Source organism: Lygodium microphyllum, chromosome 26 (genome assembly GCF_053477565.2).
Source record: "Lygodium microphyllum isolate KBCC chromosome 26, Lygodium_microphyllum_v1.1.10, whole genome shotgun sequence".
Lineage (NCBI taxonomy): Eukaryota > Viridiplantae > Streptophyta > Polypodiopsida > Schizaeales > Lygodiaceae > Lygodium > Lygodium microphyllum.
The window spans coordinates 118,630,292-118,702,380 of record NC_141160.1 but is presented as its reverse complement, the minus strand read 5'-3'; the positions used below and the strand labels follow the sequence as shown (position 1 = coordinate 118,702,380).

General features: G+C 42.3%; 1 protein-coding gene across 2 annotated transcripts; it reads right to left on the bottom strand.

Moving 5' to 3' along the window:
- Positions 1 to 12,984: 12,984 nt before the first annotated feature.
- Positions 12,985 to 51,440, bottom strand: LOC148013745 (uncharacterized). 2 transcript variants are annotated; one of them, XM_087668119.1, is made up of 12 exons: positions 51,223 to 51,438; positions 50,869 to 50,983; positions 43,644 to 43,703; positions 24,623 to 24,783; positions 24,373 to 24,466; positions 18,646 to 18,716; positions 18,419 to 18,525; positions 18,049 to 18,170; positions 15,781 to 15,869; positions 14,096 to 14,155; positions 13,925 to 14,008; positions 12,986 to 13,829 (listed from the first exon to the last, which is right to left on the bottom strand). In XM_087668119.1, the coding sequence occupies exons 2-12, from the start codon at positions 50,930 to 50,932 to the stop codon at positions 13,713 to 13,715; spliced, it is 1,029 nt and encodes a 342-aa protein (XP_087524245.1). In that variant the 5' UTR covers positions 50,933 to 50,983; positions 51,223 to 51,438; the 3' UTR covers positions 12,986 to 13,712. The 2 variants fall into 2 exon arrangements, with proteins under 2 accessions (XP_087524246.1, XP_087524245.1); XM_087668120.1 differs by lacking the exon at positions 43,644 to 43,703 and having other exon boundaries at positions 12,985 to 13,829; positions 51,223 to 51,440.
- Positions 51,441 to 72,089: the final 20,649 nt, after the last annotated feature.

The window sequence follows — 72,089 nt, the reverse complement described above, 5'->3', positions numbered from 1 at the left end:
AGTTATTCTGGAGTGTGTAGTCTCTTTGTCCGCACAAAATTGCTACCTTGGTTCAAACCTTTGCCTGTAGGCCTGTTTCCATGCACACACAAGGACTCTACCCAAATGCAAAGCTCTATGTGGGTTGAAGCCATGCCTGCATAGCACCCATCTATTCTCACAATCTACCTCAGAGGCACAAGGCTGCACAAGAAAGAGTCCGCCCAAGTGGCATGAGGTCCACCCGCATATTGCACACTATTGGAGATTATGATGTTGCAAGAGCATGGACCATATCACAAGAAGCCATGGCAATTTACATCTAGGACGATGCTAAGAATTTGATGATGTTGCAGGGCATCACAACGTGGAGAATGCTCTCTCTCTCTCTCTCTCTCTCTCTCTCTCTCTCTCTCTCTCGTAAAAGGTAATTGTAAGCCATCATGTGTAAAGGCTCCAGTACTAAACTACAAAAGAGTTACAAAAGTCATGGCAAAGCCGTGGAGGAAATTGCCATATGCCAGGAAAGTAAGTCCTCCCGAGGGAGTAAGCTCAAGTGCCAAATGAGATCTATCTGCCAATGCAAGAGACCTTTAAGCCTCACAATATGTGCCGGGATATTAGAGGCTGAATCAAAAAGAAAGGCATTCTGAGTGGTCCAATTGTGCCAGCATCCCCAGTATCTAAGAAAATGAAACAAAATCTTCATATGCGACTGTGCCGGTGCGGGGTATTTTGGTCGTACAAAAACCCAATCCAAAGGGCTTAGCGAGAAGCCAACCACTGCGCGCCAAACCGCTGACAAGAGCGACCAGATATTCTTAACGAGAGAGCACGAAATAAATCGATGACGGGCCGATTCAACAGTAGTGGTGCAAAAGAAACAATGGCCATTAGAGATTCGACGCTTGGAAAGGGCAGAAGCAAGCGGAAGGCCACCAATCATCACCCTCCAAAGAAAGACCTTGCATTTGAAATGTGTCTTGTTCAACCAGCCCTCCATCACAGTTGTCTTCCACCATGACTGAGATTTCCGCAATCCCCATACAGTATTAGCTTTAATAACCAGCCATTGATGATCTTTAATCAGAAGATGATACACCTGGTTAGCTAAGGCCTTTCCCAAATTCAACCGACCCACAAGGTGCCAATCCTGCTAAGGACAATCCAAAGCAAGGGCAAAGGGTTGCCTACTCTGGAGCACTGACAAAAGCTATTCCCATAAATCACGGTATCCATGGGGGATTCTGAAAAGCCTCCTGGCTGTTCGAAAGGATATGAAGACGTTGCGACTGCCTAAACGTGCCATCCGGTTAAATTTTGGTCTGAGCTCATATTTGCCTTCCCAAGAAAGTAGTCGCGAAACTGCCAACAATTCCAGTCGAAAAGAGTTAGCATGTAAGTGGTCCTCCACTGGATGCCAACGCGCCTTTTGGAGAACCAATTTCCAGGAGCAGACCAAATGAACAAGCAGGGATGAGGAAGGAGTAGAAAACCGCAAGCTTGCATTAAGAACATGCCACCAAGAGCTCCGAATTTGTGTATTACCATGCAGAAGCTCGTGATCCTCAAGAAAATAACGGGCTATAAGGACCCACGAGTGCTGATCCACGCACATGGCACGAAAAAGAGACCAACGAAGTGCCAGCATATGAGTTTCAGCATCCAAAATAGCCCCACCACCCATGCGTTTGGGGGTACATGTATGCGACCAAGAAATCCATGAAATGCCTGGTTGCAAGGAATACTTCTTCCATAACATGAAACGAATGTGCCGAGTGAGCGCATTCAAAGTAGTAGTAGTCCAAGGCAGCAATGGCAAGAAATATATGAGCATCAGCAACATAATGGTCTGAGCCACCTTGAGACGAACATGGAAGGACCAAGCCTGCGACCTCCAATACGGAAACTTAGCTGCCAGTTTCTGTGAAATCCAATCGAGAAGTTGTTTTGGCCGAACATCAACACCCAAAGGGTACCCAAGATGCCTGACAATGGAACCACGGGGAACAACTTGACCCTGCCAGCCCAACGACTGTAAATAGGACTCCGTGCAACTGCGAATGGCCGATTTGAAAGCACTGATATGAAGACCAGAAGCATGACCAAAGAGCGTCCAAACATCTAATGATTTGCGAAGATTGTCCTTGTCGGCACACAGAATCATAAAGCTGTCATCAGCCAAAGATTAAGTAATGAAGTGTTGTCCAAAAGGAAGGGACAATCCAACCAATTGAGTAGAAGCTACCATGGAAGATAACATGGAAAGAACTGGATGAGTCGCAAGGGCAAAGAAGAGAGGACTCAAAGGGCAACCTTGTCTCACAGAGCGTTAAAGGACAAATGGCTCGGTGACACCACAATTTAGCATAACTCGCGAAGAAGCCGCAACACTAATGGTGTAGATCAAGCAGGACATCCGAGTACCAAAGCCCATAGTAGACATAAGTTGTGCAATAAAAGACTAGTCTAAATAATCAAAAGCCTTCTCCAAATCCAATCGAATCAAAACCACTTGTTGATTCGAGTGCCTTGCATAGTCGATAGCCATTTGCACATTTAAGATATTGTGCAAAATGTTTCGGCCCTTAATGAAACCATATTGAAGCGGATGCACAATGGCCGGAAGATGCTTGTGGAGCCGATTCACCATCACTTTGGAAAAGATTTTATACATTGAACCCATCAAAGAAATTGGCCTCCAATGTTTCAACATTAACGGCGAAGGGACTTTAGGAAGCAGTTTAATAAGACCTTTCCATGAGGAAGGCATGAACCCCGTTTCCCAAACCTGCTGAAACATAGCCATCAATGGTTTGACCAGTTGGATAGCAGAAGTCTCAAAGAATTCATTGATGAGATCATCCCAACCGGGACTTTTATCCTTGGGCAGGTGTAACAGAACACCCATAACCTCTGCCTCACAAATCTCTCTCCAAAGTAGTTTGCATATCAAGTGGAACCTGATTGCGGACCAAATCATAAAAAACTGAACGTGCATGAGTAACGTGGTCAGAAGGCGAAGGAGAAGAACCAAGAAGGTCAACAAAATAATTCCTACACATATTCACAATTGTCTGGGGATCAATGATCCCTTCTGAATCCTGTAGTCCGGTCATATTTTCTCGCGCAGGAGATGCATGAAGAGCTCGAAAGAACTTACGAGTCTGACAAGCACCGTCTTGCAAGTTGTCGTTCAAATTTTGCAATTTAGCCTGCTGATAAGATTTCAACTAAAACTCTTTAATAAGATCAGCCAAATGCATCGCCAATGACAGCAGGAATACATCATCTGGAGTGTCGCCCAGCAGAGAACGAACCAAAGCCAGTAAGGCCTCCGCTGCATGCCGACGCCGCCGACAAAGAGAGGCATGATGGATCCCATACTGTCGAGCAACCCGCTGCACATTAGAGAGCAAGCGTTCAAAAGAAGCATTGCCCTCGGTGGTGAAGTCCAATAAAACTCTATCAATCAATTGCTGCATATAGCCCTGAAAGATTGCATGCTTCAAATAAGAGGAGTTGAAGCGCAAAGGGATTCTATCCAGGAACTTCTTAAAATGTGCAATGGGTTGTGCAAGTATCTCAAGCTATAGAGGGAAATGGTCCGACAAGGCATATTGCTGCAATACTTGCATTTCCAGCATCTCAGGAAGAAAATCATCATCCTGCATGATGTACATGCGATCCAACCGCGACCATGTAGTTGCATACTGCGCAGAATGGAAAGTAAACCCTGTAGAAGAGGGGTGTAGCCAAGACCAGAGATCTTGCTTAAGTACAGCAAGAGCAAAAGCATTCCACACACAACTTTCCAAAGCGTCCATCACCGAATGTTCTGATGTGGACTGAGAAGAATCAACACACATATTAAAATCCCCCATAAAAAAACCATGTCTGCCAAGTGACAAGGAGGTCTGCAAAGTATTCCAAAGATCTCGACGGGATAACGTGTCATTCGGAGCATAGAGGCCCAGCAACCATAAGATCTCTCCTTCAAATAAAACTTCAATCACCACAAAACGGCCATATACATCATTTTTAATGAGAATAAGCTGATATTTCTCATGGACAATCATAAGCACACCAAAATAATGCATGGCATGTGTCCCTACGTAAAACCAGCGAAATCCATGGCAATCTACAACTTTTCCTGCTTCACTGTGACTCTTGTGCTCAACAGCACACAAGGCATCCCACTGATTCTCATGCGATACAATCCGCATGGCATGTTGCTTATGGCGAGAACAAATGCCTCGCACATTCCACGTGGCTATCTTCATGTGTATTCAAAAGGAAATCAGGAACGAGACACAACTTGCCTCAATTTAACCTTTTTTGCTAGAATATCAAGGACTCCTCATCCAGAAAGTCAGCTAAGACGGCAAAAGAGTTCTGATGGCCGGCTTTAGAGGTAGAGGAAATATCCACTGTCTTGGGGGTGGAGCGGGGATAACGACGATCCCATGGAATAATCACATTACCTTTATTATCAAAAGCCAACTTAGCAGGTGGGCCCTTTGGACCGTCCGAATAGACTTTTCTAGTAGAATGATGACGAGGTGCAAAAGAAACCATAGGATGAGCAGGATGCTCTGAAGACAACATCTCTTCCACCCAATCATTGCCGCGGGAATCCAAACCCGAAACATGCTGTTTACCTTTATCCAAAACTTTAGGTGGCTGGGTGGCATCGTGCGACGGAACATTGCACACCATATCTTCCATGGGCAGCGCAACATGCTCAGCATCTTAAGTCAGTTGCTTCTCTGGGCATTCGGCCATAAAATGCTCCAATTTCCCACATGAAAAGCAATGTCCTGCAAAGTTGCCCCATTTCAAACGAAAGTGCAAAGGAGCAATTAATACGTAACCAAGCAGGCCTTTTCCTAGCTGTGTCCCATAACATACACAAACGGTTACGGTTCATGGCCCTGAGGCTCAGGGGGACCAGCACAGTGCCCACAACGGCCATGGCATCCTTTAACAATGGCCAATAGACAGCCAAACAATTTTCCACTTCAACCCAGATAGGGCATTCACCTTGAACCAGGCGCTGAAAATCTGCCATCGGGCGCTATGGCACAACATGGACCAGACGGCGATCAAAGAACAATGGCAGTTTAGACAGGAGATCAACACGATGCTGCTGATATTTCAACAGCGCCTCATAGAAGCCTCGGGGCCCAACAAAAATCTCCTCAAAAACACTCCCCTTGTAGTAGATTGTGCAGCCACTAGCGAATATGGGAAAGCACTGGGATCCTGCCAGTGAAAAAGAGTATAACAGCACGGTCATAAAACACCGAAAATGAGCGCAAGACATTTTTCGGGTCCACCGTGGCTTCCAGCACATGTTCAGTTCCAGAGTCAGAAAAAGCTTCATAATTATGTTGGACATAATCTCCAAGCAGAGTGTTGGCAAATTCCAGCAAATGCTCCCAGTCAACATCCTGAGAATCCACAGAATCAGAGGCAACCTGAGCATAAGAACATTCCTGATGATCCATTGTCGCTTCCAAAGCATGCTTGGTGCGTTTGCCCGTAGGCTGGAAATCCGGACTAGAGGGCATCTCCTCTGTGCAAGGAACCATATCCTCTGGGTCCTCTATATCATAATCCGGACCAAGGGCTGCCACCGTTTGGTCGATAAAGGCCGTGTCCAGACCAGCCATGTTGAGTCACCACTTGTGCAGGTCAAATGCAGAGCCAAGAGCTCACGGGTGGTAGAAACGAACACTGGCCGCTCTCCCTCTGTCTCTCTGACACGTGCTCGCTTTTTCTCGCTCTCTCCCTCTCTCTCTTTTCTGTACAGAGGCGCTGTCCAGGGCTTATTTGGCGCGCACAGCCGATGGAACCTGTTTGATACCTCAGCCTCAGCCGTGGCAATGCATAGTAGCCTGCGCGAGCAGTCAGCACTGCCGCTCGTGTCTGCAGAAGGATTGACGCCTCTGATTCTGCACTGCCGCTCGTGTCCGCCCTAATTTGCCTGACAGTTGCTGACGAATTGGCCGGTCTGCAAAAGGATTGACACCTCTAATTCTGTGTCGTGTTGTTCCTGCAACAGGCGCGGGCCTCAGGGTAGTGCAATCACGAGACGAGTCAGGTGGGGGGCACCAAACTGTCACCCGCTTTTTCCTTTGCTGAGCGGCTGGCGGGTGCTGCTGCAGCCCAATCAAGCGACGAAGGGCAGAAGGTCCGCGTTGCCAGTCCCTGCATGATCAGATATATTCTGCGAGGATCTTGCCAGAGTCAGCGATGTCGAGGTCGAGCAGGTCTGTGACAAGCGCCATGGCGGGATCGCTTTCTCTCTGTCTTTTTTTTCGTAAAAGGTAATTGTATTAATTACGAAAAAAAGTACAAGATTACTTGATTACAAGATACATGACGACAATCTAAGCCATCATGTGAAGAGGTTCTAAGTACTACAAGTTACAACGTCATGGCAAAGATGCAGAGGAAATTGCCATATGCCAGGGACGTAAGTCCTCCCTAGAGAGCAAATCAGAATGCTGGAGAAGATCCAACTCCCAATACAAGAGGCCCTTAAGCCTCGCAATATGCCGCTAAACATTATAGGCGAAGTCAAAAAGAAAAGCATTCCGAATGGTCCAGTTATGCCAACAACCCCAATATCGAAGAAAATGATACATGAGCTTCATATGTGGCTGTGCAGGAGTGGGGTATTTGGGCTACCCGAAAACCCAATCAAAGGGGCGCAGGGTGAAACCAACCACTCCTTGCCAAACAGCCGACAAAAATAACCAGACTTTCTTTGCGATGGGCAAGAAATAAATCGGTGGCGGGCGGATTCCACAGCAGTGGTGCAAAAGAAACAGTTGCCATTGGAGATTCGTCGCTTGGAAAGAGCCGAAGCAAGCGGAAGACCACCAATCATCACTCTCCAAAGAAAGACTTTACATTTGAAGGGTGTCTTGTTAAACCAGCCCTCCATCACAGTTGCCCTCCACCATGACCGGGATTTACGTAATCCCCATTAAGCATTCGCTTCGGTAACTAGCCATTGATGATCTTTAATCTGAATATGATACACTTGGTTAGCAGAAGCTTTGCTTAAAGTCAGCCGGCCTTGTAGGTCCCAATCCTGCCAGGGATGATCCGAAGCAAGGGCAGGAAAGGGTCGTCTGCTCTGGAGCACCCTCAAAAGCTGTTCCCATAAAGGCCTATATCCACGAGGGATCCTGAAAAGCCTCCTAGCTGTACGAAAAGATATAAGCACATTGCGACTGGCAAGGGTGGCATCCGCAACTGAAGATAAGCCCAAACGGGCCATCCAGTTGAATTGTGGTCTAAGCTCATGTTTACCTTCCCATGCAAGTAAACGCAAGACTGCCAGCAATTCCAATTGAAAAGAGTTAGTAGCTAAGCGATCCTCCGCTGGATGCCACTGAGCCTTCTAGAGGACCTGTTTCCAGGAACATACCAAATGAGTAAGCAGCGACGAAGAAGAACTGGAGAACCGCGAATCAGCATTAAGAACATGCCACCAAGAACTCCGAATTTGGGTATTGCCATGCAAAAGCCCATGGCCCTCAAGGAAATAACGGGCTATATCGACCCATGGATGATGATCCGAGCACATGGCGCGAAAAAGAGACCAACGGAGTGCCTGCATGTGAGTTTGGGCATCTAAAATAGCTCCGCCACCCATGCGTTTGGGGGTGCACGCATGCGACCAAGAGATCCAGGAAATACCTGCATGCAATGAGTCCTTATTCCATAGCATGAAACGAATAGACTGAGTAAGAGCATTCAGAGTCGTAGTAGTCCAGGGAAACAATGGCAAGAAATATGTGAGCATTGGCAACATAATTGTCTGGGCCACTTTGAGGCGAACATGGAAGGGCCAGGCTTGAGATTTCCAATACATAAACTTAGCCACCATTTTCTGAGAAATCCACTGCAGAAGCTGCTTTGGGGGAACATCAACACCCAAAGGGTACCCAAGGTGCCAGACAATGGAGCCACGAGGAACAACCAGACCCTGCCAGTCCAAGGACTGCAAATCCGACTCCGTGCAGTTGAGAATGGCTGATTTGAGCGCATTGATACGAAGGCCGGACGCCTGACCAAAGAGGCCCCAAACATCCAATGCTCTTCGAAGGTTATCCTTGTCCGCACGCAAAATCATAAAAGTATCATCCGCCAGGGATTGGCTAATGAAGTGTTGTCCTGTAGGAAGCGACAGTCCGGCCAACTGAGAAGAGGCTGCCATATGAGATAACATCGAAAGAACTGGATGTGTCGCAAGGGCAAAGAATAGAGGCCTCAAAGGGCACCCTTGTCTGACAGAGCGGGCAAGGACAAATGGCTCAGTAACACCTCCGTTCAGCATGACTCGCGAAGACGCTGCAGCGCTAATGGTGTATATTAGACGAGACATCCGAGGACCAAAGCCCATAGCAGACATAAGTTCAACAATGAAAGACCAGTCCAGATAGTCAAAAGCCTTTTCCAAGTCCAGTTGAATCAGTACTACCTCCTAATTAGAATGCCTTGCATAATCAATTGCCAGTTGAGCATTCAATACATTGTGCAGAATATTTCGGCCCTTAATGAAACCATACTGTAGAGGGTGCACAATGGCCGGGAGATGCTTATGGAGCCGATTCGCCATTACTTTGGAAAAGATTTTGTACATTGAACCCATCAAAGAAATTGGGCGCCACTATGTCAACTTAGATGGCGAAGGAACTTTTGGAAGCAGTTTAATAAGGCCTTCTTTCCATGAGGAAGGCATGATCCCCGTTTCCCACACCTGCTGAAACAAAGCCTGCAATGGTTTCGCCAGTTGGGTAGCAAAACCTTCAAAGAACTCATTGATGAGACCATCCCAACCCGGACTTTTATCCTTGGGCAAGTGTAACAAGACGTCCATAACCTCTACCTCACAAATATCTGACTCCATAGTAGCTTGCATGTCCTGTGGAAGCTGATTGCGGACCAGGTCATAAAAAACCGAACGGGCCTGAGTAATTTGGGCTGAAGGTGGAGAAGTGGAACCGAGAAGGTCACGGAAATAATTCCTGCACATATGCACAATAGTCTGCGGATCCAAGATAAGGTGGCCTTCTGCATCCTCGAGTCTGGTCATATTCTCTCGAGCAGGAGAGGCATGGAGAGCTCGAAAGAACTTATGGGTCTGACATGCACTATCTTGCAAAGTCTCCGTCAGATGTTGCAGTTTGGCCTGCTGATATGATTTCAACTAGAATTCTTTAATAAGATCAGCCACCCGCATGGCCAATGCGAGCAGAAATGCATCATCCGGAGTGTCCACCAGCAGAGAACGAACCAAAACCAACATGTCCTCTGCTGCCTTGCGACGCTGCCGACAAAGAGAGGCATGATAGATTCCATACTGCCGAGCAACCCGCTGCACATTAGAGAGCAATGTTTCAAATGACGCAGTGCCCTGAGAAGAGAAGTCCAAGAAGAATCTATCAATAAATTGCTGCATATAGCCCTGAAAGATTGCATGCTTCAAGTAAGACGAGTTGAAACGCAAAGGGAGTCTCTCCAGAAATTGCTTGAAAGGTGCAATGGGTTGTGTAAGCAGCTCGAGCTGCAGAGGGAAATGGTCCGACAAGGCATATTGCTGCAACACTTTTATTTCAAGCATCTCGAGAAGAAAATCATCATTCTGCATGATATATAAACGGTCCAATCGCGACCATGTTGTTGCATACTGGGCAGAATGGAAAGTAAACCCTGTAGAAAACGGGTGTAGCCAGGACCAGAGATCTTGCTTAAGAACAGCAAGAGCCAACTCATGCCACATACGACTTTCCGGCGCATCCATTACCGAATGCTCCGATGTGGACTGGGAAGAATCAACACACATATTGAAATCCCCCATGAAGAAGCCCCGTCTGCCAAGTGACAAGGAGGTCTGCAAAGTCTGCCAAAGCTCCCGACGAGATAACGAATCATTCGGAGCATAGAGGCCAAGTAACCATAAGATTTCCCCTTAGAATAAAATTCCAATCACCAAAAAGCGGCCATGAACATCATTTTTAATAAGAACCGACTGATATTTGTCATGTACAATCATGAGCACACCCGAATAATGCATGGCCTGTGTCCCTGCATAAAACAATCGAAAGCCATGGCAATCCACCACTTTTCCGGCTTCACCGTGACTCTTGTGCTCAACAGCGCACAGGACATCCCACTGATTTTCATGCAATACAGTCCACATGGCATGTTGCTTGTGACGAGAACAAATTCCTCGCACATTCCACGTGGCTATTTTCATGTGTATTTAAAACAAAATCAAGTACGAGGCACAGCTTGCCTCGATTTGACTTTGTCGACGAGAATGTCCAGGACTCCCTCGTCCAAGATATCCGCCAACACTGCAAAAGAGTTCTGAGGACCAGATTTGGAAGTAGACGGCATATCTGCTGGCTTGGGGTTGGAACGAGGATAACGACAGCCCCACGGGGTAATGACGTTACCTCTGGTATCAAATGCCAGCTTAGCAGGGGAACCCTTTGGACGATCCGAATACATTTTCCTGGCGGGCTGATGACAGGGAGCAGAGGAAACTATAGCAGGAGCAGAGCGCTCGGAAGACAACATTTCCTTCCTGCGCATATATGTACGCATGGAATCTTGTGAGGTAGTAGGCACAGTATTCTCCATGCCAGCAACAACCCTGTTGCCTTTTTTTACACGTACTTCAGCCCAATCAGTGGCACGGGAATCCAGACCCGAAACCTGTTGTTTACCTTTGGCCAGAACTTGGGGCTGGTGGATAGTATCTAGCGACGGGGCATCACACACCATATCTTCCATGGGCGGCGCAACATGGCCAACATCGGAAGTGTGTTGCTGTTCCGGGCATTCGGCCATAAAATGCCCCAACTGTCCACAGGAAAAGCAGTGCCCTGCAAAATTGCCCCATTTCAAACGAAAGTGTAACGGATGCATGCCAGAGCAATTGAGGCGTAACCAAGCAGGCCTTTTTCTTGCAGTGTCCCATAACATACACAAGCGGTTGCGATTCACAACCCTGAGACTGGGAGGGACCAGAACAGTGCCCACAGCGGCCATAGCATCCTTCAATAGTGGCCAATAAACAGCCGGACAATTTTCCACTTCTACCCACATAGGGCATTCACGTTGCAGCAGACGCTGAAAATCTGCCATTGGGCGCCATGGAACCACATGAACCAACCGGCGATCAAAAAACAAAGGCAGTTTAGACAGGAGAGCAGCACGGTGCGTCTCCGATTTCAACAGGACCTCAAAAAAACCTCAGGAGCCAACAAAAATCTCTTCAACACATTCCCCTTGTAGCAGACTGTGCAGCCACTGGCGAATACGGGAAAGCAGCGGGATTCGACCAGTGAAGAAGAGTATCACAGCGCGATCATAAAACACCGAAAAGGAGCGTAGGACAGTTTTTGGGTCCACAGTGGCTTCCAAAACATCGTCAGGTGCAGAGTCAGAAAAGACTTCCTGATTATGTTGAACATAATCGCCAAGCAAAGTGTTGGCAAATTCCAGCAAATGCTCCCACTCAACATCCTGAGAGTCCACAGAATCTGAAGCAACCTGAGCATAGGAACGATCCTGATGAACACCTATCTCTTCCGAAGTATGCTTGGTACGTTTACCCGCAGGCTGGATGTCGGGACCAGGGGGCATCTCTTCGTTGCACGGAACCATATCCTCAGGTTCCTCAGCATCAGAATCCGGGCCAAGTGCTGCCACTATTCGGTCTATGAAATCCAGATCCAAACCAGCCATCGTGTATGACGATTTGATCTCGAAGGAGGACTGACCCTCTCTCTCTCCCGCTCTCTCTCTCCCTCTTTTCTGTACAGGGGCGCTGTCCAGGGGTGTACTCTGCAAGGACAGCTAATGAAAGCAGAGCTTTACCTGTCACCGTGCAGGGGCAGAAGGGCGAAACAAAGGCCTGGCGGTCTCAACGGCAGGACAGGACAGGCTGGGGCGCAGGGCAGGGATCCGTCAGCAGCGAAACCCTAACTGACAAGGCGAAGGGGCGAGAGGCAGGCGCAGAGGTCGCAGCTCAGGTGGGTGTGGGGCGCAAGCGATGGGCCGTCCAAACGCAGGGCGGGGGACACAGCGGCCGTGGACAGGGCGTCAGGGGCAGGCGACCGTGGACAGGGCGTCAGGGACAGGGCGTCAAGGGCGGCCGTGGACAGGGCGTCGGGAGCAGGGCGTCAGGAGCAGGGCGTCAGGAGCAGGACGCGCGAAACGAAGGCTGACGAGGCGGAAGGACAACAGCCGGAACCTAAACCGCCAGAACGACCGACGGACGGGCGACAGCCTATGCCGTCTGCACACGCGAGGAACCAGGCAACGGATGATGCGGAATCTGCACCGGCGGCAGGTCACGAGCGGGCGCCATCGACTCTCTCTCTCTCCTCCCTCTCTCTCTCCAACGTAAACACTTTCTCTCTCTCTCTCTCTCTCTCTCTCTCTCTCTCTCTCTCTCTCTCTCTCTCTCTCTCTCTCTCTCTCTCTCTCTCTCTCTCTCTCTCTCTCTCTCTCTCTCATATTCAACTATCGTACCTCTATATTCATCTCAAGTTGAATAACCAAGTTTGTACGAGCCGAAGTGCACAGAGTTTAATGAAGCCAATGGAGGTACCAAAAGTGAGTCTTATCTCTCAGCTTCAAACAATGATAAGTCAACAACCCTACTTTGCTCAAACCATATACCCTAGATTATACTCGGTTTGAGAAAAACAGTGCCATGCTCTTTATTGAAAATTTGTGACCAGCTACTCAACTGTGAAGCATTGAAGGCTTCTAAAAAAATTTCAGTAATACAATAATAACCTACTGAAGTGTGAAAGATGTATTCAATCAGAAATCACAACGAATTTATACTTGGACCTAGTGCTATCAAAATTCGAAAACTTTCAACAAGAATCGTTTCCAAAAATTTGGTCAGATATAGCTAGTGTCAATCAACACTAAAAAGTACTAGATTTCACTATTGGGGAGGCTAAAACATAAATCAATTTAAGGTCACATGAAACAATTCTCCATGATGAGCACCATCTAAGAATAATTGACTAGCCTTTGAGATACATCCAAGAAGTTGCATAATACAAAAAAAAATGAGTCAGTGGCATTAAGCAGATGATAATGAAGAACCTTTACAACTTTCACATCAATAGTCTGTTAAGAAACTGTGGATAGTAACATAGAGCCCTGCTGTATGGAGAATGTTCTCAATACATACCATCTGCATGCATGTGCATGTGTTACATCACATGCGTGTGCAGGTGCACACGTGCATGCACATGCAGCATGCCCGTGTGAGACATGCAGCAGCTTATGTTCAGAATTGCAACGGGCCCTCTTTTTCCCAGCTACCTCATGTTCGTTGTCGTCAAGAGTGGACACACCTCTGAGCCTTTTATCAACAATCTGCATTTGCAGCTTATGGCCCAACTTGCAGGTTCTTGGTATTTGGCCAATAGGCCGACTTTTGCTATACTTACTCCCAAAGAGGCTTCTAGACTCCAATAACTGGATTGACAAGTCTTTACTGCTCCATTGTCTCTAATCAAATGGCATACAGAGTTCCTCTCACAGTAAGGGTCTACCTCTTTCTTTCGACACAAAAAGTAAAGTCGAAGGTAGGGAAGATCAATCAAACAAAAAAGTTAACTATGTCCCATCAACATGTCATAACAAAGTCCTTCACAAGCCAGTGAAGTTTTCACTCAACTTGACTCTTCTCCTTTGCCAAATTGTTCAATATCTACTGCAAGGGAACGTTGCTTTCTTGAAAGGTCCTTCAAGAAAGACCCCACATTTGCTTTTAGGTCCTCCAGCGAATGCTGTCAACAAAGCAAAATGGAGCTGAGACCACTAACTTAAGATCATCTAGCATTGACCTGCAATATACAACCAAATCAATGTACAAAATATCTACCTCATCCAATTTTCCTCTTGACAAGAGTTCAGATGGCCATACTCTCACCAACTTGGAAACATATTTACCAGCTTTCAACAAATCCTGACCACAAAAGTAACGTTTCATTCATAGTGCACAACTAACAAATCATGAATATCATTAAAAGATAAACAAGAACATCTTGCAGACCTGACAATGTGACAAAATAAGTTCCACTGCAGTGTCAACCTCCCCTTGTAGAACATGGACCTGCCATAAAGCACTCTCTCTCTCTCTCTCTCTCTCTCTCTCTCTCTCTCTCTCTGTGTGTGTGTGTGTGTGTGTGTGTGTGTGTGTGTGTGTGTGTGTGAGAGAGAGAGAGAGAGAGAGAAGAAGTTTGAATTAATGAATTGGAATATTTACAAAGGGCCTTCTGACCAACCAAGCAGACTCAAAGACAGGTAGAAAACAACACATGGAGCCAAAAGGCTGCAAAAATCACAAGGCTACAGTAACAGAAGAAGGGGTCATGACGTAGGCACAACACTCCCTCCATCGCTCTTTCTCAAAAGACAAGTTCTTCATGAACACATGGCATGGCATATAGGTAAGGATCACTATATAAATGCAATTCACCTGAAACTTCAGGAGAGAGTCAGCCAAAACCTCAATAGAAGCACTGAACGGGAAGATCGAATCAAGAGGAAAGGCCTTACTAGGACAAAAGTGCTGCCCAGGCAATCTAGATGGAGCAAATCCAGCAAGTCCAAGAGGCATCAAGTGGGCAACATAATGAGATTGATGAGTATACATCACAGCCGGAATGCTCCAGTGCTCCACACATCCCCATATAGGGTACATAACCAATGAGATCATTTAGACTTTGTCATTTGGAAGTGGAACTGCAATGGTTCCATGAGAACAACATTCCCATCAGGACACTTGCAAGACTATTTGCAGAGATGTTCACTGGTCGCTATCTTGAGCTATACACAAAGACCCACCAAATGCCAAGAGAAAAGTCTTTAAATAACAATAGGATGCAAATGAGAGACTCCGTGTGAGCTACATCCTCATTGTGGCTCTGTGTGGGGATCATGTCATGAGAGTAGAGAGTAATGATGTCATCAGCTTGGAGAACAACGAAGGTGACCAACATACCATCGGCCATGCATAGAGGTTGGGTTTACCATGCAATGACCTGAAACCATTCGAGCAACCAACACCCTACACACAGCCCAAAGGCACCTAATTCAGCCCATAGAGAGCTTTCCATTAGCAGTATGCATGGTCCTCCAATTGCTGCACAAGAAGATCATGCACCTGCTCCTCGTATACCTCCTCCTGGGGGGTGTAATTAAGGAAGGCTAACTTGGCACCCATCTGATAAATTAGCCATCACCCAAAGCAATGACTATCTATTGGCAAAGGTCCCACATAGTAAAACCAAAAACCTTGGCAACATGCCTAGCTATGTGCTTGTACCCCTTACATCATATAGTGTTGGGTGCTTTGTTGCAGCTATCTGAATTGCTAGTGTCGTTGGATGTACTCATTTTGTGTATAGTTTGTTTCCGGCTTGTGAACCAAAGCCTCTGCCAAAACTGGCCCAAAAACAGAACATCAACCAAACTTGCACATTAAGCATTATCTCTAGTAAGTACAGGTCCTTAGCATTAAAAGTTTCCTTAATTTAATGGCGCCACTAACATTTTGGATTCATTTTCAAAGTGAAAATCTCCTACACAACCTGATTGATGTAAGATACTACAGCCGGTTTTAAAATGTATTTTCAAAAAACAAGTTAGGTTCAGTTGAGCTTTGAAAGGGCATCACATATCGGTCCATTACAGCCAGCTTGGTGCTACGAGACAATACACACAATCTCAACTTACTTTGGCAACAGAAAAAGCACTTGCAATTGTATGTTCTAAACCAGCTCCTTCCCTCCATCCCTGTACCTTCAAAACCTTTTCAACAGATCCTGTAAGAGGTAACACCAGCATTTAGCAGAGAGCTAAAGAACCTTGCAATTCGTGGGACAAACTATAAAAGTTTTTTAACAGTGTGAAGGATTTTGAAATACTGCAAAGGAAAATCCAAACACATTCACATGAGAAAGTAAGAGATACTATTGACACATGAATCACTCCATATAAACATGTGAAACCTTAGCTGACACCATGCCCCTTCAAAGGGATCCTTTGAATGATTTCTTCACAGCCACAACACCAGAGAGTGTTCAATGATAGATCAATTACATCTCAAGCAATGACACCCTTACTGTCCAAGCTTGATCTGTTAATGCATGTAGATGATTGAACCTAGGTACATGTTTTATCATTGTCTTCAGAACAAGGGTCAATAAGGATCAGAAGAAACCAGAGTAGGTAAGGGAATATATCAGGGAATGCATATGTCAATTATGCATATGTTTTGATCAAAGAAACACAAATGCTCCCCTTTGAATGATTAATTTAGATTCCAATCCTTATTAGGGTTCAGAGGACCTGGAGAGAATTTTACCTGATAGGGCATAGATGTTGCTGAAATCCATGGTAGATACTTATATAAAGAAATGCAGTAAAGAGGACTCAAAGCAAAGCAGCAGAGTGGCACAACAAAGTATCACTAGATTCTCCTGTTTAGGGTATATAATCTAGTATTATCTCTAAAATGCGAGCAAAGACACCCAACAGAGTGTTGGTTTTTCTTTTTTTAGTTGGCTGGTGTGCATAAACAAGTTCTCTAAGCACCCATGCTTTTTGTTCCATCTAAAGTTCCATCAGCTACTCATGTTAGGACACTCCATCTAGGGCCAGCACTTCAAGCACTGCCAAAGGAACGTGTCACAGTAAGACCATAACTACAATAAGAAGTCCTTTCAAAAGCAGTGGCTTTGGCCTAAGTAGGGTCCCAGATCAGTAAACAGCAGGTTTTAAATAAGGTTGATGAAAGATGCACATTAGGTGGCTAGGAGTTATCCGAGATAAGAAGTGAATGCCTTGAACACAAGCAACAGTTCTTTGGCTAGCAACCATGTTATATGGCATGGCGCATAATATGGCCATGAGCAGCAACCAAAAATAATCAAGTGCTAATGAGTTACCCTTGCCTGTATAGGTGGAAGTGTTTCTCCCTCTCACAGTGAAGCAGCACTATTCTTGACTCTTCACTTCAGAGAAGTAATATCCATCCACCTTGACAAAGGGAAAAATAAAAGCATTTCAGTTCTTTTGGACAGTTTGTGCCACCTTTGATACCATTGGGCACACACAGGATCCTTTGCAGATGCATGTTTTATAGCACATTTGGTCACTTTTCTTGGCATCGCATACAGGCTCTTGTAAATATGAACCTTGCCAAACCCTGTCCCCCTTCCCGTCCAAAGAAGAAAAGGGCGGAAAAAGAAAACACAAAGCTCCATCAGCTGATATGGTAAGAGTTCAACCTTAAGAAGTCCTACTAATTGAAGAAAGGAAACAGGTAGGGAGAGGGTGAGTAGGGATGAGAAAGCAGCTATATCAAGACAGATTGGAGCAGTTCAAGACTCGCTTGCCAAAGACAAAGTTTTAACATTGCAACTCTTAAAACTTGAGATCACATACAAAAATTCAAGAGACAGGTGAAAATCATCAAGATTATAAGGCATTCACAGGTGCACATGGTGTGTGTTCTGGAGCATTGCCCTTTTGCTTTTCTTCAGCTTTTCTTCACACCCCCTCCCCCCAAACACACACACACAAAGTCGAATTGCTTTAATTCCCAAGTAGTCTGCTGTCTCAAAAGCTACAAGCTAATAGTTGTTTTTGAATTTTAAAAAGAAGGAGAAGGTTTAGGCAAAAATTGTTCTTAAGCTGAACAAAATCAGCTCTTAACTCAAGAAAACTATTAGTAATCTTTGAATAATGCTTCACCTTCCCTCCATACCATTGTAAGAGCATATGCCCCAACAGGGCAATGCTAACAACTGAAATCAATTTTAATAACATTACTACAAGATATTAATTTAGTGTCTTAAAGAAAACTTAAGGGATGAAAAAGTCAATTGAAGCTGAACCAGCACCTGCCTTCAGCATACTTGCACAACAAAGCACAATGATTATGATACAAAGGTAATTGCAAAAAGAACACTGGAAAAAGGGAAGGGCAAGGAATCAAACCATGATTGGCAGCTGTGGATATGACAATATCAAAAGCAGCAGAGCTCAAATTGACGCCATTCTCTACAAATTCATGTGTCAGCTTAAACATCAAGTCGAACTCATCATTGTCTTTGCAGGTCCTGTACGGTACATCAAGCAGCTAACATGGTGAAATGAGTATTTTCCCCATGGTAATTTTACCTTACATTTCCAGTCGATACTGAAAACACATGTTATGAACCAGAAATAGCAAATGCTTTGACAGTGCCAACACAGAATACCTACTCAACAACTGCCCAAAAATGCTGAAAAGACCTACCATGCCAGCCAATATTGAACTTATTCAAAAGCATTAAATACTTCTGCAGCATGTCTGCTTCTCACAAACCTTAGCATCATGTCTGCTGTCTGTGTTGTAGGAAGCAACGAGTTGCTGAGCATTGTTTTGAATGTCTTCAGCATAAGCTTCGCATCTTTCTCTTGTCTGGCGTGATTCTGAATTGTTGTTCATGTAACACTGGCATTAGTATTGCAGTGCACTGTTGCTCTGGAGTCTGCACTGGGCAGATCAATCATGCACAGAACAAGCACATTTAAGAAAGGACACAAACTCACCAAAAACAGATGCGCAGACCTTAATGATGGTGAGAGCCCATAAAAGTTGTTCTTCCAAAGTGTTTGCAACCCTTATTAGTTAGATCACAACAACACGCAGTCAGAAGACTTCCTTACTTCATTACCAAGCAAGAAAAGGTTGCTGTAGGAATAGACATATAAGAGGGAAAAACTAAACCATTAGAGAAGACCTAATTCAGTCCCCCAACCCCACCCCCCAGAAACCAGCAAAAGCACCCTCTCCTCCTCTTCATTTTCTTCCTTTGTCCTTTTTGAACTCCTTCCCCTCTACCCCCCTTTCTCTCTCCCTCATACCAGATTGGATATGGATTAATGATTTGTTTGGCCAAATAAATGCTAAAATGCCTACAAGATATACAAATATTTCATCGACAAATCAGGATGATATCAATACAGAGGATGTGCTGAAGCCTATGCAATGCTCACCATGCCAAGAGCTAGGAATACCAAAATTAAAGTTCATTTTAATTAAAAATCTTCGTGAAGTTTAATTAAATCATTAAGCTCATTTCTCATTCTAGAGATAGATTCAATAGTTGAAACTTGCATATCAATTAATTATTTAATGTGCAAGTGCACATTCAAATAACTAGGGCTTTTGAAACTTAGTGCCAAAGCCTCAATCAAAGTATTAAGTATGGGTCATATGACCAAGGTTTAGGCTTAGATACTAGCAACAGCTAGAAGCTTCTCTATTTGGCACAGACTTGTTGTCTAGGGTTGTATGCAGCAATTTCACTCTCCATAGGGCACAAAATTTGCCGTAGGCAACAGTCTTGGTATACGCAAAAAATCACTTTTGAAGAGATTGTGCAAACATTAAAGCTTTCATGGCAGATCTCATCAACTCTGGATATTAATCACAATTGATTAGAGCAACTCGTGATTTATTGAGCAGGCAAGCCTGAACTGATTTGTGAAGAGCAAGTATGAAAACAAATTGTTGGTTAGAGATTCTAAGTGGCTCAAACTTTGGGTTTCACAGCAGATCAGCCACTTTGTACTTGAATTGAATGGCTCTAGTAATCTTAAAGAAATACCGTAACAGATGCCAAGCTTTGGGCCCAATCTATGTCTTTTGTTTCTAAGCAGGATCATTCTAGCTCCACATATGAAGTGATTTCTTGCTGAAATTGCGGCTTAATTAAGAGCTTTTGCAAGTTAAGTTACTGCCCTTTGCAAATGTGAAGGTCGATTTCATGGTTCCATTGCTAGGACATCAAATCTTCTTTAAGGAGGTGAGGCTATAGTTGTCTCTGATGGAAGCACTAAAATCAGATTTCAGCAATTCAGTTCAACAAAGATATTTCAAAGTAATGACTTGCATGATAATCTAATGTCATCCAAGAGAGGAGAATCATAGCATATCAATGATGCTTTGGATGGACAGCTAGTGGATCAGCATATGCATGTGAATGTTTCTGAGTTGGAGAAGACTGAAGATGAAGAAGATGCATTATTCAAAGCATAGTTGATCAGTGCAGCTAACACATTTGCTCAACTTTCTGATGCGGTTGGGACTTTTATTCAACTTTTGAAGAGTCCCAAATTTGCTGAATTAATGGATCCTTCCTTGAAGACTGAAGGAAAGAGATAGAGTTCACCACGAGGGCATGGAGTATTTCCAAGGACAGCCCATACATCCTATGCAAACTAATGGACAACCATTTGTTCACCTACTATGCAAGGTGGTTCCTTGCAAAATTCCACTCCAGTGATTTGTGCTGAATTGAATGCTAAAAGTAATTATTTGCAGCAAATGAATCAAGGCCAGTAAGTTATGCCAAAGCCATATGTGCATCTGGTTTAGTGTTTCAAGCTATGCAAGCCGAAGGACCAGCTAAGCAAGGTTTGTTTGGGCCCTAGGAACCACAATGCACACCATGTTATGTATGGTTATGTTGATAAGCATCCAGGTTTTCAAAGTGAAACGCATGTTAATGAGCATGGCACTACAGGAATGCAAGATGTGCAAGTGAATGGGTATGGTTTAGTAGATTAAACACCTATTGAAAATGCTAGTAATGCACAATATTTGCACCAGGCACCAGTGTATGATAGCTCGACACCCAACAGCAAGGCCAAGGACTATAGGGAAGACGATTTGTGAAGGTTGAGACTTTCTCTGGAATGCAGGATAAGCTCATTATTCTTTCCACTGAATGGGGAAAAAAAAAAACTCTCTTGAAAAAAACAATTATTAAATTTATTTCATATAGTCTTGCTAGATTTATATACAGAAACTTTTCCATATAGGAATGCATACGAAATAGTTGCATTCTCTATTGTGAGATACTAGATACCTTAGTCTTAGTGCAGTATATGCACTTCTTTTGGCAATCTACAATAGTAGTAACATGGAGCAAGCATGGCCAAAAGCACAAGACGGGGAAGATGGGGAAGGGGGTGGGATGGCGTGTATATATAAATAGCATTTTAATTTCTAAATTTATATCCCTAAATGTATGCATGTGATGTGTGGAGTGGATGTTTACTATCATAGGGCATGTGTGTCTATACATATGCACATCTGTTTTCCATTTCAAAGAACTCTGTGGCTGTGGGGTTTTTTTTTTTTTTTTGAGGGGGCCAGGGAGGGAGTTATAAAGTCTTGCTAGACTTATATACAGAAACTTTCCCATATAGGAATGCATACGAAAAAGTTGCATTCTCTATCAATTGTGAGATACTAGATACCTTAGTCTTAGTGCAGTATATGGACTTCTTTTGGCAATCTACAATAGTAGTAACATGGAGCAAGCATGGCCAGAAGCAGAAGACGGGGAAGACGGGGAAGGGGGTGGGACAGCATGTATATATAAATAGCATTTTAATTTCTAAATTTATATCCCCAAATGTATGCATGTAATGTGTTGAGTGGATGTTTACTATCATAGAGCATCAGTGTCTATGCATATGCACATCTGTTTTCCATTTCAAAGAGCTCAGTGCCTGTGGGTTTTTTTTTTTCAAGGGGGCCAGGGAGGGAGTTATATAGTCTTGCTAGACTTATATATAGAAACTTTCCCATATAGGAATGCATACAAAATAGTTGCATTCTCTATCAATTATGAGATACTAGATACCTTAGTCTTAGTGCAGTATATGCACTTCTTTTGGCAATCTACAACAGTAGTAACATGGAGAAAGCATGGCCAAAAGCACAAGACAGGGAAGACAGGGAAGGGGGTGGGACGGTGTGTATATATAAATAGCATTTTAATTTCTAAATTTATATCCTCGAATGTATGCATGTGATGTGTTGAGTGGATGTTTACTATCATAGAGCATGTGTGTCTATACATATGCACTTTTGTTTTCCATTTCAAAGAACTCTGTGCCTGTGGGTTTTTTTTTCAAGGGGGCCAGGGAGGGAGTTGGTTGGGTCCTATTTGCTATGAGAGTTTGCTAATTTTGCACATGTTTATGTGCAAGAATGGGGGATGTGTGGCATTTTTTGGGGGCCAGTGTGGGATGGGAGGAGTAATGTGTGTGTGGTGGTGGGCGGTATGTGTGTTGTGGATGGGATACTAGGCATTCCCCCATCCAATTTTCATGTCCCCTCTAGCAGATCCCTTGTTGCTATTAACAAGATCAAGTAGTTCTTTACAAATTGGAGAGTAGGCAAGAGGAAAACTAAGGCTTTCTTCATAGTTCGCGAGAAATACATTGGTATGGCTTTATTCATAGTCCTAAATTGGCAGAAAAGAAGTAAAAATACTTCAAAAGAGAGTCTAAAAGTGAATTCACGGGTCTACTATCATGAAACAAAGCAGGTAAGCGCCACAATGCCATTTTTCCTATGTGTCAATAGGATAACTTGAAAGCCAAATGAACAACAGAGCTTGCTCACACTGGGATCCTCCTCCTCCATGACCCTACCAAGGAGGAAGACCAACCAAGAGTGTGAGTGGGCAAGAGACTAGACTTACACAAACACACCACGTGACCATAGGTATCCAACCAAGTGGTGCACCCTGTGAGACTTAAATCCACAACCTTACAATTGTGAGCCCAAGTGCTAAATTGTTAGGCCATCACCTTTGGGACAAAAGGGTGTCTAGTGTTAACACAAGTTGTCACAACAAATTCAAATCGCCAAATCCATCATGAGTCCATACCTCCCCAACACACCACGTGACCATAGGTATCCAACCAAGTGGTGCACCCTGTGAGACTTAAATCCACAACCTTACAATTGTGAGCCCAAGTGCTAAATTGTTAGGCCATCACCTTTGGGACAAAAGGGTGTCTAGTGTTAACACAAGTTGTCACAACAAATTCAAATCGCCAAATCCATCATCAGTCCATACCTCCCCAAGGCTCTCAACCAGGACATAAGTAATACTAACAAGTCTATGATTGGATGTGGGTGGATCATCAAGGATTTGGAATACTAGATGATTGTTAAAGACTGATTGTTTGGCAATTGAGGTCCATTGCAAGTCTTATTTGATAAATACATTATCTAACTTGTTGAACCCTAGCTTAGGGTTTACTAGTTTCTGCCTAAGCAACTACATAGCCACGCTCCTGATTTGAGAGCCAGTTCCAATGGAATGGTTTAACCTACAAAGGCAGATTGACTCGTGGCAACATACTAACCTAGCAAAGCCTCAACACAAAAGGTGATCATGTACTAATATGCCTACGCTAGTGCTACAACTTTGTGTTGTAGTACTTGTTGCGTCATCATGACAACCCAAGTACCACTAGCTACAACTTTGGGGTATGGCTGGTATGCATGAATAAATGCTATTTCTGACCTTCACTCGTTTGCAAGGGTTTCATCCTTATTTGAAGTCTTTCCAGCCATCCAAGCAGTAGCAAAATTAATACACCAGAGCTGTCAATAGCAGCAAGCTCCTTACATTCAGATGCCACTTCTTTTCCTTTACTCGTTTGCAAGGGTTTCGTCCTTATTTGAAGTCTTTGCAGCCATCCAATCAGTGGCAAGATTAACACACCAAAGCTGCCAATAGCAGCAAGCTCCTTACATTCAGATGCCACCTATTTTCCTGGTGTAATAGACAAGTAAACAAGGCCTTCAATAACCCATGTGTGCGTTTGAGGTGTTACTAGATGTAGCTTATGCAAATTTGCTCACTACTCACTTCATAAGTGACCTCTGCAATCTTCAAGCTTGTAAGTCTGCCTTGTCAATTTTTATGTGAAGCTGCAGGAATGCAAGTAGCACAAATCCTCTAGATCTAGGGTCAGAATCCAAAAGGTCGTCTGCAGATCCCTCAAGGCACCTCTCATCCTTACCTTGTCGCAAAACATAGCTAAAACCTCTTACCAAACACACCATAGATGCCAAGAATGTGGATCTTCTGCTATTGAGCAATTGTGGACTGTCCTAATCCAGATTGCCTAAAAACAACAAACATATCCAGACAAACAGAGCAAGTAGCTGACTGCCAACTTGTCACTTCTTATGTGATGCCAATGCAATTGAATGTGTCCAAATTCCAAGTCTCATCATGATCTTACCTAAATCATGCTTTTAAGAATGACCTCAAAAGCATCAATAAAATACTCGTACAAATGATCATTAGGCTTGTGTTCAGTATGTGCACACTAAGAATTATACATTAGTATAGCCCCTAATGTTGGAGTATGAAAAGCCAATGTACCAACTGAGAATATATGTGCTAAAATCTTAAACCACATAATTATATACTTTTGTGGTTTAACATAGCATACCTAAATCATAGGATTTTGTCCGCAAGCTTGCTGAAATTGCAAGTGCAGAAATGTATTCATTGAAGTTTTCAAGTATATGTAACCTTGAAGATCTCTGCAGAATCCAAAGAAGAAAATATGGATATTTATAAGCCGAACAGAAGCAATACAAATTCAGACTAAGCAACATTACGCAGTTTTCCAATTCAGAGAAGGATTCCTAATGAACAATGGAGGCTACACTACCACACTTGGTGAGTATGATATATACATGGATTCGATGTTTGTGAAGCACTTTGAAAGCTAAAGATGCATCTTCAGGACTGCTGCACTTTTCGAAAATCCCACGTATCAATGCCAATGGGATTGTCCTTTTATCCTGCACCTCTGTCATGAACTTCTCATGAAGTTCCTGGACCTCTGCACTACAATCTGCAGTAAAGCAATACAGCTCAACTTGACCACAAATTTTACGGAACTCTGAAAAAAATACATATGGCATCAGAATATGCATTAAAGAATGTTATCCAAGAAAATGATTGCAACCTATAAACAATGGTACCGCTAAAAAGTGTGCACAGTGATAACCTGTTTATACATTTTCTTGTGAGCATAATTACAAGATCTTTCTTGAGGGATTCTTAAACTCCTTTGGAAGCACGGCCTCCTGTGTTGCACAAGATTTTTTTGAGAGATCCGTACACTTCTTTGGAATTTGAAGCATGGCCTCCTATGTTGCAAACAAAACTTCAGAACTGACTGTCCTGGTCGGAGCAAATTGTCCTACCGAGAACACTTTAAAGTCATTGCAAAGTTGTTGTCCAGCAAGGGATGTATTGGAGATTATCTGGCTGTTACGGACAGATCACTATTATTCAGCATATGTGGAGCCATTGCCCACATTGCCCTTCTCATCATTTTATGCACAAACATGGGTAAGGCCATCTTATCATGTGATCCAATATTTTGTGGACTTACAGGCTGGCTGCTCATGGTGTGTATTTGTGCTAATGTATGGTAGCACTTTGGACTGAAAACACATGAACTACGGGGATGATGGGCATAACATGTTGACTAATGACTTGTTGCTACATCATACATGGCATTTTATGTTCTGGAGAGATGAACACCATAATATAGCAGTTTTGTTGACATTGGCAAGAGCATGGATCATACAGTGTTGGCATTCTGGGTATGGCACCCTTATTTTTTGAACCATCAGATCGTGGGCAAAATCTGTGTTCCTTTTGCACAGGCAGCATTGGCACTGATTTGATAGGACAGACAGCTAGTTTGAGTATGAGGCATGGCTAATTGTGGAGTATAACATATTGATGTTTGAAAAGCACATCATCAATGGAAAGCTTCTACGAGCTTCTTAGAAGCTTCTTCCAAAAGCATGACGTCATAATATTCTCTCATAAAAAGCATAAAAGCTTTGTTTCTCTTCCACATTGTTTTAAAATTACTAAAAGCATTTACCTAAAGCCTGCACAAAGATGAACATACATATGAGAGGAGGCTAGGAGGCATTAATCCTTCACATTTAAACCCAGCCATATGCCAGAAGATCCACACCTTTGATGGCCATCACATCCGTACATTGGGATGGTGTAGGTTTGTTGTATGGGAGCCAACTCTTGGGACACGAGTATGCCCCAATACGCTACTAGTCCCAAGCCTGTGGTGTAGATAAATATCTTGGGAGTACTTTTGTTTTGTTGTCCAAGGTGGCAAAACAAGACTAACAATACCTTTTTCTTTTGAGACACAAGACTATATCTAGCTCCAACAATTTCTATAAAAGGGACTTAGTCTGCACATTGTTATTCATCCCTTGTATCGTTTTGCCTACCCTTTGCATCCACAAGTATCACCATCACCAATATACCTTTATCTCTCCACATCCAAAGAGGCACTGCCCTTGCTGCCAGCCATCACCACTAGCTTCACAAGCTGCCACCAGCCTGTTCATGGCCCTACAACTGACAACCACCTATTCATTGACCTACAACTAACTCTTGATGAGTACGAGCGAAAGCAAAGAGAGCACACACACATTGATCTAGGTACTGCAGGAGTTTAGTGAACAGTGAGTGAGTGTGAGAGTGAGAGTCAACAGATAGGTGTGTACCAGTGTAGTACACACAAAGAATAAAAGAATGTATTTATACTTAGGGTACGGTACACTTACACCCGCAAGGGTGAGTTCACATGTGTAAAGTAATATACACACGAGACAGCATAAGGGGCCTTTACACCCAACAACCTCCCACTTAAAGGTCCTAAGCGAACCTTTAACCAACTCCAACAAGTCTAATGCAATGCTCATGTTGAGCCTTTGTAAGACTATTAGTGAGAAAATCTGCAAGGTTACCCTATGATTTAATCTTAGTCAGTATGCCTAGACCATCCATAGATGCTACAATGGCAAATAATACCCGAAGAGTGGTCGTTTTGACAACAGGAGAAAAGACTTTCTGAAAATCAATGCCCTCTTTTTGTGTATAGTCCTTAGCCACAAGTCCGGCTTTGTATTTGGGCTTGCCATCCACACATTTGATTTTATAGACCCATTTGTTAGGAATGGCTTTCCTATCCTTGGGTAATGAAACCAAATCCCAAGTATCATTCTGATACAATGACTTCACTTCTTCCTACATAGCTAGCTCCCACTTTTTCTTTATTTCACATGATAAAGCCTCTTTATACGTAAGAAGCTCACCTTCGTTTGTGAGTAAAATGCAGTCCAAAGAGGGATCAAACCTTTGTATAGGTCTTCTGACACGTGCAAACCTTACCCAATGATCTGTGTTATCAAGTAATGGATCCATATCCAAAGGAATATCAATGACCTCATTATTTGGGTGTTGAACTGCATGTTCAAGTTGCTGTAATACAATTTTAGGCTGCTGTAATTCATTTTCAACATTCCTTTGCTACCCATTTTCATCTGGCTCAATGATGATAAGCTGATTATCATAATCAGCATCAAATGGAGCTAAATTTTCAACGGCTGATGGCTGTTCAAGAGGCTGATCATGCTGAAATTTCACCTTCTTTTTGTTTGAGTCATTAGATATGACATTTTTTAGCAATTTTGACTCATTAAATACCACATCCCGGCTGCGTAGCACCTTTTTCGTGCTTGGAACCCAAACTCAATGCTTCTTGCGTTCTTGTTTCCTTTTAAAGTACCTGTAATCGCGCTTTTTATGCCCTTTGCAACCACATTGATAACAAGTTACATCTTGTTGTTTTTCCTTGCTTTTGCTACAATTTTTATTCTTATTTGCAGCATTATATCTTTTTCCAGTTCTTCCTCTTACATTGTAAGTTGATCCACTGTTTTCCCCACTTGCCTTACGTCTAATCTCTTCATTGAGAATAGAACCACACATATCATCAAATGTCAAGTTGGGGTTATTGCTCAATGACACAACCAATGCTTCCCATGAATCGGGCAAAGTCATGAGCAAGAAGATAGCCCTCAATTTAGGATCAAAAGCTGGCAAGCCTGCATCCTAAACTAACTCAAAATACTATTGAAAACATTCAAATGCTCTAAGGCAAGCTTAGACTCATCAAGCTTCAAGTTGACCAACTTTCGCATGAGATATACCTATTTGATAGGAATTGTATTCTCATGAGTAGCCTTTAGTTTCTCCCAAACTGCATAGACAGTATCAAGCGCCTTTATATCAACCAAGATATCATCTATGACTACCATTTTAATGTAAGTAATGGCCTTTATATTCATTTTAGCTCAATCCTCATTTGGCAAAGCAACAGGCTTATATTCTACAAAAGCATCATCACAATCCTTTAGAAAGAGTATACCCTACATACGATCTTTCCAAAGATCAAAGCCATTGCCATCGAATTTATGAATCTCAAAGAGATTCTTTGTGTCAAATGCAAATGCACTTTCAACCATCTTCAGCAATAAAAAACTGCAATAAAGTATTGAATGCTTTCAGCCAATAGAAAGGTTGTTGAATGTAACAGCAAGTACACATACTTGTATTTCCAAAGTGTCCAAGAAGCAAATGTTTTGCTGCAATTTCAGTCTCAAGTACTGATTACAACATATACATGAATCAAATTTGATACATTTGCATTAATAACAACTCCAACTTCAGTAATACATCACCATAATGCCCAAATGCAATAACCCAAATGTTGTATATACCACTGTTTCACTGCATAATGAGCATTCAGCAATACATATACCAAGAGAAGCTGCCCTTTTACAAAATTTGAAACATCCAAAGTCAAATTTCTCCCACTCAGCAAAGAATCTGCTGCAAATTTCACTGTCAAGCCTCAAATCAACTCAAAATGCATCACCAATGTGGAAAGCCCCAAAATTTTGACAATAAATCTGCCCAAATTCCATCAATACATCTTCCCAAGCATCAAATCCGGGTAAATGTTGCAGAAACTTTACGAATTCTGCAGACGCCCCAAATTTTGGGGTTCGAGAGTTTACAAATTTCAATGGAATTGGCTCAACCGAGCACAATTTCACTTACACATGAAAAGCCCCAAAATTTTGAGGCCTTGCACACAACGTCTACAATTTATGGGTCAACTATCACTATTATGTGTGTCCAGCACCAAATCTGGAAAAAGCCCCAAATTTCAAGAGCAAATTTGCACAAAGTTGTGTTATGTGCTTTTGCGTGCAAAAGTAAAGAAGGGAGAGAAACAAAAAATTCTTCATAAAAAAAAGATCGTTGACTTGCCCATCTCCCACTTGGCCCCGTTAGCCCATCACGCGCTGCCCATCTGCCACCTAGCCCCGTCAACATGTCGCTGCTGCCCTGTCTCGACAGGTTGTAGATGCAAAGAACTAAAGAAAATCAATCACTTACTACTACTGCCCTGTCTCAACAACCTGTAGACGCTGTCACCTGCTATTGATTGGTCTTCTCCTACCCCTGGCTGCCTCAAAAGGTTCTCCAATGGTTGCAAATCAGACCAGCAGCATCTCCTCCCCCTCTCTTACGCCTCTCTCCAACCTCTAAAGACGTTTTTCAGTCTTGCATGGGCATTTTTGACAAGTGACAACCCTCCCAAATGGTTTTTCCAATATTATCCATAATTAAATATTGATTTTTAGTCTTTAAATACTGAAAATTAATCTAATAATTATTTCGGTGCCCTAAAAATTGATCTGACTAGCCAATAATTAAATTGGCTAGACAACTTCCATTCCCGAGTATTTCTACGCAATCTTTAACCATTAGATTGCCGTTAACTACCATTAAACGCCACTTCTCTAGTGTCACCAACTAACACTTCTGGCCAAATGAATGACCTAGGCCAACAACTGGCACTAGATACCACCAAGTACTTGTGCGACATAACTTATAGCAACTTTTGCCTTTGGCATCCCGTGATTTCCTCCAATCCCAGGCTTGTAAATTTACTCTAACCCCAATTACACCTCACATGTGTAACATTCACTTAACCATGTGATTAAAAATTAATCCACATGTTAAGTGAGGTTTCAAAAATACATGTCCTTATGACAACAGTTGCATGTCTGCCGCTTGCTTGGATCGTCGCACTTTAATATCAGTTTTATGAGTATGAGCAGAAGCAAAGAGAGCACACACACGTCGATCTAGGTCCTACAGGAGTTTAGTGAATAATGAGTGAGTGTACGAGTGAGAGTCGACAAATAGGTGTGTACCAGTGTGGTATACACAAAGAATAAAAGAATGTACTTATACTTAGGGTACGGTACACTTACACCCGCAAGGGTGAGTTCACATGTGTAAAGTAATATACACACGAGAGAGCGTAAGGGGCCTTTACACCCAACAACTCCAACCTAATCATGACATCAACACAGCTGCATCTATGCTCCAAAACAGCAACGGACCTGTTCGCATCCCTAGCAACCTGTTATTCATCTAGGCGACCTGCTTTCTAAATGTGTTTTCAACTAAATCGGCTATGTTTGCATCATCTTCATCAGCATCCTCTATGTTTTGCTACTACACCAAGTCGTGATCAAATTTTCCATATTTTGCTTCAACTTTTCAGTCATATTCCTTTTCAACTAGCCCAGCTACTGCACAACATCACCCTCAGCTCCAATCAATTGTGTCTACATGAGAATTGGTGGTATTGCTGCACTCAAGGTCCATGCATGGTCATGAGCAGCAGTGATTATTGGACATCTTCACTCCTTGTGCATCTCATTTGTATCTTCTTCTTTAATCATCCGTTCAATCATTAGTGTCTACTCTTTGTTGGGTGTTGGAAGCCAAGAGTCATAAATCAATAGCTCCATTGGGAGTTTTTTCTTTTCTTTTCTTTTTTTTGGAGGGGGGAGGGGGGGGGTGGGATGGTGTGCGGATGATGCACTTAACTAAATAGAACAAACAGATGTGATTAATGATGTGAACAAAGCTAGGCTCCCAATATACAAGCCCAGATATATGCCTAAACCTTTGACTCTTATTGAATTCTAAGTGGTATAAATGGTGTTCACTTGTATGCACACACACTAAGGTTTGTTCACACAAGATAATCAATAGCTAGCAAACCCCCATTCACGAAACATCCCCCTAGGATCCAACCTCCACAGAAGACACAACACAAACCATATCCACAAATAAAAGGAACTCGACATCAGACTCATCTCCTAGCCATAGAGCCAAACAAGGCTCTCCCTCAAGCCTAGGAGTTAGCAACACTCCATGTCATGAGGACATATATATTTCAAACATCACTTAACATGTGGATCAATTTTTAATCACATGGTTACGTGAATGTCGCACATATGAGATGTAACTAGGGTTAGAGTAAATTTACGAGCCCGAGACCCAAGGAAATCACAAGATGTCAAAGAAAAAGTTGCTATAAGTTATGCCACACAAGTACTTGGTGATATCTAGTGTCAATTGTTGGCCTAGGTCATTCATTTGACCATAAGTGTCAGTTGGTGACACTAAAGAAGTGGCATTTAATGATACTTAACACCAATCTGATAGTCAAAGATGGCACAAAGACACTCAGGAATGGAAGTTCCCTAGCCAATTTAATTATTAGCCTATCAAATTATTTTTCATGGCACTGAAATAATTATTAGATTAATTTTCAGTATTTAAAGACTGAAAATGAATATTTAATTATGATAATGCTGGAAAAACCATATGGGAAGGCTGTCACTTGTCAAAAATGCCCATGCAATACTGAAAAACGTCTTTAGAGACTAGAGAGAGGCATTTTTAGTGTATTCAACTTGCAAGAGAGAGGCAGGAGATGCTACTGGTCTGATTTGCAGCCATTGGAGGACATTCTGAGACAGCCAAGGACAAGAGAAGACCAATTAACAGCAGGTGACAGTATCTACACACTGTTGAGACAAGGCAACAGCAATAAATGACTGGTTTTCTTCAGTTCTTTGCATCTACAAGCTATTGAGACAGGGCAACAGCAGTAAATGATAGATTTTCTTCAATTCTTCATGAAGAAAGTCTGGATTTTCTCTCTCCTCAACATTCTCAATCATCTCCCGACCTTTCTACAACCTTGCTCCGAAGATTACAGCATTGAGATCACGAAAGGCTGAGAAATTTCAGATTTCTCTGCTGTAAACCCTAGTCTGCAACAGTAGAAATTAGGGTTTAGCAACAGTCTCGAGAAACGTACCAAAAATTGAAAGCTCCAAGACTTGGATTCAACAAGGCTGAAGCTGTTTTCAGTCAAATTCAAGTGGAAGGGCCAAAAAGTCAATGAATTTAGGAGATTTTCTATCTCCATCAAAGCAGGTGAAGGCCAATTGACTGCCCAAATCAAGGGGCAAATCAGATTGAAGACTTGCTAGTCATTTTAGACAGCAAGGGAAGTTGGAATACCCAAAGGGATTGGGAGAATCCCATTGTACATCAACTTCTTTTTCAATTAAGTTTAAAAAATACCGAAAGGGCCACCAATTTTAGGGCCAACAAGGTGTCCAATGTCCAAGATTATATGGTAAAGTGTGCATTTCAGTTTTGTAAATTTGTTAATTGTTGTAAATAGTGCTTAATCAGGTTATTTACCACCCTATCCGAAAAGGAAGGTTGGTTACACTCTGGGTCACAACCACATTGCAAGTATTGGTGTCCCATATCACCAACCAACACCATTTGTTACAAGGACATGAAATTTGAATGCTTTGCCTAGCATTTGATTAATATAATATCAAATGTGCAAATGTGAGACGCATATGTGATATGCAAGCAAGTTATTTCACGGTAGTGGACCAAGGACCCCAAAATATAAGCCAATGCCAAAGACAAAAGTTATAACAAGTTATCTTTGTTAGGTTCTAAGTGGTTTTTCATGTCAAATGTTGGCCTAGAATACTTTAATTAGCCATAATTGTCTGTGGTGACACTAGAGACTTGGCATCAATTAACTAACTAATATCAATCTAAGGCTAATAAGTGCTCCAAGATACTTGGGGAAAATTTTGGCCTAGCTAATTTAGTTCTTAGCTAGTTAGCCTATTTTTTCGAGCGCACACATAATTATTAAATTAATTTTTAAAATTTATATTCTCAAAATCAATTTAATGGCCTAGATAATGCTGAAATTTCTATGTAGAACACTTTGACTTGGCAAAACTTGCCCATGCAAGTTTGAGAAAGCTAAATTGGAACTATAGGGAGAAGGGAGTTTTCTTTTTGCATTTTGGAGTTGTTGGGAAGAGGTGTTGGACTGTTACTATCTACTTTTGGGGCAATTTCCCAACCATTGGAAACCATTTTGGTAAAGGCGACTACATATTCTTGAAAGGGAAGTTGATGATTGTGGTAATGCACTTTCTCTTGAAGATTACAACCTCTAATGCTCCTTTTGTTGTTGGTGAATCCATTATGAGGCTTGAAAACCGGAACAACTCCTCAATTTCAGCAAATTCTCACACGACAATTCTTTGAATTTTCTCTCTCTATAATATTCTTTCTCTTTCTCCAACAATTTCCAACTTTACTCCAATTTTTACAACAATCCAATCATTGGAGGTGGAGATTTGCTGTAAACCCTAATTTACAACAAAAATCAGGGTTTAATAGCCACATCAAGAAGTGTGCCCAGATTTGAAGACTTTAGACTTAAAGTTTCAAAGTTAAAATCAATGTATTTCAGAAGGATTCAAGAGGCTAGCCAGCGAGCATTGAATTTGGGGCTAATTTATTTCCCAAGGAGCACAAGTGAAGGCCAATCCCCTAGCAAATTAAGGGGCCGATTGATTTGAAGGCTTGTTGGTCATTTATGACAGCAAGAGACACTTAAATTGTGGAGGAGGTTGAAGAATCTCAATTGTACTCTATCCATTTGCAATACAAGTTAAAGAAATACTCCAAGGAGTGCTAAGTTTTGGGACCAATCGGGTGTCGATTCTCCAAGATAAAGTGATAAAGTGTGTATTTCCTTTTATGTGAATTTGCTTCTTACTCAAGTGTTAATCAAGTCATTACCACCCTTTCATAGAAGGAAAGCTAATTTCAAGGTTCCATTGCCAAGATACCATCAAATCCTTTCAATTGATGGACCCGAGGCACCTAATTGAAAGTCAAAAGCTTTACTCGAATGCTGAAATTATATTCAGCTGAGCATTTACAGCAAAATGTCTTCGCACAATGAGATGGGATCAAGCAATGATGATGCCTCTCAATATGCACATTTACCTGGGGAAGGAGAAAATGCAATGCCTTATCTTAGACAAGGCACAACATGGACAGCAAGCTGAAAAATATTGCTGAAGTTTAAGTTGCAAGATCTTCAAGGCAAAAAGATGTTGATGATGAGCAAGACGAAGAGGAATTTGATGACTAGTTCAAGAATCGAATGAGGACAGCAGCAAATCTCTTCGCTGAATTGGCAAAAGATTCTCGATTCAATTGATTTTTGAATGCTCCAAAGAAGAACAGCAATGGCAAGAAGAGAAAGTCATCTTCTAAAGCTTCAGGACAGCAAGATGCACCCAAAAAAATGCCTAAGCTGTCTTGGGATGCTCCCCAAAGCTACAGATGAAGAAAAGCAATCAGTTCCAATAGAGCAAGAAATGCAATTGAAAGGTCATCGTGTAAGTGCCAATCCCATGGATTTGGGGCAACAAGGTATGCATGCAATTATGGGATAGCTAGGGTACTTTGGTGGTTGCATCATTATTCATGCTATGGTGGATCAAGGACTAAATACATGGATGTATGGTACAACTCCATATGGTATGTAGCAACCGATGCATGGTGCACAAAGCCCAATGTATCCGGAAATGGCTGGTAATATGCATTACCCCATGTATGGCAGCATTCACATAATGCCTAGGCCACAAAGTGGCATGTATGGCAATGCATCTACACCCCCTAGTGTTTATGGGGCTCAGGAATGAGTGCTGGTCATGGAAATGCTTCATTTGGTATTGGTCATGATGCAAATACAGCAAATGCGCCCTTTTCGCAACAGCCAATATACCATAGCTTAACTCCCAAAGGGGAAAACAACAGACTATGATGAGGTTGGAAAAGGGGTGAAGTTTGAGTCCTATAGTGGTGCACAAGATAGGCTAAAAGTTTTGACTTTTCTTCAACAGTTTGATGCAGTCTATTCAAGAGGCAACTTCACCGAATTTTCAAAGATTCAGAAGGCAACCACTTTCTTGAAGGGGAATGTAGAAAATAAGGAAAATGCAAAAGGGAAAAGATCCAAAACTTCAACAGATTGGTGCCTAATGTAATCAGTGATCAGCCCAGTGATGATATTACGCAGCTTTGTGGAACGTGGGAAAAAATCAAGGACCAACATGCATTAATCTTCTTTTGGTACTAGAGCCAATTTTATCTCCACAGACTTGGCAACCCGCCTAGGTATCAAAGAGGATGAGATGGGATCCATGGGAGATATTGAAATGGCATGCAAAGGCCATGCAAAGCCTGTCACACCACTCATTGGGAAACTTCAATTGCAAATTCAGAGTTATGTGGACAACGAAGACTTCTTCATCGTACCACTTGAGGGTTGTGATATTTTTCTTTTTGAGAAACCCTTCACCCGCAATTTGCGTTTTGTGTTTAGGGTTTGCAGCCCCAAAAACGGGACGCCACCCTAGACTGACTATGCTTATTTATAGGCCACTCTCTCATTCATTCCCACGGCTGATCCTTCAGTCCGTCACTCCCACTCTCTCTTCATCAGTCTTCTGACACTCTCTCTCTTCCATCATCTCTCACTCTCTCCTCTCCTACCACCATCTCTACACTCTCCTGGCGCCAGCCTTCATTTTGAATTGGCTGCATTTATGGTGGCAATGTGCTCCTCTTCAACTAGCATCCATCCTCCATTGTTGGCAACAGCAACTTCTATCCTCCTATACCTTGCATTTGGAGTCCACACTCTCTTCGCGTCAGCATCCACCCTATCTAGCATCATCCTCCACCCTTCTGGCGGCTCCACCTGTTAGCGGATCAGAGACTAGCCATATAGTCGGATTGTACAATCGGATTGCCACGTGGCAGTCCGACCTGTACCAGTACATTCAGCTGCATTTAATGCAGCCGACCTGCCATTTATGATCGCCTAGATTCTGGCCATTTATAGCCAAGTTTTCAGCAGTCTGCCTACACACTTCTGTACACAGATTCCAGGCTGGAGATACGTGCAGACTCCGTCTCTGTTCGCAGATTCAGACAGGAGATCGTGCAGACTGCAGCAAACTTCGAGGTCAACAGCAGGTTGCATCATCAAGGTGGAGACACGCAGTCCAGCGCACTGCGCCCGTGTATATATCTGCATATCTTTGTATACATCACACTTTATACAGCAGATCTTCATCTTCCACTGTCTCTTTCTCTCTCCTCTCTCTGCGTTCTCTCTCTTTCAGTCTTACGCTTCCACACCGCTGCACTCTAACATGGTATCAGAGCAGTGTAGGAGGGCTGACTGAGTGAAGAACCAACCTGAAGAGGAGTTTCCATCGCGACACAAGGCTACGTTTTCAGCGTTTGAGGGCACGCAGGAGGGCTGCGCCTCGGAACAAGGCTGAAGCGAGCGTGGGCGTGCGGGAAAGGAGTCCAGATGGTGGATTTGCTGCTGTTTACTGCTGTTTGACGAGGAGAAAGTTTGAGTTTTCAGCTTTCAAGTGCAGGTTTTGCTTTTTCATCGCCTCCGGCGGGTGAAGAAGTTTGGGGACGCGGAAGAGCCCTAGCAGGCTGCATTTTCACAGTCAGAGGGGGCTGCTTTTGCGTTTGTGAAGGCATTACAGGTGCAGATGTCTACAGAGATTGACTTGGAGTTCCAGACGATCATGGACCGGTCTTACCGGCTCTTCCCGCAGATCAGAAGCTCGATGGCGACAATTACCGCATCTGGCGCGTGATGATGTTGGCCATCCTTGAGTCCTACGATTTGGCGGAGCTTGTACAGGAGGAGATCGACCGGCCCTCGGTGAGAGATGAGTCCAAACTCTCTTCCGATGCTCGTGCGGAGTTGGCCAAGGCACAGTCTCACTGGGACAAACTGAATGCCCGGATTCGTTCCTTTCTTTTTCTATCTTGTACTACAGCCGTGATAGCTCACATCGAGCACTTGACGGTGGCTCGGGAGATATGGCTGGAGCTTGATCAGATGTATAACCGGATGACCCTTATGAAGCGGGTTTCTTTGGAGGTGCAGATGCAGACCTTGTCCGTGAACAAGTCTTCTTCGTTCCGGGAGCACATCAACAAGCTTAGACAGCTTCAGATGCAGGTTCAGAATGCGGGGAAGCCGATTTTCTCCGAAGACATGGCGATCACACTCTTGTCCCAGTTGCCGCCACGATTCGGTGCTTTCTACTCCGCTCATATTGCTTCAGGGCGAGAGTCCACTCTTCGGTGGGAAGAGTTGGTTCCTATGGTCTTGGACCAAGAGGAACAACTAAAGGGACAGAATGCTTCCAAGTCGGAGGCCCTAACAGGTCAAGCCTCTCAGAAGAAGGGGAAGGACCAAAAGAAGAAGAAGGGGGACAGGTCGAAGAAGAACAAGAACAAGGACAAAAAATCCACATGCCATATTTGTGGCAAGACCAGCCATTGGAAGAAGGATTGCCCTGACAAAGACAAGAAGGACACCAACAAGAAGGATACGAAGGATTCTGGAGCGGTGGTTGCACCCTCATCAACTGCGTTTCTTCATCTAGCTGTCATTGAGGACTCTACACCGAATGCTTCTGATGCTGCGATGACAGCTCCCCAGGCTTGAGAGTGGATCGTAGACAGTGGTGCCTCCCGGCACATGACTCCTTCATCAGATGGTGTTGCCCAGTTGCGACCTTCACGTGGGCAGATTCTCATTGGAGATAGCTCTTCGGTGTCTATTGCAGGACGGGGTGAGATGCAGCTTATTCCAGATGGACGTGGTGGTACCCATACCTTAGAGGTCTTGCATGTACCAGGTTTAGGGTATCATCTACTGTCAGTTCATAAGATTTGTTCCCTTGGACTTATGGTGGAGTTTGACAGTGATTCGGTGCGAGTCCTTGATCGTGGGTCAAGGAAGGTTCTCTCATCAGGATATGAGAAGAACGGCATCTACAAATTGAAGTCATTGCAATAAGTTATGTCTAACAAGTACTAGGTGGTACCCAAAGTCAGATTTGGGCCTAGATCAATTTATTGGCTACTAATGTCCATGGAGACATTAGAGACTAGGCGTTAGGAAATAAATTAATGCCAGTCTAAAGTCAATAACTGCTCAAGGCCACTGCCACTTGGGAGACAATTTAGCCTAGCACATGCTTTCTTTGGTGTTGGTTTGAGGATCATTAGTTGGAGACTTGCCCAAAAGAGACTACCATAGTAGAAAACAGTGGTTTGAGGGTTGTTTCAGCTAGGCAACATCATATTCAAGTTGTTTGATCAATGGAGATAGCTTCCATGGCTGTCTAGACAAGGTATTTCTTCCATTTTCTCGCAATGGAAGTTTAAATTTTCTCTCTTCAGCATTCTCTCTCATTCTCAAGCTATTTCTCAACTTCCCTCAACATTTTTCAGAAGTTTAAGCCATAAGAGAAAATGATTTCAATCAAAGGCCTAGAACTTGAATCCCAGTAGCTGAAATTGAGGAGTTTCAAGGAGATTCAAAAGGCCAACCAGCCAAATTCAATGTGGGGCTAAATATGGTCTTGCAAGGAGCAAGGTAAAAGCCAATTTCCTAAGAAAACCAAGGGATAAATTGGTGTAAAGGCTTGCTGGTCATTAATGACAGCAAGTAGCACTTCGATTAGCAACGAAGATCAGTAAATCTTAGTTGCACTCCATCCATTTGCAATAAAAGATGAAATAATATCAAAAGGGATGCCAATTTTGAGACTAGCAAGCTATCCATTGTCCAAGAATTAAGAGGTAAAGTAAGCATTTTAATTTATGTGAATTAATTACTTGCTGTAATTATTGATAATCAGATTATTACCACCCTATCCAAGGAGGAAGGTTGGTTTCACAGTTCCATTGCCCAATACTATCAATTACCTTGACTTGTTAGGCCCCGAGGCACCCAATTGAAGATTAAAAGTTTTGCTCTGCTGCTGAAATTGTGTTCAGCTGAGCATTTACAGCAACTTGCAAGTATGTCATCTTACAGTGAGATGGGATCAAGCAGTAATAATGCATCTCATTGTGAAAATGCACATAATGAAGGGGGAAATGCAATGTCTAATCTTGGAACAAGCTTACGCATGGACAGCAAGGAGAAAATGTGGTTGTTAACTAAGAAGTGTCACAAGTGATGCAGCAATGGAAGCATAGACAAGTGCTGAAATAAACTGTTGAACACAAGACAAAAGAACAAAAGAACAAAAGGACACTGCAAAGGAAGAGAACTCAAAGATGTGCTCTGGAAATGGAATCCATATACCAAACACGAGAATAACACATACAACAGTGAGTCATTGGCTGTGTGGGCACCGGCACTAGCTTCTCTCTCAACAGAAAGACCACCTGAAGAATGATGATGACTAAATGAGAGGAGGAGCCACTTAATGAATAGGCCCAAAATATGCCAAGTATGACAATTAATCGGCCAGCAATAAATGCTTGAATAATCACTAAAATGACCACTAGAAAATGCCTAAATTACCCAGTAATATCAAGCATAGCCCAAACTCACACATGAGTTGACTAGACTAATAACACCCTCTCTTAAATCATAAGTGATCTGATACAATACAATGATACAATGATAATCATATACAACAAAGAACCACCAGAGTAGAACCATGGATACCCAAGTAGTGGGTGATCAAGCCACCACCAAGGTGCCTCGAAAAAACCCGAGGTCAATATAGATCGTACTAGCACCTGTCAAAAACGAAGGCCAACTCCTACAAAATGAAGAAAAACCAATCAAAAACTGCCTAAAACAGCAAAAACGGCATGTACAAACAATCGTCCAACCATAGGGGCAAAAAACCAATCAAAAACTGCCTAAACCAGCAAAAATGGCCTGTACAAACAATCACCCAGCCATGGTTAGGGGCAAAAAACCAAAAACACAAGCTAGTGGAGCATTGAATGCAGCAAATTGACAATTGCAAGCTGAAATCCAGGCACAAGCTGAAAACACAAGTTGATGGTCTAAAAAACGCAGGCTTGATCAGCAGGGGAAGAAAAACTTGTAATCAACAAAAAAATCGCAGTAGGAACCTAGATCCTATAATCTGATACTATCTCACAAGTGGTGCAACAATGGAAGCATAGACAAGTGCTGAAATAAACTATTGAACATAAGAGAAAAGAACAAAAGAACAAAAGGGCATTGCAAAGGAAGAGAACTCAGAGATGTGCTCGAGAAATGGAATCCATATACCAAACATGAGAATGACACGTACAACAGTGAGTCAATAGTTGTGTGAGCACTGGCATTGGCTCCTCTCTAAAAAGGAAGACCACCTAAATAATGATGATGACTAAATGAGACGAGAAGGAGCCACTGAATAAATATGCCCAAAATATGCTAAATATGGCAGCTAGTCAACCAGCAATAAATGCCTAAATAATCACTAAAATGACACACTATAAAATGCCTAAATCGCCCAGTAATATCAAGCATAGCCCAAACTCACACATGAGCTGACTAGACTGATAACAAAAAGTGGATTCTTCTAGGCCACAAGATGCTAATGATCAATAAGGAGATGAAGAATATGACAACTACTTCAAGGCTCCATTGTACACAGCACTTCACATCTTTGTTTTTCAAGTAGCCAAAGATCCACATTTTGAGGGATTTTTGAATTCTCCCAAAAAGGACAACAAGGGCAAGAACAAGATGTCCTCTTCAAAGGCCTTTGGACAACAAGAAGCTTCCAAAGGGCAGCCACAACAACCTAAAGATGCACCTAAGGCTGGGGATGAACCGCATCTTGGTAGAGCCAATCCAATAGGTTTTACAAAGCCATGCATGCATGCAATGATGGGGCAGCTAGGATACTTTGGTGGTGGTACTATTTTTCACACCTTTGGACAACAAGAAGCTTCCAAAGGGCAGCCACAACAACCTAAAGATGCACCTAAGGCTGGGGATGAACCGCATCTTGGTAGAGCCAATCCAATAGGTTTTGCAAAGCCATGCATGCATGCAATGATGGGGCAGCTAGGATACTTTGGTGGTGGTACTATTTTTCACGCTATAGTGGATCACGGACCGCATACGAGAATGTATGCAACAACCTATGCATGGTGTGCAAGGCTCAATGTATTCAGGTATGGTTGGTAATATACATAACCCCATGTACGGAAACTTTGGCGTGATACTTAAGGCACAAAGTGACATGTATGGTAAAGCATTTGCATCCCTTGATGCTTTTGCGGCTCAAGAAATGAGTGCTAGCTATGCAAACGCTTCGCATGGTGTTGATCATATGGCACGCTTATTTTTGTAGTATATATTTTAAGTATCATGGCATGCCACAATCGATCATTAGTGAATCAAGATCCTCAAAAAACCAAATTGTTCTAGAAAGAACTATTTAAAATTATAGGTACCATACTAAAAAAAAATTCATCCTTCTATCCGCAAACAGATAGTCAATCAAAAGAGGCAACTTCTACAGTGCTTGATCTCTTGAAATGCTATGTATCTAAGTATAAGTCACAATGGGAGTAGTATTTGCCTTTGGTAGAGTTTGCATATAATAATACGGCGCATAGTTCCACAAGCAAAGCTCCATTTGAGATTGTGAAAGGTGACAAGAAAGTGCCTCCTATTTTACACACAAAGGAAAATATCTTTGAGGTTGATCAATATGTAGAAAACACGAATGCAGCCTATGCAAAGATTAAGTATGCTCTTCAAAGGTCTCAAGAGAAGCAAAAGAAGGCAATTGATCACCGTTGACGTGCCTTTGTAATTTGCAAAGGGCCATTATGTGTTGCTGCGTTTTGAAAAGGCAAGGCTGAAAAATATGAAAGATAGAGAGAGGTTGTATCTCAGGCTGAGTATGAGATACTATGGATCCTTTCAAGTGTTGGAGAGGATCAGCAATGTTGCTTATAGGCTGAAATTGCCTCCACATTGGCGGATACACAATGCCTTTCATATGAGCTTGCTGAGGCCTTTTCATGGTGATGTACCTAAGGACGTTTCTCCTGAAATTTAGCCAAAGGTTGAGGAGTTGGATGAGACTTTGGTATCCAAGAAAATTTTGGCACATAAAGAGAGAAAGATTAGAGGTAAAGTTTCCAAAAGGTATTTCGTGAAGTTCCGGAACTGTTCACCAATGGGAATGGTAATTGGATGGAAGAGGATGACTTAGCAAACCATCCTTTGTTGTTGCAACTTTATCTCGGCACTTTTCAATTAGAGTCAACATTGGATTGGGCTCAATCAAGTTCCAAAGCATTGCCTGAAGCTCAAGGGAGACATAGCACTTCCACTTCTCCAATGATAGACAGCTCTCATGTATAGTGGATCTCGGATGTATTCACTGTGCATTCAAGGTATTGTGCCGATAGTATGTCTGTCATGAGATCACTATTCAATGTACTAGTCACTGCAGTTGGTATGCAAATAAGTATGGTTTTCACTGCAGCTCTGAAACTATACATTTGTATAAATATACATCAGTTTGTATCAGTCTATGATCACAAAGATTGACTATCGAGTTCTGGTTCAGTGGATGATCATCAGTTTTCAATTCCAAGAGATAGATTTAAGGCCTGCACACAAAGTGTATGTACCTTTTATTATATTCTAATGCATAACCATGCTAATGTTTACCGTACAAATAATAGACACCATGAACATGACAACCACATCTTCCACCATCAAAAAACTGCAAAATGCAGCTATTCTCACCCACAAAAAGCAGCAAATAGGAATGTCCAGGGTAAAGCAGAAAGATATGTCTTAAAACAAATGAGCCAGTAAAGTGATTATCCAGAATTCAAAGCTAGGTTCAAGGGAACATATACTGCAACCGCTTGCAATCTAAAGCTAACAAGATTGAGAGTACAGTAGAATATGCAATCAACAATAACAGGGGATATAGCTCAGGTGGTAGAGTGCTGCCCTTGCAGGTGGGTTGTTGCGTTTACGGGCAATCAACAGAGCAAAACAATCTGTGATTATCAGCAACATTGGGTGAGCAATGTGATTGCTAGGAATTTCCACCAAGCAGTACATCTGACACGTCTATACATAGGTCACCAACTCAAACAAACTAAGCATTGTTGTGTATGCATACACGTTTTAAGAGATGCACACATCATATCCTTCTGGCAGGAACCATTAATACAGCTGATCAAGCCCACAGGATGTCTGTGACAATTGCAGTATAGGTGGCAGCAGCTGGTTGCACCTATCTGAAGTAGCCTTTTCTGTTGAAGTTCTTTCAAGGAGCACTTGTGCAGCTAGATGCATATGTTGTGTAAACACATCAAGTATTAAAATAGCAGCAACACCATTGTATGGAAACTATGATGATACATTACCATGTACAATACCAGCAACAGTGTTCGTGATACTTGGTACCATCAGCACCTTGGTACAAGGCAACCTAAGCCCTTAGCCCTAGGTACTTTATGAAAAGTCGAGTCAAAGGTCCTATCTATTTTGACAATGAGCTTGTGGGGTTTCCTTATCTACTTTGAGACTGAGCTTGTGGAAAAACCAGTGAGGTGTAGGAGACAATCTCGAGTCTAGTATTTATAACAAGGACATAAGCGACCAGTTTTACATATGCTGATTCCCTAAAACACAACAAAGAGCAGAAACACATTGAACACAAACAGAGTGCAGAAATACATTACCTTCCAACTTAACGTTGTGAAAATTTGCTTGTGTTGAGAAATTGGCATAGTTATCCTTGCCTGTAACAAGCATGTGCTACTAGAATGAGCAGATCAATAGACAATTGATTCCAGCACTCCAAAAGTAAGCACAAAACAACCAAGTCAATTAGCAATAAGTTCAAAACCCAAAGCAAATAAGAAGCTCAATTTTCCCTTACATGTGAGCTCAACTGTAGCTTGTGGATTTCTTTCCAACATGGTAGGTTCAAGACCTACTAGTAGTCGCATGGGATCAGGGACAGCCAAAAGCAAAGGAAGGGGATGAGGGATTAGGACAGCATACATAAATAACATTTTATATTCACCAGATGTGTGCATGTCAATACACAGGTAGATGGGGTGGGTATTTTCCCTCTTTTTTCTTTTTTCTTTTTCTTCCAAAAATCCCTGACCAATTTTTTTCTTTTCACAGGACCCGGGGGGGGGGGGGGGGGGGGGGGATCTGTCCAAAGTGCACTCCACATCCTTTCGCATCTTCAGTCTCTCCAATCTACCCATCATCTTCAGCTGCTGCCATGACATTCTGAAAGCTTTCCACGCCTGCATTGGGTTCCAGCTGCTGCCGCCAACACTCTAGCCCTCTTCTCAACTGCTACAACCCCTGTTCAAGTGTTTCCAGCTGCTGCCCTAATCATAAAACCTGGTGGATTGCCGCATTTTCATCCCTATGGGCTGCCCTACTGCTGCTCATCCTCAGGAGCGCTTTTTCATCCGTACAGGCTGCACTACTGCTGTTGATCATCTGGAGCACTTTTTCAGCATTAGCCCGATCTAGATTAAAACATTTGCATCTGTTGCAGGTTGTTTTTGAGTTTTACAACACTCTTCAAGATCAGAGTTTGCATCTATGATCTACCACAGGTTTTTTTTGAGTTTTCAACGCTTTTCTACATCATCCTCTGCTCTGACTGGTGGTTATTGCAGTTAGGCTCCATCCCTGATGGATGATACACTCCAACACCTCCCTCAGCTACTCCCTCAGAGACATCAACTGTTGGACTGCTCTGCCCTTGAGCATTGTGTACATCCACTCATTTACATTCGGCGTTCATATAGTTTCATCAAATTCCACTCTCCCCTATTTTTTGAACATAACAAGGAGGATGACACATCATTTCCTTCTTCAACAAATATAGAGCAGATAACTAACACCAAATTCACATAGTATTTAGAGAGAAGATGGCTGGACTACATTCCTCTTTCAAAACTCTACACTCTAGAAAGAATTGTGCATTTGTCTAAGTCAACTGGTGAGGCTCGCCACCTCTCCATTCATGGAGGATATACCGCATTCAAGACAATTGGCGAACCCTCTTCTTCATCAGAGTCGAGCCACATGTCAAGTTCTATAATCCTCTTAATTCATATGAATAGAAACCCTTCTCTATTGCTCATTCTTTTGTGTAGGATCTCGATCTAAATCACCTCGGAGACCATGACTGGTATGAGTATGTCAATGTTCGTAGAGAGGGCTCTAGACGCAAACATACATCTACAAGTATACCTTCTACTTCATGCTTCATTTAAGCATGTTGTTTGTTTGTCATCCCCCAGACAGGCATTTTTCTCAGTTAGGCTGTGTACATATGCAGTTTTCCAGCCGGGCGGACATCTGAGAGAGTTCTGGTGTGCAAAGCAGGTTTGCCACATCAGCAGCAGCCACGCAGGATGCAGTCGGACTGCCACATTGCAGTCCAATCGGACTGGTGTACAGTCGGCCAGTTTTTCAGCACCATCGGCTGCATTTAATGCAGACGACCTGATTATTTCTTGGCATTTTCAGTAGGCTCTGAATAGCCTGACACCAGCACACTCTCTTATCCTTGCAGTTGCAGATTTCAGGGCAGAGATCGGGGAAATTGCAGCAGACTTTGAGGTGTCCAAGAGGGAGACATTGTCGAGGTCGAGATATGCAGACATACGGACTGCGGCCGTGTACATCTCTGCATTCCTTTGTATTCAACATACTTTATACAGCAGATCTTCATGTTATTCTGTCTCTCTCTCTCTCTCTCTCTTCTCTCCGTGTTCACCCTACTCTCTCAATCTTGGTCCCACGCTTCCGCACCGCTGCACTTTGACGTGATATCAGAGCAGTGAAGACGGATTGACTAAGTGACGAACCCATCTGAAGAGGAGATTTCAGCATGACACAAGGCTATGCTTCCAGTGCTGGAGGGCAAGCAAGAGGGCTTCGCATCGGAACAAGGCTGAAGGAAGCATGCGCATGCAAGAAAGGATCAAAGTTGGTGAAGTTACTGCTGTTTGCTACTCTTTCAAGAGGAGGAAGGCTGAGTTTTTGGCCTTCAAGTGCAGATTTTACCTTTTCATCGCCTCCGATGGGTGAAGAAGGAGCAGGGCGAGCAAAGTATAGTCCTAGCAAGCTGTATTTTCACAGTCAGAGAGGGTTGTTTTTGTATTTTTGTATAGGCATTGTAGGTGAAGATCTCTTCTGAGGCCAAGACAGAGTTTCGGGTGATCATGGACCGCAAGGTGCCCATTTTACCAACTCTTCCATCAGATCAAAAGCTTGATGGTGAGAACTACCGCATCTAGGTCATGATGCTTGCCAGATTGGAGTCCTCTGATTTGGCGGAACTTGTTACGAAGGCCATCCATCATCCTTCTTCGCACGACGAGTCCAGACTCTCTTCCAGTGAGAAGGTGAGTTGGCAAAGGCTCAGGCACACTGGGATAAACTCAATGCTCGCATTTGCTCGTTTTTATTTCTCTCATGAACCACAACTGTGATCTCTCATATAGAGCATTTGACGGTGGCCTGGGAAATATGCCTAGAGTTGGATCAGATGTATAATTAGATGACCATCATGAAGCGAGTCTCTTTGGAAGTGCATTTGCGGACCATGAGTGTCAACAAGTCATCATCCATGCGGGAGCATATCAACAAGCTAAGGCAGCTTTAAATGCAGGTTCAAAACACAGGGAAGGTGATCACTTCTAAAGACATGGCAATAACTCTCCTTTCACAGTTACCGCCTCGCTCCAATGGTTTTTATTCCGCCTTGATTGCTTCAGGGCGATCTGAGACTCTTCAATGGGAAGAGTTGGTTCCTATGGTCTTGGACAAAGAGGGAAAACTGAAAGGAACCAGTGCTTTGAAATCTAAGGCCTTGGTTGGTCAATCCTCTCAGAAGAAGGGAAAGGACCAAAAGAAAAAGGATGACAAATCTAGCAAGGACAAAGACAAGGAGTCTACTTGTAACATTTGTGGCAAAACAAGTCACTGGATGAAGGGTTGCCCTGACAAGGAGAAGAAAGAGAAATCTACAAAGGATTCTAGAGTGGAGGCTACTCCCTCATATCAGTTGCTTTCCTCCATTTGGAACTGGTTGAGAATTCGACCTTGACGACTTTTAATGCCGCATCGATGGCCCTATACACTCAAGAGTGGATTGTTGACAGTGGTGCTTCTCAGCACATGACTCCTTCAGCAGGTGTTGCTCATTTGCAGCCTTCCCATGGTCAGATTCTCATTGGTGATAGTTTATCTATTCCTATTCAAGGACGGGGCAACAAGCATCTTGTTCCAGATGGACGTGGTGGTGCCCATACATCCGAGGTACTTTATGTGTCAGCTTTGGGGTATCATCTTCTCTTGGTACACAAGATTTGTGCCCTTGGCCTTTTGGTCGAATTCAATGTGGATTCTTTTCGGATTCTTGATCGAGAATCGAGACAAGTTCTTTCTTCGGAATATGAGGAGAATGGAGTCTGCAAGTTACAGTCTTCTTCTGCCTTGACTTCTCTTCTTCTTACCTCTCAAACTCAGTCCGAGCTTTGGCATGCTCAGTTTGGCCACCTCAATTTTGATTACCTTCGGACGACATCTAAGGGCCAGTTTGTTCGAGGTTTGCCGGATATTGTTGTGAGTCAACAGCCTTGTGTATCCTGCATCCATGGGAAGCAGACTCGTGATGTTGTTCCCAGCAAGGCTTCGAGGTGGTCTTCAGCACCCTTGGAGCGTGTTTCTACCGATCTTTGTGGACCGATGCAAACGGAGTTCCTTAGAGGAAAAAACTAATAATAATCAAAGTAATTCCATCACTTTTGCAGGTCCTAATAAACCATTGGGTAGCAACGAGTACCCTTTGTCCGATACCTTGGCCTCTCTAGAGTGACCCTTTGGGGTCTTGGGGTAAGATTGTCATCACCTCTATAGTTTTGGTAGGCCCTTCGGTAGCCAACAAGCACACTTTGTCTAATGCCCTAGCTACTTTGGGATGGGACCCCTCCAAGTATTATGGGCTGAGCTATCCTTTGCAGTCCCTTTTGTGTACCAGTTTTAGGCTTGAGCAAAGATGTTGAGCTTAAAAATGCATTACAAATTGATTAGCTCTTTAAAATGTCCCCAAAACGTGTTCATTATCAAGATTTGATTAAATTACCAAACTATGCTCAATTGGACTCTTTTTGTTTAAAAGAGAGTTCCATAGAGGTTGTTTACTAGTTTAAAACTATTAAAAAACACTCATGTTTCTTATTACCCCTCTTGAAAGAAACTTATGAAACACATTTCTAACAATTTGTTTCTAAACTTTTTGACATTTTTAGCTGCTATGAATAATTGGGAGGGATGATTCGGCTATCAAGTTGGCTGAGTATCAATGATTACTTGCCGAATTCCCCACAACTAGCTTACACCAAGTCAGACGATAATCAAGTCACTTTATACATGAATAAGTTACCACCAAAATACTTCAATTTCATCCAACAAGTTATCTTATAGCCCCAATTGCCCACCTTCTATGAGTTTAAGTATCAGCTACTACATCACACTCAACTCTTCAATCAATTTCATAAGAAACCCTAATTTCTTATTCAAAGGGAGCCTTGACTTCCCAAAAAGTGAAGCAAAATGGTAGAAAGAACAACACCAAGATAGTTAGGTAGTAAGGAGTAAAGTAACTCCCCTCCAAGATTGAAATCAGGTTGACAAAATGTCCCCAAAAAGAATAGGTATTGTCAATGATGCCAAAAGGCTAGTGATTTTGACAAGTGTTTCTCAAAGGCCAAAGGGCAATCTGCCCAAGACTAGACCCTCTTCCCCATCTGAGAACTCAAGCACATTAGGCAAGGGCACTTCAACCCCATCTCCACAACCAAGAGGGGTCATCCTCCACCCCAACAAGGTAGATCCACTACTCACATGGCAACAAGATCGTCTTCCCTTGTTACACATGAGGGATCATCCAATTGGTCCACTAGTGCCACTACTATGGACTTCAGTCCTCAAGCATTCCTTGTCTCCCTTGCAAGTAAACTTACTAAGTCCCCTTCTCTTTCTAAGTTGCTCTCTACATCAAGTGCACAAGGCTAATCCAATAGATCATGGAGCCTTCCTTGGGTTCAAATATCTACAACATCAACCGCAAGCCTACCACACCTCCCACCTGCATATCTATTGATTCTTGCATGGCACACTCTAGCTTAGCTTCTCTTCCACTACACATTCCTACTCTTACTTTCCTACATCTTTAGCATTCCTATCCTTTGGTAGTAAAAATATCTAAAAACCCAACTACCACACTCACAAGCACTTTTCATTAAAGTTAAGGTATGCATGTTTTATGGCCTTATGTGGTATTTTTTGCTCCTAACTTGTCTTTTTAGGTTGGCAATAACCCCTAAAGACCTACCAGATGATTGAATCGAAGCTTCCGAGATTGAGTTCATGCCTTTCTTGAGGTAATCTTAGAGACCATTTCTTTCACGGCTTTTTAGCTAGACATGTAACTCAATCTTCTTCAATGGATGCTTCCCCTTTTTCCCATCAACATTGACATCTTGGGAAGAGAGGGGGTGCTTACTTCTCCTTCAACCATCCGGTACTGAGAGGAGACAGTATTCTCTTGATGGTTACAAGATCTTGGCCATCCATACCTTTGTATCACCATCCATTTGCATCTTGATGATTATGATTGTAAACGGGCAAATGTTTTAAGAGTTGACACAAAAAGGATTGGGATCCGACCACCTCTCCCTCTAGGACCAATGATGGAGTTTTACAAGAGTCACCTTCTACATCTTTCTAAGGATGGATTTATTGTCCGACCACAATATATGCACCTCTCCCATGGTATGCAAAGCTACTACTAGACAGATTCTTACCTCTTCCAAGTTCCCACAAGCTGAGGATAGAAACACACAAATGGACCAATATTCCACTAGAGGACGAGAGATGTTAGCTCTATGGAGGTTGAGAACCCGAGACGAAGAAGCACTACATATGCAAATACACACTGTACTATGACATACAAAGAAGGTATCATTGCCTCTTTTGCGAGGGCTTTGAACCTCTCTATCGTGTCATGGTGTACAAAAATCAGATATCTCTAAGCCCCTGCCCACAAGGACCCATGCAAAGAGTAGTGATAGATTATTTCCATAGACCAAATTCTACAAGCACTACTAGTTCAGCCGACATGGAGTCATCCTGCTACATTGTACCTCCCCAAGTCATGGAGTCACACTAGACAAAGCCCTTGCATTTTGCCTTGCACAACAACCTCAACCACTGGGCCCACAACTAAGGGGCCTATACCATAGTGAGATCATAGCCATCAATGTGATGGCACAAGGGACTCACCCCTCCACACATCAGCAGAATGGCCCTAGACCACACAACAGCTGGAATCATGCACTAACTTTGAGATTCAAAGAGGCAGCTACAATGTCTAGATATCTTTTACGTGCAGTTCTTGGATTTAGAAAGCTTAAGATACAAGCCTTATGCATCCTTTAGAAATCTTAAGATACAAGCCTTATACTAGGATGCAATTTTTCCACTTTCGTGATAAGATGACATCAAACAAAGATGTAGTTTGGTTTTGTGTCATAGGCTCTCTCTCTCTCTCTCTCTCTCTCTCTCTCTGTGTGTGTGTGTGTGTGTGTGTGGATGTGAATTGTGAATAAATATGCAGAATCCATGCAGTCGGTTTTTTTCCCTGCATTGGCATATTTTCTCGATTCCAGGTACAGAAAATGTTTGCTTACCACACGTTGCGAATAGGCTCTCTCTCTCTCTCTCTCTCTCTCTCTCTCTCTCTGTGTGTGTGGATGTGTGGATGTGAATTGTGAATAAATATGCAGAATCCATGCAGTCGGTTTTTTTCCCTGCATTGGCATATTTTCTCGATTCCAGGTACAGAAAATGTTTGCTTACCACACGTTGCGAATATCTGTTTCAAGGGTAAATTCGACATGAACTTGCGACTCACTAGCGCCATGGCTGCGTCCTATGATGACCACCAAATTTTCATCGCCTTGTGAACAAGAAGCTGCGGCCCAAAAAATAAATAAATTTCTCTCTCTCTCTCTCTCTCTCTCTCTCTCTCTCTCTCTCTCTGAGACAGCGTTTGCATCGGCATTGCTGATGTTGAGAACATTGTAGCAAAGCTTAAGATTTAGCATCTCTCCCTCCCTCCTGTTTCATTGTTAGGCAACTCGTCCGCGAGTCTACGAATCAGTGCACGGGATGGTACTTAACTATGAAACGATGAAGACGAGTGATTATTACCTGCTGCGCCTGCGTGTGATCCCGGACATGAGAGGTTTTTGCCGAGGTTTCCAAGCTCTACAATGCACGTCCAGCTGCATTTAGGACACTACCGCGACCATCTTAAACAAGGGCGCACCATCGCGCCCAAGGGACTTGTCCTTCTCGCCTTTTTTTTTGGCCTTTTCTCTTTTGGCTTGAGAGTGTTTGGAGCAGCTTCATTTTTCTTGCTTGCAGATCCTTGCCTCGATTGAAAAGAACCCTAGCATACTATCAACTCTCAATACCAAATCTGCAAAACTATACGATGTGATTGCTTCCCTATGTTCTCAAACATGCATAAACAATACACTTTGCGCACAACAAATGGTGCACTTTGTGCATAACGACGTGCAAAAACCCAACAACCACAAGAGCCAAACAAGTATATTGTAAATAACTCTAAGGTTGGTTAGCGGCAATGCCCAACCCCTGCTCAAAGCATGGGTTGAAACTAGGCACATATATGGGCACAGTACCTTTAGACATATTTTATAAAAATGTGAAAAAGAATAAACACAAGTTTTTTTATTGCATGCAAATACAATAAAGTGCATCCGTCACTTTGCACAAAATGGACGAGGGAGAATCCCTATCCAAAAGTGGAGAGCAACTTCACACGCTTAATATAACAAGTCTAGCTCTCTCCAATGTGTAAAGTACAGCATATGCCCAATCCCTAAATAAGTGTTCTACTTAGTTAAAACTTACAAAGTGGGCATCCATCATTTGGTGTGTAACTAGTCTAACATGGTTTACAAAGTAATCCTTTCTCAATGGCAACATGACATACCTTCCAAGGATTTATGATGCAACTCTAAGAAAGATGTATACACATGATAACATCGTGTACTAGTACAAGGGGTGCCCGCTCAAACATTGCCCATTGGCCTTTACCCTAACAACCTCCCAATTAAAGGCTAATGTGCCTCAAGGGAGAATAAGTAGTGTACTATTAAATGCCATCAGCGCTATGCATTGTGCAAATTGGTCAAAAGGTAAGATCTACAAGGTTATCATCTACCTAGACCTTGACACATTCAATCTGAAGGGAGGTGAGCCTTGAAGTGGAAGCACGAGTGGGAGCAAGCAAGAGCTATGATGAAAGGTGCAAGAGTAAGAGAGAGAGACACACACAATGTGGGAACTCCAACTATCACAAGAGTGCCTACGAGAAGCGAGCTTCTCTGGGCAACCTCCATTTCTTGTTCCACTTGGTCCACTTATTCCACCCCGTGATTTTTTTGACCTCCACCACCACTACCACAACAACTTCTTGCACCACCACTGCCACCGTCGTTGCCATCACTGCCGCCCTGCTGCCACCACCACCATGCTACCTCTACCACCACTACCACCATCTCTACGGCCGTCGCCAATACTATTGCCACCTCCACCACCACTACCACTATCCCCACCACCTCCACGATTGCCACCACTACCTTCACTCACTCACTCACACACACACACACACACACACACTCTCTCTCTCTCTCTCTCTCTCTCTCTCTCTCTCTCTCTCTCTCTCTCTCTGTGTTTCTTCCTCTAAGTGTATATTCTCTTTTTCTCTTTCTAGCACACTCGATCAAATAGCACTCCATCTCATATAAACGATTTTTCTCTCTCTAGCACGTAACATGGATTCATTCATGTGATCATCCCAGAAGAACGGAACACCACAGTCCACACCTCTCTCTCTCTCTCATTACTCCATGTCTTTACTCTCTCTCAGTTTAGGGTTGTACATGCAATTTCTCCCTCTCACTCACTCACTCACTCACTCACTCACTCTCTCTCTCTCTCTCTCTCTCTCTCTCTCTCTCTCTCTCTCTCTCTCTCTCTCTCTCTCTCTCTCTCTCTCTCTCTCTCTCTCTCTCTCTCTCTCTCTCTCACATATACGTACATATATATACATATATAAATCTTAGTCACTCACTCACTCTCCATGTTTATCTCCCTTTCTCTCTCAGTTTCTCTCTATTATGCATGCGATCAGTCCGCATTGTATCATAATATCTCATATTAGATTATGGCATGTGTTATAACAAACACCTCTCTCTCTCTCTCTCTCTCTCTCTCTCTCTCTCTCTCTCTCTCTCTCTCTCTCTCTCTCTCTCTCTCTCTCTCTCTGTGTTTCTTCCTCTAAGTGTATATTCTCTTTTTCTCTTTCTAGCACACTCGATCAAATAGCACTCCATCTCATATAAACGATTTTTCTCTCTCTAGCACGTAACATGGATTCATTCATGTGATCATCCCAGAAGAACGGAACACCACAGTCCACACCTCTCTCTCTCTCTCATTACTCCATGTCTTTACTCTCTCTCAGTTTAGGGTTGTACATGCAATTTCTCCCTCTCACTCACTCACTCACTCACTCTCTCTCTCTCTCTCTCTCTCTCTCTCTCTCTCTCTCTCTCTCTCTCTCTCTCTCTCTCTCTCTCTCTCTCTCTCTCTCTCTCTCTCTCTCTCTCTCTCTCTCTATATACGTACATATATATACATATATAAATCTTAGTCACTCACTCACTCTCCATGTTTATCTCCCTTTCTCTCTCAGTTTCTCTCTATTATGCATGCGATCAGTCCGCATTGTATCATAATATCTCATATTAGATTATGGCATGTGTTATAACAAACACCTCTCTCTCTCTCTCTCTCTCTCTCTCTCTCTCTCTCTCTCTCTCTCTCTCTCTCTCTCTCTCTCTCTCTCTCTCTCTCTCTCTCTCTCTCTCTCTCTCTCTCACACACACACACATATATGTACATATATATACATATATAAATCTTAGTCACTCACTCACTCTCCATGTTTATCTCCCTTTCTCTCTCAGTTTCTCTCTATTATGCATGCGATCAGTCCACATATTATCATAATATCTCATATTAGATTATGGCATGTGTTATAACAAACACCTCTCTCTCTCTCTCTCTCTCTCTCTCTCTCTCTCTCTCTCTCTCTCTCTCTCTCTCTCTCTCTCTCTCTCTCTCTCTCTCTCTCTCTCTCTCTCTCTCTCTCTCTCTCTCTCTCTCTCTCTCTCTCACACACACACACATATACGTACATATATATACATATATAAATCTTAGTCACTCACTCACTCTCCATGTTTATCTCCCTTCCTCTCTCAGTTTCTCTCTATTATGCATGCGATCAGTCCACATTGTATCATAATATCTCATATTAGATTATGGCATGTGTTATAACAAACACCTCTCTCTCTCTCTCTCTCTCTCTCTCTCTCTCTCTCTCTCTCTCTCTCTCTCTCTCTCATAATGTGAATTCTTGGGTAGCCACTTGATGTTTTTAGAACTTTAATTTCAATGCATTGATAGCTCCCTCCCCTCCCCCTTTCTCTCCCTTCCCCTCCTCTCCCCAACAAATATGATACAAGACAATTCATACAAGCAATCCAAATGTACATTTATATTGTGTTAACTCAGGGAAACGTGCTTTTGCTTGTCAAAATAAGAGAGACAAGTTCACCACAGGCTTGCCATCCAAATGGATTCTATAACAGTGACTTCTCAACAAAATAAAATGCGGTTGTGCTAAGAGGTAGTGTTGGCGTTGCATTGCTGGTCACTATATAGGTGGTGTTGAAAAAGTTCTTATGCTTCCAAATACAATGTGTAAGTTTTCTTCAGTGAGTGTGGATTGGTGTATAAGCACATTGGCATTTGCATCCATCCCAAATACTCGGAGGTACACATAGCATAGGTTCTTGCATGCCAAATACGCTTTTCCTTCTGTGGCACGGTCCATGAAATCCCGGCAATTACATGTTGGATTCTTTGCAATGTGCACATCATAACACTCATGCGTGACACTTGAGTTAACTGTCTCTAGTTTGAAAACTTCATGCTTCAAGGCCTTTACCGCTGTGTGGCCCTTCATAGTTGCATCTACAACCAACGCTGAGTCTATCCTTTTCCTTGCAGCCTGTGAAATATCTCTTCGCTATCTACACAAGCCCTTGTTAACATTCACCTCTTGTATCGCCTTTTGTAAAACAAACCCACCACTCTCCAACATGTGGATTTCTTCTACGGTCAAATTAGTGCCTTCTGCCACTGGCCATACTTGTGGAACCTTGGGCGATGCATGTTGAATGGAAGAACAAATGTTCCATGTATGGTCTACACTATCCGGTGCCGCATTCCATGTTGATTGCTAGCTTCTCCTCTTGAGCTAGACCACTCCATGATGCCCCAAAATGAAGGTGTAGCCACCCCATGTGACGTATTTTTTATAGGTTTTTTTCATTTTTCCTCTCTAGCTCCCAACCATCCTTGACATTGTACACGATTGAGAGCTAGAATCCTTCTTATAGCCCAAACGGGGTCATGAAGGACTATCTCCCAACCATCCTTGACATTGTACACGATTGCGAGCTAGAATCCTTCTTATAGCCCAAACGGGGTCATGAAGGACTATCTCCCAACCATCCTTGACATTGTACACGATTGCGAGCTAGAATCCTTCTTATAGCCCAAACGGGGTCATGAAGGACTATCTCCACCACCATTTCCTCCAAACAATTTGGTGATACTGCCCTTCATTGGTTGGAAGGCAAAGGGTCCTCAAAGTTTAATTTTCTTGTACCCTTTCTTCCATGTATGTTTTCAATCACATACTCAAGCTTGTGAGAGGCGTTGGCTTCCTCAAACCCCACTTTCCCATCAACCTTGAGTTTTCTTACTATAGTCATATTATCCCTCAAAATTTGAGACGTTTATGCAATTCAATTCCTCTTGCCACCTCCTCAACCATCCTTACCGTTGCTCAAGGTATGGAGCTAATTCCTTGTTGTAGTTGACTCAAAAGCTTCTTTGCACTGGGTCCTGTACCATTGAACTTTCCACCAATGAATGCATGTCGTTTTGTGCCCTGTAGTAGAGCATTGGCCAAATCACAGACACATGCATCGTACAAGCTGATAGATCCCTTGAATCCCTCCCCTGCCAACCAACTTGTATGCATTGGCTCTACCAAGTTTGTGATTGGCATATGAGTAATATCCTCCACCACACCTGGAAAAAAATATAGCACGAGAATGTATGGAGGGTGAGAAAACAAATGCACCACACGTCACATCCCACTATTACGAACTAGTCTTACCCCGACAAAGTGCTGCCTCCAACGTGGATATCTGATATGCCACCAACTATGCCAACAATCCATTGCTAGTATAGGCCCACCAAGCCCGAATGAATCAATATTGCATTGTTGCATCATCTTTCGTGACTGCACACCTCCACATGCGGCACAAGCGCTTATGCTCATCTTGAAAACTCTCGTGCACATACTGTGATGTGTGTATTTGGAGACTTTGTTCCCAATGAAATAAGCAAGATCTCTCCCTTCCTTGCATTACATTGTCTAGACCACCATTGAACACTATGCGGATGGCCCTCCAATTGACAGCTGCCTCGTCTGCCATGAATCCTCGAAAACTAGCGCTTGGGTGTCCACACTTCTCCATCACCTCATTCATCTTTGTCCAAAAAAGAGCAAAAAAGAGCTTGTGCATCTATATCCTCTTCTTTCATCTCACATGTTGCCAGATTCATAAGAGTTCAGTGTCGGACATGGAGACACCTTGCTCACGAACCAAGGCACCCATCACTAGCCTTCTAGCCATAGTCATTTGCAGGTGTCGAGGTCCAGCTGCACTAAAGTCTCTTACCATTTCCTCTACGGTCTTTTCCACCACTTTGGCATTAGCTCTACATGTGCCTCTTTGCACCTCATGGTTATGTGTGCCTTGATGAATAAATAGTCTTGACATTGACCTTGCTGACATCACATAATACACTACACACTCGCACTTGGAGAGCAGGATGGGGGGGTTCTTACATTAGAAGCATCCAAGGCTTCCAAGACCAACAGCTGATATTCCAACAGTCGATATGGTGGTACTGAGTTTATCTGCATGGCATGCATTTGGACTTGATTAGTGTGATTTACTTGCGATAGGATACTAGAACCATGTTATGCGACTATGTAATCTCCATGCCACCTTGTTTGGGGAGCTAAAAACCGACCTGCTAGTACAATCTCTATTGGGACACTCTAGCTCTTCGATACATTTGCTTCAGTGAACAGTACCGAGAAATGCCATCGATGTTGACGTGCACTTTGTCTAGCAATGGCCATCGTACTTTTGCTCCATACCCTTCATTGTACGCATATTGTCTGCTACTGGTGGAAGCTTGTATGCCACATTGTCATCATAGAAAACTGGGATCTCCTCCACTCTCTCTATAGCACTCATATTCTCAAGCAAATGACATAAGACTCAATGTCGGCCCCCCAAAGACATTATGTACTCAACCACACTTACAACATAAGAGGATTGTCGCATCCCCTCCTCTTCCACATCAAGCACGATAGGGATGGTTTTATTTTTCTCAATGTCCAAGGGGGGTGGTGAGGCTTCCATGGTGATTGTTGTTTTCTCAATGCTACAAGGGCTCTGGGTGAGGTCTATGGTGGGGGAAGACTGCAATGTAGTGTAACGTGCCCGGGCGCCTATCGGTTATCCAAGCACTTTAGCGGTCCATCGCGAGAAATGAATCTAAGCATCGTTGCCTAGCATTCCCATGGAATATTTTGGGGTTTGTCGCCTAGGGTTTCCCGAGTCCTCACCTCACAATGGAACGTTTATGGCCAAACCCACTATGATCGACCTGAAATTTGGGTTCCTAGGGGTCAAGATCTCTTGACAACATTTTAGTGTCGGGTCCTGGACATCCTACTTTATGCAGAGATACCCAAGCCAAAGCAGATCCATGCCGCACTTCATTCAAAGAGAATGGGAAACGAGAGGCATGCGCCGCTCAACCTCTCTGCCCGTAGGGCATAGTCCCATTCCGGTCCCCTAAAATGGCATGAATTGAGGTTCTAACAGAACAATTGCTAAGCATCGATCGTCAGTAAAACCTTGTGAGAAGCCTCCTAGTTCTTTGGGACCACCCTGTCGTAGGACAAACTCGTGGGGGGTTCCGCCCACCCGCTTCCCTCAATAGACGTTCTTTAGTTATCTAATTAGATCCTATCACATTTATATGTGACATTTAAAATTAGCTTCATTATTTAAGCCTTTTAGGAAGCAGGGTTCGTTCGTGTAATTTATGGCACAGACACGAATACATAGTAAACAATCCTTTGACAAACAAATTCCTTAACTTATCTTCACGTTAATCTTTGTCTCCTGCCCATACATGAGAAATTATGTATCCCTTTTGTCCAACAGAGGTACCCAGTCCAAATCACATGGCACCATAATTCCCATCCATTATCTAGAATAGGATCTTCCAACGCCACAGACATTGGGCTCACGATAGTCTTCAACTTCGTTTCGGATGGCAAGGGGTGTCCAGAGCTCCATCTGACCCCAAGTGACCTAGAAGTGAGACACAAATTCTGTGGTTGGCCTTTTCACCACTCGACCTTCGCTCCATGAATCAAGCAATGCCCTCTCAGGTTGAAATGCGGCGTGACCTTGGAGATGATCCACGCACGCAAAAATATCACTTCCTTAATTAATCCAATTAAGAATCAAACATAATCAAGGCAATTGGCCTAATATCATCTTCCAAGAAAACATTTCTTTATCCCATGGCAACTTGTCATCACAAACCCCTGCCATGCATTTACCATCAATCACAAGCACTTGGAATAATCATCCAAACCATAATCCAACAATCAGTTTAATGCAAAGCATTTAGGACGTTGTTGATGAACCAACAAAAGCAATGGTATTCTTTTCCAAACGTTGCAAGAATAGTCACGATAAACTTTCCATCCACATATTCGCTCTCCCCCTTGGGATCAAGAGCGATTCTATGTAAAATTTACTTAACACTCCCTTCCTTTGGCTAAGGCATATGTTAAGGGTTCAAACATTGTACTCAACGTAAGTCCTATCGTTTCAATGCGAGTTAATAAATCTAGTAAGAACATTTATGCCTATTCTCTAAGTGACATTTATCTTTTAGCATTTCCCTATTATGCAACATTTTATCTTGACTTTATCTTCCTTTCTCCTAAGGCAAGGAGTCGCGTATCATTGATGTAAGTTTCACATAATCTCTCCCATGCATGTACCATCTATGTGCATCTATGAACCTTAAACAATATTGTCCTAGGTAAAGATTAATCGAAGACTTAGCGATGCTTAATACTTTAGGATCTTATATGTTGCTTATGCAATGAATGGACTCGTCACATAGCAACTAGGTGCAACTAACTTCCCTTGATACATGCACTTCGCAAACTCCATCTTTTGAATGTTTGCGATGAATTTATCATTTTCAATAATCCCCTCTCGTGCGGCTTAGTATGGGTCTAATGCATCTCATGTGTGAATCAAAGCAAGCACCCATCAATTTGGAAATATATTACTTACTAATGGTACTGCAACTAGATGGGTAGTGATGTCCTTGCTCGAGGCTTTCGTTGCGAGATTGCCATCCGCGCGTGACAATTCCCACTTGGGGGCCATTCTTGATCTTTGTCTCCCTTAGACGCAAATCGCACAAGACTTCCATGCCTTGTACTTGATTAAGAGGGGCCAATTGGGGAGAGAATTAAGCTACTAGGTGGATGACAATCTCGCGGGAAAGGGGAGAGGAGTAAGTATGTGTGGTCACCCTCTTAGGAGGGGAAAAGAAGGAGATTCTTCAAAAATGTTCTCTCCCTGCCCCTCCCTCTCTCTCTCTCTCTCTCTCTCTCTCTCTCTCTCTCTCTCTCTCTCTCTCTCTCTCTCTCTCTCTCTCTCTCTCTCTCTCTCTCTCTCTCTCTCTCTCTCTCTCTCTCTCTCTCTCTCTCTCTTTGACAGTGGGGGGGAAGAAGAAGTTGCTATCCCCTTCATTTAAGGGGGGGGGGGGGGGGGGGGGGTTTTATAGGGGGGAGAAGGGTATTATTGGGGTGGTGTGACACGAGGCCCCCCGCTTTTTTCCTATCGTCCAAGCGGCCAATTTAGCCCCCCTTGCCATGCAGTCGGCTTTTCCTGGGAGAGAAGTGATAGTTGGGGGGGGGGGGGGGGGGTAGCACACGTGTGCTCCTCCCCCCATCAACTTGATCGACATCATTCTCTCCATCATCATTGCGAACTTCGTCAACTCCTCCTTCTTCCTTCTTCCTCGATGTCATCACCCATTAAAAACCACTTAGGCCAAAGCGTGAAACCTCCAAATTGAACTAGTTCTTTTTGTGGTTAAGTATTAAGCCTTAGTAGGAAGAATGAAGAGATGCAACTTTTTATGAAACGTGGGGAGGGAGGGGGGCCATTTTTTTCAGCGCTCCTAAAATCAGAAAAAAATGCTAATGTTTTATATTTGATGATCTCATGACAATGCTTTGGGCAGCAAGATGCTTGATTTCTTCGCCCTCCATCGTGAAAAACAAATCGAAAAATGATGCAATAATGGAAGAGATCTGATTTTAGTATTTCTCTCTCCTCTTGTGGTTTGATCTCATGGATCAATGTAAGAGAGAAGGGGGTGGGTTGAGATGGACAATTTTGATCGTGGGATGATGCAAGAGCATAAAAGGGACATGAATCAAGGTTGGACGCATCATCACCGGGGCAGCCATTGAAGAGCGTCAGCAGGCCTCCAATTTCAAAGAATGTATGCCATAATAAGTGATTTTATGAGAAAAATGTAGAATTCATTGTTTTATGAGAAATTTTTATTTAAAATGGTTAAAAATGATTGTATTTGATTAGCAATGTTTTGATTTATCAGCCATGTTGAAAAAATCATTAAAAATCATTCGTAAAATAATTTTATGCTACACACGTTGTCAAGCGTCCTTTTGAAAATTGAAGAGAGAGAAATTATCGATAGGTTTGTTGTTAGCTTAGTTGTTTGCATGACAGTTTGTTTAGTCATTTCGTAATTGGGAATTTTCTATGTTGGTCTAGCTTAGGATTTGTTTTGTCATTTTTGTTTGATTTTTTGAGTGTGGAAACTTGATAGCTTTGGTTGAGTTTGGTATTTTTTTGGACAGGTTGGAGCTAAAGTTTGCCAATAGCTATTGAACATCATGGAAAATGTATATTTTTTGCCAAGACTCTTGCACATCACAAGGATGATGGGTTCACGAGCACTTCACATTGCACTTGTTTGATACATTGCACTTGGGGTCGTCTTCTGGTATTTTCAAATTTCCATGGGTTGGGTTTACGCACATTTTGCACCATCATTGAGCAGTAGCATGACATGAGGCCTGCTACAGCTATATGTAGTAAATCTTAGATGCACATGGACTTGAGAGAGCACATCAATGAGCATGCACTGTCTTTGCATGCACGAGAGTTGGGAAATTCATCATTGAGTTAGGAACCTCTGGTTGAGTCCATTGCAGTTATGAATGTCCAATGTGGGAAGCCGTATGACACTATGGGAGCCTTAGAGGCCTTTATGGAATCTTGTTAGCTGGATTCCGATTCTTGAATAAGTGTTGAGATACCATTAAAGAGCACAAGGGGGAAGATGCAATGAAAGTATACAAGATGACGGGCTGGGTGGTGGTATTAATCACAAGCAATATGATAGCATTAGATCACAAGTATGGTGGCTTGTGATAATGTTTGACAAGTAGTGTAGTTGCTATAATTGTCTGCTCAGGTAGAGGTGAGCAATAGCTTAGGGTGATCAATGTAGGAAAAAGGCTCAGTCATGGTGATAGGAGCCAAACATAGGTATGGTGGTTGTCGTTGATGTCAAGTAGCAAAGGCGAAATTTTTTTGTACAAGTGGTGACTTTCTACACAAAGGATATGAGGGCGGTCTTAAATTTGGAGATTTTGAAGAAAGCAAAAGATTTGGTGGTCTGTTGGTCAATAAAAAAGAGGCACTAATCATGAGCAGAAAGGGCAAAGTTTCGACATTGGAGACGGCCAATGCAAGAAGACTCAATGGCTTTACGGGCATGTGCGTTCCAAAACACAATATCGACATAGTCTAGATCATGAAGAAGATGGCAATTGTCAATGTTGATGACATGACAGCATATTACGTAGGCAAAATGGTGGCCCGGCCAAAGTGAAGGCCTTGATTGCTTTTCATAAACTTAATCTTAGAAAAGCTTAAAGCTTTTGATTTTTTCATAAAAGTAAAGGAATAAGGAAAATCTAAAGGCATGAAAAGCCTTAGGCTTTTTGAAAAGCATACCAAACATGTGGGTGTAAGGAAAAACTATAAAAAGAGAGATGTGAGAGGTGCTAAGGCTGGCCCTACTCCTCATACTACCTAGAGTGAGAAGAGTGGAGGGTCGCATGTGTGCAAGTGGAGTCTTGACATGCTTTTCATGAAGATTTGGAACTTGGAAGTTGAAGAGTCAAAAGTGTTGGCTCAAGGTTATTTCAATGTATGATATTTTCATACAATTGGTTTTGTCTTCGAAGTTTGTGTTTGATTTTTTGAACAATTGTGCAAAGTGTGTGTGATGCTCTACCCAATCGAGTTATTTTGTTGATTTCGAGCTACAAGAGGCATTGTGTGTTGTTTGGTTTCGTGTGTGGTTCATGTGGTGTTTGCTGAAACATTTAAAATTTTCATGTTATGTTATTCATCCAAAAAAGTCAATTACCCTAATTGGCACTCATTAACATCTCATTATTGAGTTGTGAGTGAGGTTAGCTCTCCATCACTGCTCATGTAGTAATAATGCAAAACCCAAAACTATGTGGTTTAAGGAAAACCATGCAATTTTTTTGGGTTTTGGTGTGCGTATGTTGTTCCTATGGGTTGAAACACGCTAAGAAAATCACTTTAAGTAAGTCAATCAATCTAAACTAAAAAATCAGTAAATATAAGTAATTTTCTATAAATAAATAGAAAAATAAATAAGAAAAATGGGATTTATGTAATTTTCACATCCTAAAAATAAGGAAATATAAGTAATTTTCACATTCGAAAAATAAGGAAAAATAAGATTTATGTTTGTGAATGTATGGTAGAGATGAAGCATGAGGTTTAGCCTCAGTTTAGCCATATCTCTTTGTTAAAGTGGGTTTTTATCACTTTTGTAAAAGAAAAATACATGAAAAACACGCCTTAAACCTACCAACACATGCATAACTCTAAATGGTAGGGAGAAGGGGGTTGTTGAGTGTTTAGAATATGCCGAATTCTAATGTTTCTTGATGCATGTCATATAGGGTTTGTTTTTTTTGAAAATTAAAAAAAGGGTTTAATAGCATGAGAAAGCTCAATACTAGCCCTAAGGAACGAAGCAATCACTTATTAGAAGAAAAGCATGAAAAGAATTGTCTTCACAGATTCATGTTGCTGATTGTTAATGAATAAACTTATTTAAGTATGGTGGTCATACACAATTGCATTGCACGCACCATATGGTATCATATCCTGGATGCATAGCACCTGTGTGTATGAGTGATGACCTACGTTGAGAGTGCGAGGTACCCTAAGCCGTAGGGTTAGAGATTCGGTTCTTTGGGGAATATTCGGTGAGGTTTATCTATTATCTCCTAGATCAATCAATTGAAAGAGTGGTCTTTGTTTCGAATGTGTTTTATGTTCATGGCGCATCTTGGGGCCAATCCTTGAGGTGTAAGAGAGTTGTTGGAGCCACGATGATCAATTGAGGGGTGCTCCCTTTGTGTGTATTTAGGTGGTGTATAATACCAATATATTTAGGGACTCCCTCTGAGGAATCTGGGGAAGAATATTCATTGGACTATAAAAACATACAAATGTAAAGTTCTTAGACGCTCTTGGCCGCCACAAGGCCGTATGGGGTGGTTTGAGGGGAGTAGTAGAAGCTTCGGCTACTAGTGCCTTAGAGCCGATGTCGGGCATATTTTTAGGTCTCGACATGTGTAGTCACTACACCTAAGACTTCTCATGCATGCTCGACTAGATTGTCACCCTTGAGTATTACACTACACTACTAACTCCATAGAAACTAGGTCCTTGAGTGTGGGATAACACTCCAAGCTTGCTTGAAGTTCAAGCCATCTCTTAGTTGCAACTACAAGAGCACATTTTTCACTCTACAATTAAGATAGTCATACTCTTATGGAGAGCACATCTAGTTATAGGTACAACTAAAAACTGAACACTACCCTTCAACATTGTGGCTCTCATCCCTCGTTTCCTTCATATATTCCTTTCTTCTTCATAAATGATAGCTAAGTTCATTTTCTTTTTATCCTTTGTATCCATTTGCTTTAACCCATTTTTCATGTGCACTCGAGTGGGAGGGACCATCATTAAAATATACCACCAATAATGATACTCCTCTCCAATTATGGCACCAACTACAACCTCACCATCATCTATCAAGTGCTTGTTGAGAAATCAAATGATGTATGCCCATAGAGGCTGAATGTGTGCCCATATGTGGCTTTGTATGGAAGATATGAGAAAAGATGTATGCTCTAGAAGCTCTAGGGAGAGATGCCCTAAATCCCATAAGCACAGTGAGGAAGAGTGGTACTATCCAAAAGCTATATAAGCATGTACATGACACTCATTTCAATGTAATGGTACTTTCATTTTGTGTCACTTAAGATTGTGTTTATGAGTCCAAGCTAATCTATCTTGGAACCTAATTCACTTGAGTAACAATCCCTCACTCTAAAAATGTATCATGTGTTTAACTTGCGTCCACCATAGCCAACTAGATCTAGATCTGTGTTTCTCAACATGGTATCGGAGCCATGGCTGAGCTAGTTAGCTAGTGTGTGTCCTTTCTCAATCTCCTTCTTTATCATCTCCTCTATCCCTCAAAGCCATCTACCATTGCATATGAGGTAAAGGAGCTCAAGAGGTCTAAGGTCATAGAGCTCAAGACAGGAAGGCTGGCCTTTAGCTAAAATTGGTTGGTGGCTAGTATCAAGTAAGAGGGCAAGTTGAGGGATCTACTTCAGGCTTGGCTTGGAGCCTGCTTTGGAGGTGATAGATATAGTGAAAGGCCTTCTTGTCCAAGGGTTGAAGCACTACAAGGCAGTTGCTATTCTAAAATAGCATAAGAATCCTGCCTAGTTTTTCAACTCCTGGCCCTGCTTGAAGTCGCCTTGCTTCAAAGCCTACCTAGTTTTTCAACTCCTGGCCCTGCTTGAAGTCGCCTTGCTTCGAAGCCATCACTGAGGTTGATCTGCAGACATCATAACCGGCCTCTATTCAATTACTCCAGCATAAGTTTTTGGTATTTCAGAAGACAGGTCAGGCTTGCAGATGACTCAGTAAGTCTACTAGTAAGAGACAAGGGTTAAGACTACTGGTGCTACTTACTCTGTTTCAGCCCCACAGAAGAGAAAGAAGAAGAGGGCTCTATCTCAAACGAGTTTGATCAGTCAACTACTCTATCTCAGAGCTAGCTATGGCACACCACACTCTTGGGGAACTTTCTGAGCCTAGTGAATCGTGATCCAGATCGGAGATTTGTTATGTGGCAGAGGAAGAGAATGAAGAAGATATTTATTGGTGCTCTCGACCTGCTACATTAAAGAAGAGATCTATCATTGTCGCCTGCCACTAAAAAGGAAGTTGCTACGTCGAAGTCCAAATCTGTCCGCAGTCTACGACGTGCCCAGATTCTCATAGCCGGCGCATTGTTCTCACGGCCGATGCACTGACGAAGATCACCATCACAAATTGACGATTGTTCATGGTGATTTAAAAAAAAACCTTATTTTTAAGGTTAATATTCCCTTCTCTAAACCCTATTCATGCCTTGTCTTGCCCATTAAACCTCTTTCACACTCATATTCTCAAACCGGTTCTATCCAACCCTTGTTCCCAGTGCTTTCTGCCCCTAACTCGTTCTTGAAATCACTTTAAAATGTGTTTTCATGTGAAGGTACGAAAGGAATAAGAGTAATCTTATATACTACTTTTCTTGATCTTTGATAATTCCCACAAAACACTCTATAAAAGAGATTAGACACTGCCATTGAGCGGAAAGCCAATCGATAAGACCTTCTCGCACTTGAAATGATTTGCCTACGCCATGCTCAAATGTCCAATGCCATGTCAAGCCATGCACTCCAAAACCGAGAGCTATATAAGGAGAAATGTGTTCATCATGCATGCCCGAAATGCTGCAGTAACTCAAAAACCACCATAATCCTACATCCTATGTATTCTAAGATCTGTGTAATGACAAGCTACAGCAATGTATCTATTTGTATCCATCTCAAACTCACTAAGAAAAATGACCCCACAAAGAAGACTAAAGCAAAGTCAAAGAGCATTATGAAGATCGAGGACATCACAAAAGGATGCCAAAGAAGCAAAAGGAAGATGAAGAAGGTACCTTCTGTTGCCAACAACAATGAATTTCCCATAGTGGATCTTGTTTCCCATAGTGGATGTTGAAAAAAAAAAAAACCTACCAAAAATGTAAAGTTTCAAGCCTTAACTTGACTAGGCTGCCAAAGAGCTAGTCTCCTGGTCCATGTTCACATGCAGGGGGACAAAGGCCAGTAAGGGTAGAGACTCATCATTTGAGGGGGGTGTTGAGAAATCAAATGATGTATGCCCATAGAGGCTGAATGTCTGCCTATATGTGGCTTTGTATGGAAGATATGAGAAAAGATGTATGCTCTAGAAGCTCTAGGGAGAGATGCCCTAAATACCATAAGCACAGTGAAGAAGAGTGGTACTATCCAAAAGCTATATAAGCATGTACTTGACACTCATTTCAATGTAATGGTACTTTCATTTTGTGTCACTGAAGATTGTGTTTATGAGTCCAAGCTAATCTATCTTGTAACCTAATTCACTTGATTAACAATCCCTCACTCTGAAAATGTATCGTGCGTTTAACTTGCGTCCACCATAGCCAACTAGCTCTAGATCAGTGTTTCTCAACAGTACCTAAAGGTATTCCTCATCTTCATAATGGATGATAATTGATACTCCTCCAATGAACAACATCACTGTCATCCCAAGCATTTCACATCTACATCGCAAATTACATCATGCTATCTTCGATGGTAAGTGTTAAGGAACTAGTTCTCATCTAGAAAGGGAGTAATGTGAACCATAAAAGGTGAAAGGCTATGAAGGAATCACGGAAGATTCAAAATAGAAGCATGAAAGTCAAACTCAAAGTGTCAAAATTTATTTTCAAAAAAGGATTTATTTAAGGACTTTAATATATCATCTCATGCAATGTCAATCTATAATGTGTAGTTGTAGTTTATTCCATTTTTTCCTTGCAAATGGGAAAACCTTATCATTTTTATAATATTAAAAAATAAATGAGAATATTTCATGCATGCATTCTAATGATCATGAATACTAGTTCCTATCATAATGACGGAATAATTATTCATTCAATGGAAGAAGAGAGATATTCCTATCCACTTGCAAAGGAGGCGGTTGAAAAGCACTCAAAAGGATAAACTTCAAGGCAAGAAGTCAAAAGAAATCTAGGATCTCCCAAAGCACTTCATGAAAGTCAAGAAGGGGGATTGTATGGTTATGATGCTTGGTGCAAAGAGAGAATGTGGACCTAGTGAGTCCATCGAGTTACCTACAAACACAAAGGAGGTAAAAGCCCCAAGAGAGGAGACACACTTAGACCAATATACATCATTAAGAACCTCATTACAAAGGATGAGGACACACTTATTAATTTTCTCAAGGAGTTCCTAGATGTGTTTTTCTTGTAATTACACCAATCTTAAGGGAAATCCACCTTGTAATGAAGCAAATTATCAACATGAGAGTTAAAGCCTATTCCAAGTATAAAACTTTGTAAATACTTGAGCCTAGAGAAAGATGACTTAGGTTTTAGTATAAAAGGCAAGAAGTGCTAGTGTAGCATCATTCTTTGGCATTATCAAAAATTCATTCTTCTTGTCTTTCACATTTTCTTGTACTTGGATGACAGTCCATGGCTACATTGTGCTATGGTAATGGGAATTGTTTCATGGCATGGCCATGTTGGAATCTCAGTTTAGTTCATTTTTTGTCATTTGTAGCTTAGATTATTTTTTATTTTCATGCTCATTTCAATTATTAGATTAGTCCTTCTTTACATTGGTATCAGAGCATTAGTTTAGATCCTGTCAGAAGTCATTCTCATGCAATAGATTTAGTTGCAGTGACTAGGGAGTGAAAACCGCAGTTAAAATTCAGTCATCACATGAGTTAGTTCTTCCATAACCATGGTCTGACACGGAGGTCTCTCACAAACAGTGACTAAGATGGAGGTTCTTGGCATGAACTAGTGGATAATAGTGGGCTCCAACCAATTTGGCAACTCGTGACCAAGTTTTGGACCAAATATTGGGGTAAGTTGGACAAAATGAAGGTTACAGGACTTAGTTTGATTCAAACTTGAGTTACTTTTCAAGAACAGGGGTTTCTTCCCTTTCCTTTCAAGTTTCTCTCAAGAATCCATAGCCAAAGGCTGAACAAGATCTCTTTCCCGTGATCTCTATCATGCAAAAGGACTTCATAGCCTTGTTCTCCATCTCTCAAGCTTTCAATGGAATGGTGGAATGGCACAATATGCTTCATTTCTATCGAGGAACATAGCAGTAGGCATCAACGTGAATTGCGCATGCTGCATATTCATGCGTATTTCTTGCCAAAAATGAGCTATGGAGCTCAAGTTACTTATGATTAAGGCTCTGAAGCATTGACCAAGTGCATTCTTTCAAGATTTGGCAAGATTTCTCTCTATTGTGGACTCTCCTCTCTCCCATGGAACCCTATTCTTTCAAGCTTTGGCAAGATTTCTCTCTATTGTGGACTCTTCTCTCTCCCATGGAACCCTATTATTGACAGTTTTGGACAACAACTGAAAATCTCTAATTTCTTGAAGCAAATGAAGGGAGTAATGGTGGCAAATCACTCATGGAGCTTGCTTATGCAAGTAGCTTCAATCCATTGTCAACATTGAAGCATCTTTGGGTTTATTCTGATCTATGGAAGCTTTGGACAGCTTGTATTTTCAATGTCAGCAAAATTCTTGGTTCACTTGCCAATAATTGGAGTTTTCAGCTTACATTGGAGTTATTCTCTACCATCTTCCAAGTTCTTCATCAAATAGAAGAAGATTACTCCTTCATTAACTATCATTGAAGCATGTGGCAACAATGGAGTCCATATGAAGCTAGGAGCTTTTCTAACATTGAAGCTTGCTGAAATTGGGGATTTCTGTGGATCTTTATAGCTGAAGACAGTCTATTTTTGTGTGAGGACTCTACATCAACTACATTCATCAATCACAAGCATATGAGGTATTTTAAATCATATTTAATCTCTCCCTTCAGAATCCAATTGCTGAGCTAATCCAATTGATGAATGAGGGATTAAAATGATTCAGAATTTCCAATTATTCTCTTAAAAGCACTTCATGAATAATCCATTTCGCAATCCTATTGATTAATTTCTGATTGATCACTTACATTCATTGAAAATAACCGCTTCCAATGCTTCAAATTCTCACCCATTCTTCTCTAACCTGACATTGAAATGTTTTCCTTTTGTCTCATTACCTTGAATAAGAAAATGTTGCCCAATGGTAAGTGAAATACAATTGTAAAGCAGTGAGTCATTGCTGCAGGTATTCCTTACATAATCCTACTTTATTTTCAGTTCAACTTCTTCCATTCTCATGCATATCATGAAATGACAATCAAATCCTTTCCAATACATGCATTTTATGCTGTTTTCTTAATCTAGTATTGACTTGCCATGTATCTACCCACGAGGAAAAGTGGATGCCAGGTGAGTTGGTAGGACAAAAGAGCGGTGACCCTCCCCTATTGACAAGGACCTTGAAGGGGAGCACAAACCGGCTTGAGAGGGAAATTTGCACACCCCTCAAGTCTCGGATCCCACACATTTAAAGTTCAGGTGTAGGTACCACTCAAGGGGCACAAGAATTCAGCTTTCAACATGATATATTTGGCATGGGTTACATGATGCAAAGGCAAATGCATGGAAACATAATGCAATGCAATTGGCAAATGGGAAAGAGTTATGCTAAGCATTATGAATGCTATTGGTGGCATTTGTTATTTGGGTCAGCAATAAAGAGTTGGAACAGGGTTTTCAAGCAAAGTTCCATTGATTGGATCCTTCTTTTGCAACATACAATGGGATTGTTCAATCCTTGGTTAATTGCAGAGGTTATTTTCAGTATTGGCTATTGTATGGAGTTCATTTGCAGATCTACATAGTTGGTACATGCATGAAAATTGATGGTACAAGTCATTTAATGACCAGAACAGAGCATTCATAGGTTGCAGGAAATCCGAGACAGCTACAGTAAATTGCTTACAAATTTTTTTGTACTCAACTATTTTCAACACTTGATAGCTTATTTGAAAGGGGACATCCTAAGCTTTATAGACAGCCAAGAAATTGGTCATTTGGATAATTACAGCTCAAGATATTTGAGTTTTTCCTCTGCTGTACACTCAGGACAGGACGTCACCTATGGCTAAAAATAAAAGAAAGGAACCCATTATGGATACCATCAGTGAAGGATTAAGGGACTATCACCTGCATAAAGAGTGTGAAGCTTCACAAGAGGCTATTTACCTTGAGAACCATGGTAATGAGGAGCTAGAGATAAGTTCAACACATGCTGCAGTAAACAAACAAGTAAATGGGGTTGGCACTACTCATGTCTCTACTGATTCTAACAGTTTTCAACAACTCTCCCCAACAACTCTCCAATGACATTGAGGATATGAAATCGGGCATTGAAAAACTTGTGGCTCTCTTGAGTGAGAGGATATTACCTACAGCTATTCCAAATGCTCCAAGTCTTCCCATTGTCCAAGAGCAATCAAAGTCCACAACTTCCAAGGTTGTTGGGCACTTTGAAGTTGGAGAGCCATCAAGAGCTCAGCCCTCTCATGTTCAGCCTCAATTTCAGCCCTTAAATCAACCCAAGACCTACACTAGCCCTCATGGACAAGATTTGGAAGATAAGGTCCAAGCTAACTCAAGGCTTATAAGCGTTGGCTTATGGCCTTTTCACGTGAGATTTCATTGCCAATCATCTCATTTGCAAAAACAAATTTTTAAATAAAGATGAATTTGTATTCTTCCCAAAAACACAGTAAGGAACGTACCTTGTTTGCTATAAGTTCATCAAGTAGGCCTAGGTCTAAACATTCATAACTTCTAGCAACTAGTGTGAAAGTTGAATCCAGCCATTGGATGCATGTAGCCAAGTCATCCCATGTATCCATGGCCATATTGGATGCTGCTTCAAGAATGGATCATCGTCGTGGTGGTGGCTTAAGGTGTTTAGGTGGCTTGGGTTTAGTTGAACAAGACAAGTTGACACGAGACAATTCCATTGGAAGATTCTCAGTGGATGTGGCACGCTTGGATTGTGAGGTTTGCAATTTAATTGACACTTTGTCATAAAGTCTCTTGGTGATTATCTTAGACTCTTTAGACAGGGCCTTGCTTGGTTGCTCGTGGACTCTTGGTTGAACTTTGGATCGATAGACCGTTTGAGAAAGAATTGAGCACTATTTGTTTTAGTTCTTCTCCTTCCTTGTTTCGATTGACGTTGCGAAAGCTTGGTTTTTGGAGCTTGAGATTGAGAATTCAATTTAGCATTCACAAGTTTGGGCAACCACAAGGAGGTGTTACCCTCATAGTATCCTTGGGCTTACAGTAGAGCTTTTAGAACCCAAAGTTGCTCGATCACATGTGCATTATAAGAGTTCCAACTCCATGTTTAGGTCTAGAGCATGATATATGGAAACTATGCATTCCTAGTGTTTAATGTTTGTGGAACTGTGGTTTATGCTTTGGAAACCACTTGAGTGTTTGGATCGTTGTTCTTTGATGCAACACGGTAGGTATCATGGAAGCATGTTG

What these genes read in the sequence shown, in the direction of transcription:
- LOC148013745 (XM_087668119.1), bottom strand. Translation starts at nt 50,932, where the DNA reads ATGGCGCTAGTGAGTCGCAAGTTCATGTCGAATTTACCCTTGAAACAG. An exon ending in ACAGATATTCGCAACGTGTG is followed by an intron (nt 43,704 to 50,868) that starts GTAAGCAAACAT and finishes TGCTTGTTACAG; the next exon opens with GCAAGGATAACTATGCCAAT. An exon ending in GGTCTGCGCATCTGTTTTTG is followed by an intron (nt 18,526 to 18,645) that starts GTGAGTTTGTGT and finishes ACAACAATTCAG; the next exon opens with AATCACGCCAGACAAGAGAA.